Below are 60948 nucleotides of genomic sequence, written 5' to 3' on the forward strand. Positions count from 1 at the left end.
ATCCGTGCCCTCTATAATACCCACCACCTGGTACCCCGACCTCCCACCCCCTGCCCCTTCAAAATCCTCAGATTGTTTTTCAGAGTCCATACTCTCTCGTGGTTCACCTCCCCTTCCAATTTACCCCAACTCCCTTCTCCTCTCTACCTCCACATGTCCTCCATGCTATTTGTTATGCTCCACAAATAAGTGAAACCATATGATAATTGACTCTCTCTGCTTGACTTATTTCACTCATCATCATCTCTTCCAGTCCCGTCCATGTTGCTACAAAAGTTGGGTATTCGTCCTTTCTGATGGAGGCGTCATACTCCATAGTGTATATGGACCACATCTTCCTTATCCATTCGTCCGTTGAAGGGCATCTTGGTTCTTTCCACAGTTTGGCGACCATGACCATTGCTGCTATAAACATTGGGGTACAGATGGCCCTTCTTTTCACGACATCTGTATCTTTGGGGTAAATACCCAGGTGTGCAATTGCAGGGTCATATTTGTCTTTTTATTTTTTATTTTTTTTAAAGATTTTATTTATTTATTTGAGAGAGAGACAGTGAGAGAAAGCATGAGCGAGGAGGTCAGAGAGCGAAGCAGACTCCCCATGGAGCTGGGAGCCTGATGCGGGACTCGATCGTGGGACTCCAGGATCATGACCTGAGCCAAAGGCAGTCGTCCAACCAACTGAGCCATCCAGGCGTCCCTGTCTTTTTATTTTTAAGTTACCACAGTTATTTATATATTCTAGGTACAAGTCCCTTATCAGGTATTTGGCAAAATATTTTTCCCATTCTGTGGATTGTTATTCACTTTCTCTGTGATGTCCCTTGAAACACAAAAGGTGTTAATTTTGGTGGCATGCAGCTTATATTTTTTTTCTTTTGCTGCATCTGCTTTGGTGTCATATATAGGAAAATATTGCCTAATGCAAAGTCATGAAGACTAAGAGTTTTACAGTTTTAGCTTTTACATCTAACTCTATGATCCACTCTGAGTTAATTTTTGTATGTTCTTGTGAAGTAGGGCTTCAAAATCATTCTCTTGCATGTACAGATCAAATATCTATATAATGTATATTATATATATGTATCTATATATAGATACATATATATAATGTATCATAGTCTTGTGACTATATGTACAGTCACTATATTATACTATATGATATAATGTATCATATTCTTGTGTTGGAGGGCCAGTAAAAGGTGTATTAAATTAAGAATATGCAGTTTATGATTATGCTGGCACAAGCCACCACACAGAATCAGTAGATAGTTCTCTCAGCATCCAAGCTCCGACTTCAGGGAACTGAAAACTCCTGGGGTCATTGTTTTTTTTAATATGGAACACTTCACGAATTTGCATGTCATCCTTGCGCAGGGGCCATGCTAATCTTCTCTGTATTGTTCCAATTTTTAGTATGTGTGCTGCCGAAGCAAGCACTCCTGGGGTCATTTTGATTGAAATTTCAGTACACCCATGAAAAGAAAGTAAAGCCACAAGATTTATTACTTACAAATCTCAGACGTGGAGGGGCAATCAACTGGGGGAAGGGCAGCCTTCTGTCCTGGGTCATGACCACAGGAGAGAGAGAGCAGGGTAGCACCTATCTAAGCAACCACCTATGTGATTGGACAGAGGTCACTAACTTTTTAAGGGCTCAACTCCAAGTGGCTATTTTAGAAGGTACCCTGGGAGAAACAAAATGGGAACTTGGGGCAGGAATGCTAAGTTCAGCTCTGAATGTAAACTCCAGACTCTGAATGTGAAGAGGGTTGTCATACAATAAAATGCCCAGGCAGTGACTCAAAATAGCTGTTTTCTCATTATGCACTTCTGACCTGCCAAGAAGCAGGCAAAGCTGACTGTAGAGTCCACAGAGAGTCCTCAAAGAACATGGGTGCTGGTAGTTAGAAATCAGGTGTGTATAGAAGTTGGGAAGAGTGAGAGCTTTCAAGAAGGGGACCAATAACCTTGGCTAGCCCACTCAGCTTGATTATGCCATTTCCCAGTTTTAGACCTTTTCTGAAGCTCCATCTGAAACCCCTTCCCCATCGCAGCTCACAAATTCTCCTGACAAGTAAACAACTCCCAGAATCTATTTCCTTTAGGAGGTTTTCTTAAATCTGTCAAATAATACCTTCACCCAGGCTATCCTAGGTTTGTTGATGCAAAACTTACCAACACTTACGCCTTCTACATAATGATGAAGCTGCTTTAGGATCTTGGGTGGACACCGACTCCCACAGAGGGAAATGCACAGCACAATAAGGGAGCCGAAGATCCAAGATAATTGTCTATTAAAAGATCTCCCCCCCACAACCACCCCTACTCCCACTGCAAGGTTTATACACATCCTCTCAGCTCCCAACATCTCCCTCCAGGCCTGCTTCTTCTCCACTCTTTTAACAAGCAGGTAGTCTAGCTGATACCCCTTGGTTTCTCTGTTGTTATTATCTGATGGCAGCAATTTCCTTAGAAATGTGGACCTTCTGAGACTCATGGGTGGCTCAGTTGGTTGAGCATCTAACTTTTGGCTTTGACTCAGGTCATGGTGTCAGAGTCATGAGACCAAGCGTAGGTGCCAGCTTCCACACTCAGCAGACAGTCTGCTTAGGATTCTCTCTCCCTTTGCCCCTCCCCCAACTCATGCTCGCTCTCTCTCTCTCTCTCTCTCTCTCTCTCTCAAATAAATAAATAAATAAACAAATAAATATTTTTAAAAAAAGAAATGTGGACCTTCTGATAAGAGCAAGTAGCTGATAACAGTTTACTGTTTTATTAATTAACTTACGGGGTAAGGCTTCAAGGTGTTTGCACTCTGAAAATATTAACTTAGTGTAAACTTCTCCAAAGGGGGAATTGATTCTTGAGCATCCCCAGGACTTGGTGCAATTGAGAGACAGTCAGGAGACAGCTCTGAACAGGAGGACTGTGAAACCTAGAGAGACCATCAATTTCAGTCCTTCCCTGGCCTTTAACTAAATCTCCCCTGTCCACTAATGTGTTATCAATCCAAGAGAATTAGGCAGGGAGAGTGGTCATTATAATACAAAGTGTGGACAAAGTAAAGAAAGCACTGATGGTAGAGGAAGGAATTGCACGAAGATCCCACATGTTAGATTTAAATAGTGAGGCAGTTTCTATAACCATGTAAAGTAGTTGGACTGGAATTTCAGGATCACGTGGTTGGGAGATAAGAGGTTTAGAAACTCCCCTCTTCCCCACCTGGAGGATTCTGGAGACTTGGCAGGACCTTATTTGGACATCAGCCCTCAGGTATCCCCAGTCTTAAAGACTTAAGAACACTTACTTGCCCTTTCTGTTTAGTGTAGTAAAATCCCACTGCTCTGAGATTTTTATTGTCACCAAGCTTCTGACCCAGGCTTTCAAGCAATAACCTCAGGGCCATCCTAATTCTTCTGCTTAGGTGTTTGACCAAGGTTCTGCTACAGCACTACACTAGCTCAACAACTTTGCAAATATTTATTAAGCACCTCCCACATGACAGGCACTGTTCTAGATACTTTCCTATCTTTGCAAGCATTTAAAAAATGTTCTACATGCAGGAAAGTACATAAAATCTATGTGCTCATTTTTTTAAAAGATTTTATTTATTTATTTGACAGACAGACATCATAAGTAGGCAGAGAGGCAGGCAGAGAGAGAGGGGGAAGCAGGTTCCCTGCTGAGTAGAGAGCCCAATACGGGGCTCAATCCCAGGTCCCTGAGATCACCACCTGAGCGGAAGGCAGAGGCTTAACCCTCTGAGCCACTGGTGCCCCTATGTGCTCATTTTTGAAAGTTTGTTTGTTATTCATTCTCTGCACCCAACGTGGGGTTCAAACTCATGACCCCAAGATCTAGAGTCCTGTGCTCTTCAGACTGAGCCAGGCAGGTGCTCCATCTACGAGTGTATTTCAAAGAATAGTTAAAAGGTACCCCTGTAACCACTACCCAGGGCCAGAAATGTTGTGCTCCAGAGCACCACTTCACACCTTCTTCCTCTCTTCTAGGGCTATAAGCACTATTCTGATATTCTGTATATGTAGGATGAAATTATCATACATATGAAATTTTTATATATTTATATATTATTTATATATATGAAATTTATATATACTCATAAACTTATAAATATAAATATATAATCTATGTAAATGGATTTCTAAACAATATGCTGTGATTCTGCGGGATTTTGAGCCTTATGGAAATGGAATTGGACTGTATGTCTTGTTTCTTCTGAGCTACAGTGTTTGCAAGTTTTTTATTGTTCTACAGTATTCCATTGTTTGCATTACCATTAATATTTATATGCATTTGACTGCTGATGACCATTGATTTCAGTTTTTGGCTATTAGGAACAATGCTTCTGGGATCACTCTGTAGTCATATACAAGTATGTGAGCTTCTAGTGAACTTTCTTTTGTTCTACCCTGTGAGAATCACTGCTGTTCAGCACTACCTGGACTCTCCTTAATAATGCAGTTGGACTCTGACTCTGCAAGGGGCAACCGTGAGGAAGAGGAGGCGCACGACGCGCCCAAGGTCGCTCAGCAGCCAGTGGCAGAATTCAGACCATCATCAGGGACTTCAGATGTCGTCCGCTTCCGTGTCCCCCCACACTGAGGGGATCTGCCAGAGATGGGACCAGCTAAGATGAGAGGCACCACCTCCCAGTGTAAAATGTAAAGGCGCACGGAGATACTTGGTAATCAAGATTGACACTTGACTTTGTTTTTAGATCGGCCAACTGCAGCCTGGGCAGCCTGTGCAGCCAACTGTTCTTATAAATAAGATTTGTTTGTTTGTTTTTGAGATATTGCATTCAAATGTTGTTTATCTTGATTACAAAATTCTTGGGCGCCCCCTTAAATTCCGTGCCAGAAGCCAGCGCCTCACTTGACTCCCCCTAATCTCAGCCCTGCGACCCAGGCGGGGTCCTCTGGCCTCCAATGCTTTCCAGCCCGGTCGGCGCCACCGCTTTCTGTCCCTAGGAGGCGCGGTCGCCCTGTCTCCAGCACATCGTTCCCTCTCCATTCCCGGGCGCGGCGCGGGTCGGGGCGAGCGCGCGAGGGGCGCGCCCGGGTGCGGGGCCGGCGCGTGCGCGCGACTCGCAGCCTCCGGCTCGGGTGCGCGGATGGTCCGCAAGCGCAGAGACCAGGCCTGGCGGGGTAAGCGGGCTTCTGAAGCCTCCGGCCTGAGAACAGTTCGCCCCAAGCCCCGTCCTCGGACGCTGCAGTTGGGGACTGGAATGGCGGTTCCTCCGGGGCTCTGTGGCGTGCCCACTGCCCAGACCGTTCCGCCCCATTCTTGGGAACGCCAGGGGACGTGCGGGGCAGGTTTTTGGGAAGTGAGAAACGAAAAGGACGGGCCAGGACGAAATGCCCCTGGCTGAGGCTGGGTAAGGACGCCCGGGACCCTCGGCATCCCGGTCTGGACAGCCGGGGGGGGGGGGGGGTGCGCGCGTGAGCGGCTTAGAGGCAGGTCAGTAATCTTCCCGTTTCCGAGGCCCCTTGCCGGCGACCACATTCTCCCGCAGGGCCAGCGGCGGAGGCGGCCGCCTGGGGAAGCCCCCGCGGCCTCTTTGCCGGAGCGCGGCGTCGGGCCTCGCGGAGCAGGGTCCCATCGCAGTGCCGCCGGACCCGGGGTCTCGGGTCCGGAGAGTGGGGATGACCAGCCCCGCTGGGCTGCACCCCCGGGCGTCCTGCAGGAGACCTGCGGGCACGGGATCTCACGAGGTAAGAGCTAGCGAACGGCAGGAGCCTGAGCCTGCTGCCTCTTACCTCGAGCAGGGGGCATCTCCCAGCACGGCCTTCCGGCCAAGCCCTTCCACAGGTTGTTCCATGGACCCCCGCGAACATGTCAGTATTATCCGGTTGGGAAGGGGCAGCACGAGCGTCTCCACTGACCTTTTCAGCTTTGCTCTCCACTCTCTTCCCGGAGTGTGCTCGTCCCGTCAGCCCGCTCATTTCCCAGCCGCTCCCGCCGCACGTGCCGCACCGCAGCTCCCCTTGGCCTTAGAATCCAGACCTCCTGCTATTCCCAAGGGCTCCACTGAATTCCACCTTTGACTGCCCCCTCACCTATGTGAAAACCTGCGCACAGGTGTAAGCACCCAGGCCCTCAGGTTCAGCTTTCTCAGAACTTTACACTCCCCACTGCGACTGAAAGTCTGCGTATCCCCGCCCTGTATACCCACACTCATTTAGCCTTTATTTTTAACTTTCTGAGGAACTTCCACATTGTTGTCCAAATTATGTGGCATGGAGTCTAGCTATTGAGGGCTCCACACACCTAAGTTTAGGACCTTGACCTTACTTAATACCCTGGACCCATGCCTGAAAAGGAAGGGCGATAGTGAAAGAAAGGTAATCGTAGAGATTTCCAGGATAAACTGAGATATCCCTTTAGTTCAGAGGCCCTCAGCTGTGGCTGTATACTATGTTATTACACCTGAGTGCAGCCTGGGCAAAAGAATTTTTAGAAACTGGTTAATTTTAATGTACAGCCAGGGTAGAGAGCCACTGCTTTAACCCTGAGGGCAGGTAGGTGGGGCCTGCCATGGCCAGAAGCACTGGGCCAAGCACCCCTAGCTGAGAGCAGTGTCAACCCTTTTATCCTAGGATGCTGCACAAATTAACATTTTCCATGTGTTCCCTGCAGAAACTGGAAGCACTGCCCTATATTAAGAAACATGCCTGGGGTCCAGAGTCTATCATGGCCCGTCTCCCTCTCTGATTTCTCCCCTTCAGATTTTCCTCTGTGCTCCTCCATGCTATTGCTTCTGTTCCATGTACGAGTGAAGCCGTATGATAACTGTCTTTCTCTGCTTGGCTTACTTCACTCAGCGTCATCTCCTCCGGTTCCATCCATGCCGCTGCAAATGGTGGGTATGCAGCCTTTCTTTCTTTCTTTCTTTCTTTCTTTCTTTTTTTTTTTTTCCAAATTAGTGTTTTTTTTTAAATTTATTTATTTTCAGCGTAACAGTATTCATTATTTTTGCACCACACCCAGTGCTCCATGCAATCCGTGCCCTCTATAATACCCACCACCTGGTACCCCGACCTCCCACCCCCTGCCCCTTCAAACCCCTCAGATTGTTTTTCAGAGTCCATAGTCTCTCATGGTTCACCTCCCCTTCCAATTTACCCCAACCCCCTTCTCTCTAACTCCCCATGTCCTCCATGCTTTTTGTTATGCTCCACAAATAAGTGAAACCATATGATAATTGACTCTCTCTGCTTGACTTATTTCACTCAGCAGAATCTCTTCCAGTCCCGTCCATGTTGCTACAGAAGTTGGGTATTCGTCCTTTCAGATGGAGGCATCATACTCCATAGTGTATATGGACCACATCTTCCTTATCCATTCATCCGTTGAAGGGCATCTTGGTTCTTTCCACAGTTTGGCGACCTTTCTAATGGCTGAGTAATATTCCATTGTATATATGGATATCTTTATCCATTCACTTTTTGAGGGGTAACTGGGTGATGGGTACTAAGGAGGGCACATGTTGTGATGAGCACTGGGTGTTATCCACAGCTAATGAATCATTGAACACCCCATCAGAAACTAACTGAACATAATATAATATGACTAACTGAACATAATATAAAAGAAGAAGAAAGATGCCTGACAGCTTTGTGTAAGGTAATTGGAAGTAAGGTAAAACAAGCCAAAAAGGCAAACTAAGAAACATTGAGTAATCTCCAGATTTGGTAAAGAAAGCCTGGGCTAGATTAGTGATAAGGAATGTAGGAAAAGGTAGTTGGGACAGTTACAGAAAGAATGACGGACTATGGTGGCTACCTAGATGGAAGTTTTTGGCAGGCCGTATAGCTCTTATAACTGTTATAAGGACTGACTGCACTAACATATCCTAGTTGACCCCCAGAAGAGAGTCACCAGAACTGCTGTAGTCTTTCTAGAACTCCAGAGACCGTGAATAAGCTGGGGTCATTGTGGCTGGCCCAATGTCAGGCTCTAACAAATTGAACTGTATCCATTCATGGTTAGAAGAGCTTCTGCTTTATGGTGGCCAGAGGCCCTTTCTGATATGGGGCAACAGCTATACTCCTCGGGATGATTCCTCATAAGAAATTCAACAGGGAAAAAACAAGCTCTGTGCATGGCAGGAAAATGCTTATAAAGCATTATTATAACAATGATATATTCCAATAATAAAGGGAATTAATAAAATAAACTCATTTAACTTAAATAGCTAGCGTTAAGGGGCACCTGGGTGGCTCAGTCAGCTAAGCCTCCAGCTCTTGATTTCATCTCAAGTCATAATCTCGGGGTCAGGGATCCAGCCCTGGGTCAGGCTCCATGCTCAGTGGGAAGTCAGCTTGAGGGTTTGGCTCCCTCCCTCTGCCCCTCCCCCCACCCTAGTGCTCTCCTTCCCTCCCCCTCAAATACATAAATCTAAAAATAAATTAATAGATAGCATTAAAATATCATTATGAAAATGTGAATGAACCAGAGAACATTCATAAAGTATAAAGAGAATTTTCTTTTGGGGAGGCAGAATTAGATTCCTCTTTTGCTTGGAGTAGCTTCCTCTTCCTCAGTAACTAAACCATGATTATAGAGTATTTAAATATGTAGACATGGGCAAAGAAACTTTCTAACATGAACATGTTTTTCTTAGAGAGGGTCAGAATTATGGAGAAAAGGGAATTTCTTTTTCAAAATTGTCCCAGTGAGAGATATTGTAGCATACAAATTAGGAGAAAACTCTCTCAAGCCAGATCATTTGGGTCCTGGTCTGCAGCTTACCAAATGGATGGCTTTTGACAAGATTAACACTTTTCAATGGCTTGGTTTCTTCATCTGTAAAATGGGTTAATCGTCCCCATGTTAGAAAGTTATTGGGAGGTTTAATCTATTGGAAACTCTTAGAACAGCCCCTACATATAATAAGTATTCCATAAGTGCTAGCTATTTATTCTTGTGTTAATCTTTGTCTTTTTATGTTATGTCAGTCACCATTAGTTTTTTTTCCCCTATGTACACCTTCTTTCTTTTCTTTTTTTTTTTAATTCTCTCTCTCTTTTTTTTTTCATCATTAGTTTTTGGTGTCGAATTCCATGATACATTATTTGCATATATCACCCAGGGCTCCATGCAATCCATGCCCTCCTTAATACCCATCACCAGGCTCACCCATTCCCCCCACTCCCCTCCCCTCTAAAACACTCAGTTTGTTTCCCAGAGTCCATAGTTGGCTCAGGGCTCATCTCCCCATCCAATTTCCCTCCTTCATTTTCCCTTCCTTCTCCTAATGTCCTCCGTGCTATTCCTTATGTTCCACAAGTCAGTGAAACCATCTGATGGTCATCTTTCTCTGTTTGACTTATTTCACTCAGCTTAATCTCCTCCACTTCCATCCATGTTGATGCAATGTTGGGTATTCATCCTTTCTGAAGGAGGCATAATATTCCATTGTATTTATGGACCACATCTTCTTTAGCCATTCCTCTGTTGAAGGGCATTTTGGCTCTTTCCACAGTTTGGGTATTGTGGACATTGCTGCTATGAACTTTGGGGTGCATATGGCCCTTTTCTTCACTACATCTCTTTCTTTGGGATAAATACCCAGTAGCGCAATTGCTGGGTCATAGGGCAGCTCTATTTTTAACTTTCTGAGGAACTTCCACATTGTTGTCCAAAGTGGCTGTACCAACTTGCATTCCCACCAACAGTGTAAGAGGATTCCTCTTTCTCCACATCCTCTCCAACACTTGTTTCTTGCCTTGTCAATTTTTGCCATTCTACCTGTGTGTAAGGTGGTATCTCCATGTGGTTTTTTTTTTTTTAATATTTTATTTATTGACAGAGAGAGAGAGAGAGATCACAAGTAGGCAGAGAGGCAAGCAGAGAGAGAGGAGGAAGCAGGCTCTCTGCTGAGAAGAGAGCCTGATGCGGGGCTTGATCCCAGGACCCTGAGATCATGACCTGAGCCGAAGGCAGAGGCTTAACCCACTGAGCCACCCAGGCGCCCCATCCATGTGGTTTTGATTGGACATACAAATGGCTACCAGACACATGAAAAAATGCTCATCATCATTAGCCGTCAGGGGAATTCAAATCAAAACCACATTGAGATACCACCTTACACCAGTTAGATTATGGACATTTTAAATTACAAATTTATGTATATCCTCTTTTAAAAAGTTTTTCCAATGGGACACCTGGGTGTCTCAGTGGGTTAAGCCTGTGCATTTGGCTCAGGTCATGATCTCAGGGTCCTGGGATTGAGCCCTGCATCGGGCTCTCTGCTCAGCAGGGAGCCTGCTTCCCCCTGTCTCTCTGCCTGCCTCTCTGCCTACTTGTGATCTCTGTCTGTGTCCCAAATAAAGAAATGAAATCTTAAAAAAAAAAACTTTTACCAATGTCAGTTATACTTCAATTTTAAAAATATGCAAAACGTTTTATTTTCCAATCTTATTTGTGACAAACCATTTAATTATCTTCTTGGCTTGTGTGACTCCCTTCTTTTAATCACTTTAACCAATAAAGTAACATCTTTCCTTCTGCTATTGAGGTTGATTCTTTCTTGATGGTCAGTGCTCAGGTATTCCAGGCTAATGTGAATGAGCTTTCCTTGGTACATTTTAATGCATGATGAAGCTGTCAATGTCCAAGACTACTAAAATGTTATAACTCCAGGTGATATTTTAAAATAAATCTTAACCATCAAGAAACACTGATTATATGATTCTGAAAGCAAAGTCTCCTTTGCAATTTTATAGCAAAACTATCCTCGGTGCTCTACTCCCCCTCTCTGGGGAGCATATCTGTGGAGGAATCTGAAACCTCCAGTTTCTTCCACAGGAACTGGGAACAAGAATGAGGACAAGCTCAATAATGGAGAACATCAAGGGATAGACCCCAAAATAGTGTCATCTACTCCTGGACTCAGAGTAAGAAACACCTTTATATGACATTGTCCAGAACCTTAAATTAGAGAAATCTCAAGACAAGCCCTTGAGGATAGGGAGTACTACTCCTGGACTGTGAGCTTGCTGGGCACAGGAAGCCCGTGCCTCACGAGAGACCCTGTGTCTGCACTGACCACAGTCACAGTCAGAGCAAGAGCTTCTGGCAGAGATACTCTCTGACCCATCATCTTTGAAGTCATGCTGGTGAAAAGTCTTACCTCCATCCTGACTACAGAAAACATTTCAGCCAAAGTTCCAACCTGATAGCATCAATGGATTCACCAGAGAAATAAGCTCTACAAGTGAAGGGCCTGTGAAAAGGGTTTTTCTCAGAATACATCCCTCATCCAGTACGGAAAGATCCACACCAATGAGAAACCCTGTCATTATCCCCAGTGTGACAAGACCTTCTGTGGGAGCTCCAACCTCATTAAGCACCAGTGAATCCACTCTGGCAAATATATATCTGTGGGGAGTATGGCAAGGGCTTTATAGTCAGCTCTGTGCTGCTGGTTCACCAAATACTGCATACTGCACTGAAGCCCTGCATCTGTCCCCAGTACATGAAGGCTCTGGGGATGCGTAGAAGCTAATATTCTACAAGAGGGTTCACACAGGTGAGCAGCTTCTGTCAGCTTTAGGTGGAAGACCTCCCTCACCTAGCACATTCATCTACAAACAGGGGGAAAGCCTTACAGGTGTGAGGAGTATGGGGAGAGCTTCAGCCTCTGCACCAAGCTCAAATGCCATGTGGCTTGTCACCAGCCCCAGGCACCACCTGAGGGCATTAGCCCTTCTAGTCCCCCTCTGCTGGAGCTGAGCAGAAGCCCCAGGTCCTTCATGTCCCTTCAACAACCTCCTTTGCTTTATCTTGCCCCTCCACCGCAGTGACTGATGTTCCCACCCCATCCAGTCTCCAGGCTCTAACCATGCCTGTCTTCTTCAGACTCCTCCCCCACACCATCTTTTACCTCCCTTATGTCTCCATTTTCTGTCTCCAGTATTTATCAACCCTCCCTCATTCCTCCTCCACTCACCCCTTCCCCAGCTCTCCCTCTGCCCCAGGGATCCCTGCAGAGTCCAGACTCCAAGTTCACCCTCCACAGATGAACCAGAAGCAGTAATGGCTGCTGAGTTTTCCTGTCCTGAGTGTGGGAAGAATTTCCCGGCCAGTGGCATGCTTCTCCATACAGGTGAGCAGCCTTATATGTGCTCTGATTTCGGGAAGTGCTTCACCCAGAGCTCCTTTCTGACCCAGCATAGAGAGCCCCATGAAGCAGAAAGGCCACACTTGAATTTAGAGTGTGGCTGTGGCTTCAGTCAGCATGTCCACTTGATCAACCACCCAAAACATGCACACAGAGGAATAGCCATTCGCAGTACGGGGTTCTTCAATGTGGGAAATCTTTCAGCCAGAGGTCTAACCTTGCCAGATGAACCCATGTGGTGTGGTCCTAGATGAGCCCTTTGATAGCCTGGCAGGCGGACCTGTAGATGGGTCATTCATTTCCTTCTCTATCCATACCCTTAGGAAAGTCTTATTCTGCTCTCTATCTTCCTCAGAAATGCTGAGTGGTTTTGCTTTGCTCAGCTCAGCCCTGCTTTGTTTTGTTTTTCCTGAATTCCTCTCCCTTCCCTCAACTTCACAGTTTACAGAAGGATTTAGATGGTAAGCAAAAGTATGTTACTGAAATATGGGTATATTCTCAGTATGGACAAGGATATTAAGTGACATCTTAATATCAGAGATTAATAAGTCATTTTTCTGTGCTTTAAAAAATCATTTAATTTTTTAAAATATTTTTAAATTTATTTTTTATTTATTTTCAGCATAACAGTATTCATTATTTTTGCACCACACCCAGTGCTCCATGCAATCTGTGCCCTCTATAATACCCACTACCTGGTACCCCGACCTCCCACCCCCCGCCCCTTCAAAACCCTCAGATTGTTTTTCAGAGTCCATAGTCTCTCGTGGTTCACCTCCCCTTCCAATTTACCCCAACTCCCTTCTCCTCTCCATCTCCCCATGTCCTCCATGCTATTTGTTATGCTCCACAGATAAGTGAAACCATAGGATAATTGACTCTCTCTGCTTGACTGATTTCACTCAGCATCATCTCTTCCAGTCCCGTCCATGTTGCTACAAAAGTTGGGTATTCATCCTTTCTGATGGAGACATAATACTCCATAGTGTATATGGACCTTATCTTCTTTATCCATTCGTCCGTTGAAGGGCATCTTGGTTCCACTCTCCCATCTTCTTCTTCCACTACTGTTTCTGTGTTTTTGTGTTTGTCCTGATAGTATATAAATCTTACACTTGGGGTTCTTTTTGACGAAGTTCTTCCTTTATTTGCATATATATTTTTTTTTTCTCTTGTCATATACTTTTATCAGTCCTTTTGTTTGTCTGTTTTTGTTTGTCTACTTCATAAATCTTACCTTGGGGCCCATTCGGGCTGAACCTTCTCTTTCATCTTCCCTTTCTTTCCTGTCTCTCACTCTCTCTCTCTCTCTCTCTTTTTTTCTTTTTCTTTTCTTTTGTTTCTCATTTGGGTGGGGAATCCTGATTGCACCTTGACTGCACCATGGTCGATACATCCAGCTACATCTGTTCAGTCATCTCTCACCAAAATGACTAGGAAGAGGAATGCCCAACAGAAGAAAAATACAGAGGATGGACCGTCTGCAACAGAGCTAATGGATATCAACATAGACAATATGTCGGAAAGAGAATTCAGGCTAACAATTATCCAGGCAAGAGCTAGGTTGGAGAAAGCCATGGGTGACCAAACGGAATTGATTAAGGCCGAGCTGAAAGCGACCAGAGATGATGTTCACAATGTTAGGGTGGAGCTAAAAGCTACCAGGGTTGAGGTTCACAATGCTCTCAATAAGTTCCAATCTAATCTAAACTCTCTCAAAGCTAGGGTAACTGAGACAGAAGATAGAATTAGTGATCTGGAGGACAAACAGATAGAGAGAAAGGATCAGGAGGATGCCTGGCACAAACAGCTTAGAAACCATGAAAACAGAATCAGGGAAACAAATGATGCCATGAAACGTCCCAACGTCAGAATTGTTGGAGTCCCTGAAGGGGAGGAGAAAGAAAGAAGTCTAGAAGATAAAGTGGAACAAGTTCTTCATGAAAATTTTCCCAATCTCGTGAATGGAACCAGCGTTCATGTACTAGAGGTCATATGATCTCCACCCAAGATTACAGATTTCCAAAAAAACATCAAGGCACCTGATAGTCAAATTGAGGAATCATAATTGTAGGTAAAATCTCTTGAAAGCCGCTAGGACAAAGAGCCTCCTTACTTACAGAGGAAATCCCATCAGAATAACGTCAGAGCTGTCCACAGAGACCTGGCAAGCTAAAAAATCATTTTATTTGTTGGTTTTCCCAACAGTGTGCTATTAAAAGTGGGGGAAAAAAGTTGAGCTACACTGTGAAAATTCAGACTGCATAGATGTCCTTAATAGCATCAGTCATCCAGTTTCTAAGCCCTAATCTTGATTCCTCTTTCTCTTGTAACTTAAGTCCCACCAGGCACCACATCCTATTTGTTCTGCTTCAGAAAGTCTTCTCACCTTTGTCCCTTCTCTCAGTGGCCAGTGCTAATGCCTTAAGTGCAAACTCTTGTCATCATTTCCCTGGATTATATGAAAGACTCCTAGCTAACCTCCCCTGCTTCCAGTCTCTGTATTCTGGTTCATCATCCATATAATCCACCAGTTAGAGTCCTCACTTTAACCCCAGACTCCAATACTAAATCTGATGTCATTTCCCTGCTTAAAAGAATTTGTGCCTGCCACCCCATCCCCCAACGTGGCCTATAAAATAGAGTTCAAATGCTTCAGCATACCTTAAATGGCTTCTCACTTGGCTTTGTCCTACCTCCACAGCTTTAGTGGCCATGGCATTCACGCCTCTTGCACTTGTTTTATTTCCAACTACCCAGGATGCCCTTTCCCCTTTTCTGTGACCTAAACGTGTCCTACTTATCATATGAGTCCCAACTCCACTGAAAGCTTTCCCAAACTCTCTTATCATACTTGGTATGATAACTTATACTGCAGCATGATGAACCATCATGACTGTCTGGTCACATCGCTGCCTCCTCTAGTAGACTGAGCTCCATGAGAGCCAAGACTCAGGCACAGTGCTTGACTCATGGTAGATACTCAATAAATATTAAATAATATAATAATATAATATTAAATAAGGAACCACTTCCAGTTGCTCAAGTTTTTTTTTTTTTAAGATTTTATTTATTTACTTATTTGTCAGAAGAGAGAGAGAGAGAGAGAGATAGCAAACACAAGCAGGCAGAGTGGCAGACAGAGGCAGAGAGAGAAGCAGGCTCCCCACCGAGCAAGGAGCCCGATGCAGGACTCGATCCCAGGATCTTGGGATCATGCATGACCTGAGCCAAAGGCAGTGGCTTAACTGGCTGAGCCACCCAGGCGTCCCAAGTTGCTCAAGTCTTTTATCCTAAAACTTGGGTTTCTTTTACTCTTCTTGTCCTCTCAAGCAACAAAATGGATATATTTGGAAATTTAACCAAAATGATCACATCCTATTTATGTCTTCCTAGTCCATGTGCCTGCCATTCAGTCATTCCATGGTTATTTTTGTAGTGATACCAGAGAAAAACAACTGAGAACAACACTGTTTACTTGGGTCCAGTGCATTTCATCCACATATTTGTAATAATGAGATTACTAAAAATTTACAGGATGATCTCATCAAAATTTTAGCAGCATCAGTGATAGTGCCAAAAGGCCTTCAAGTTATTTTCAATAATCAGCATTTTTGATGGCAAAATACTTGAGATTAATAAGTCACTATTATAGGATCTCGTTACCAGCTGGCCTAGTGAATACAGCATATAGGATATGAGATGAAGATCTCATGGGAACAACTCCATACACTTGGCCTGTGGCATAACTTCAGCCTGGGCTCAAGTTATACAATTAATGAGACCAACTGAGCACAAGAATGCCTGCCTCAGCTAAAAACCCCAGTGTTCCCAAGATTAGATACCTACTTCAGAAAAATCAGGTCACAGTTACAGATTTACTTTTATGTATGATGTTACATTATTATGAAATGCAAGAAGAAAATAAAAGTATAGGCTCAACCATTAAACTTTTAGCAAGTTGGACTACATCTTTAAGCATACTTTGTTCAATTAATTCCATCTTAAGTAACTCTGGACTCACTTCAAGTGCCCATTAAGTTTCATCTACAAAATAAGGCAAAAAGTTTCAATAAAACAGACCATAGTACAGAAATTACAAATTCACTGGTAAACATTTAGCAATAGGATGTGGTTTCACAGAAATGTTCAGCAATTAATGAAGACTTGAAACCCCATTTTTTGGTCATTTTATGTAACTGAAATGTCTAAGGGTACAGACATTTCTCAGGTTCTGGTACATCATGATCCAGGGGTTGAGATATTACCAAGAAGGCTTGATCTATCCCTGTCTTTCAGGTCTGCTCTGAAATATGGCTTCAGTATTGGCTTCAATATAAGGTTCCAGCCTGAAGCTCTAGCAACTCCAGGTCCAGTTGAAGTACTACTACATTTCAGTATCCAAGAAATAAGTCCCCAAATTGGGACTCATGGACATGTAGCCCTACCAAACCCAGTACTGTGGTTAGGAGGACAGAATGTTCTGATTTGTCTAAGCCTGGGTCATGTTGCCCCTCCTGAAGCTGGAGGATGGAGTCAATACCACTGGAACTAAGAACTGAAAATGAGAAGTCGGTAGTGATTTTGCAAAGAAAACCCAGGTTGGGGGCACCTGGGTGGCTCAGTGGGTTAAAGCCTCTGCCTTCGGCTCAGGTCATGATCTCAGGGTCCTGGGATCGAGCCCCGCATCGGGCTCTCTGCTCAGCGGGGAGCCTGCTTACCCCCTCTCTCTGCCTGCCTCTCTGCCTACTTGTGATCTCTCTCTGTCAAATAGATAAATAAAATCTTTTAAAAAGAAAGAAAGAAAGAAAGCCCAGGTTTTTATTACCAGAAGAAGGCATATGTTGGGCAGACACAGAACAGTAGATGGCCATTATAACAAGGTTCACCTGCTCCAAGGGCAAAGGGAGCCAATAACCCCCTTTTTAGACCCTTTCATCCTGTTGTCATTAGCCCACTAGAGAGTTCCACCCTGGTTCTGTCTTATTTCTAAATCCCTTCACAGTTCATCTTTACTAACTCATATCCTGTATCCTCACTTTCTGGGACAATTCTAATTTCAGATATCCTGTCTTAAGCCTCCCCATAAACAAAATTTATATTTAGTAGATTAGACGTTGGACTGATCTTTGCTTTGGACAATATGGTCATGGTATGTAGAATCCCAGGAAAGACATACAAAAGAAAATGACCGGGAATTGTTGCTTCACACCGTCAGATAGCTGAGGCATGTCTGAAAAGGGGCTGGCATGCTGCCCACTGGGGTTTACTTAACAACCGGTAAGTTTGTTCTCCCCCTGCCTAAAACAAAGGAAAACCTAAACCTCTAGAAACTAGAAGCTTTGGAAGCAGCCCAATTACTTGATAGTATGCGAGACACCTTAAGAAATAATGGTGACTGCAAAGACCAAAGGAGCTGCTCTGCACCACCTCTACACAGATCAGCTAGGAAAGTGCATACTACCTAAATGTAAGGCTGAGTACTGGGCAGGTGTCCACATGGAGGCAACAGTAGCAGAGGATGGCACCATCTCTGGGCCTTCACCAAGTACCAGCAAGAAAAATTCTTCACGGAAACTTCCAAGTTAAGACAAAGGGATGGGAGTGCCCAGGCAATCATTTGGCTATGACCAGCAAAACTCAGCGGAGAGAGGAGAGCCTAGAATGTTTTCAGGTAAAAACACTTTGGGTCATTTGCTTTCTCCAAAAGCCATTATCATAAGCTGAGGGGACTGTATGTTAAGGGAGATGCCAAGTAACTTGTACTGGAATAAGGTCCATCTTGTCAGCAGCAAGTCGAAATTCCAATTGGGAAGTAGCTATCCATTATAGCTCAGTAAGGGTTCTGGAATAAGTTAGAAGCACTATGAACATTTGACCGTTCAACAAGGTTACTTAAAAAAAAAAAAAAAAAAAAGCCTCAGATGGGGCACCTGGCTGGCTCAGTGGGTTAAAGCCTCTGCCTTCTGTTCAGGTCATGATCTCAGGGTCCTGGGATCGAGCCCCGCATGGAGCTCTCTGCTCAGCAGGGAGCCTGCTTCCTCCTCTCTCTGCCTGCCTCTCTGCCTACTTGTGATCTCTGTCAAATACATAAATAAAATCTTAGAAAAAAAAAAAAAGACTCAGGAAAAAAAAAAAACCTCAGAAAGTTAAGTAGAAGTTAGTGTTCGGTTTCAAACCTACAGAATGAATAGCTACAGACCCCCTTTCTAAAAATGTATGTTTCTCATTTTTCTTTTATATATTCAGATTAAATATAAAAATTTATTTTTATTTTATATATTAAATTAATATTATGTACATCAGTTCTGATCAAAGCTAGAGGCATCCTGTTGGATTATAGTCCTGCAAAAGCATTTATATAGGGATAAATAATGTAACATATTTGAAGCATTCAATAAAAACATATTTTTAGAACAACAACTTCATGCCAGTTTCTGTGCTAGTACAGAGGACAGAACAGTGAACCAGGCAGAAATTAGCCCTGCACTATCATGTAGCTTTCTAGTGACCTACTTTGATACAGAGCTTATACAGGTCTCAGTAAGCTTTCTTCTTTTTCCTGCAAGTAATCAGATTTTTCCGATTGAAATAATATACTTAACAGTAGACACATGTCAAGCTTGAGACTACCCAGTATCTTTGGAATATTCTTTTTATATTTGGGGATTTTGTCCAAGATAGAATTCCTGCCTCCTTAAAGTAGGACTCAATTTCCCAGGCTTTCTTGAATCTAAAGAGTAGGCAAAGACCTAGCTATTGTAAACTGGGGAGCACATGATTCTCTGATTCAGAAGACATCAATTCAAAGATGCAAGCTTCATGAAGAATCCACTTTCCAGAAGATGTTAGGGTAGAAGGATCCAGCTTTCCAGAGCACCATGGTGAAGTTTTTGGCATCCGGAGTCCAACAGTACAAATTGTGGTGGTGTCTCATAGCAGCTGGCCCACAGAATTGTTTGTTTCTGGCTGCACAGATTACTGGCCTCTCTGGCCATACCAGAGACACTGTGAGCTACCTAAGATTTTCAATTGCTTATCTTTTTAAAACCAATTAGACTAAGTTCTGTTCTTTGCAAAGAACTGTGACTAATACATATACTGAACTACTGTTTTATGCCAGAACCTAAGGTGCATATTCCTGTTACTTTACTTAAATTTCATAAGCTGCATTTAAGGTATAAATTATTATACATTGTACAGATGAAAAAACTGAGATTCAAAAGCCACTTAATTCATTTTACGCATAGTCACTAAAGACCAACTGTGCGTCAGCCACTGGGAATAGAGTATTAGAGGAAATAGCTCCCTGCAACTATAAAAAGAATGGCATATTGGTTTTTTTAAGCATCTCTTACCAAATAAGAGGGACCAGATATCAGCTGTCTAGAGAGAAGGACCTCATGCCTAGTAAGGCCTCACTTTAAATATAGAAAACCCCTAAAAATAGCCACCCATGTTAGAGACTCAACAGGTGATTGGCCCCCAAAGAGGGAGGAGAATCTAGGCCTCCCTGAAGGAGGGCAAAAGGACAGTGCAGTTTCCAGCTTCTCTCATGACCACAATGGCTCTGCCTCTGAGGTCCTTGAGTCGGGGCTTTGCAAGTGCAGCAAAGGGGGACCACGGAGGGGCAGGAGGTGAGTTTGGCTGAGACCTGATCCTGTGGCTTGCCTACCTGTACCCCTCTCCCACCTCTGGCCTTCCAGGGCCCAATGACACCTCCACAGACGAACGCTCCCGCTCTGACCTTCAGAGGCCCTGGCCTCCCACTTCTCTCTCATCTCGGCTTCCCCTCTCCTTCTGTAGCCAACACCTGGCGTTTCCTGACCTTTGTTCTGGCACTGCCGAGCGTGGCCCTCTGCACCCTCAACTCCTGGCTCCACGCATGCCACCAGGAACGCCCTAAGTTCATCCCCTATCGCCACCTCCGTATCCGAACCAAGGTATGCTGGTCTGAGGCCTCTGCCCCAGGGTGGGAGCGAGGGTCAGGTGGGCAAAGGGTGCTGGGGTGGGTGTGAGGGACAGACGCAGAACCCCTCAGCCTGGACCGCACTGACAGTCCGCTCTCCCTCTCTTCACAGCCCTACTCCTGGGGAGACGGCAACCACACTCTTTTCCACAATCCCCACGTCAACCCTCTGCCCACTGGCTATGAACAGCCCTGAGACCCTGGGAGATGCCACCAGGTGCAATAAAGGTGGAAGCTATGTGTCCGCAGCCTCCTTGGGACGGGGAGGGGGGGTGTGCGTCAGAATAGCTCCCCTGGGTGCAGATGTACAGTGTAGTCTGTGCTCTCCTTGTTCTTCCCAAGGCCATGATTTGGGAGGTGCTGGAGGGATGTCCTCGGTGACTAGGTGGGAGACCCCCCTCCAATGCTTTTCACTCACCTATTAATAACTAGGGCTCTGGGCTGTGAAGGTCTTTCACATAACACTGAATCGTCACAGTATCTCTGGGAGCAAGATGTAATTTTGATTCCCCTTCTCTAGAGGAGGAACTGAGATTCTTTTTTTTTTTTTTTAAAGATTTTATTTATTTATTTGACAGAGAGAGATCACAAGCAGGCAGAGAGGCAGGCAGAGAGAGATGAAGGGAAGCAGGCCCCCTGCTGAGCAGAGAGCCCCATGCGGGACTTGATCCCAGGACCCCGGGATCATGACCTGAGCAGAAGGCAGTGGCTTAACCCACTGAGCCACCCAGGCGCCCCAGGAACTGAGATTCTTAGAGATTAAAATTACTTAAATGAGGCCCCCGCTCAGAGGCCCTCTGGGAACTCCGGGCTGCAGATCAGTTTTTGCCTGACACACACTGACAGTATCTGTGAATTATGGCTTTCTGGAGACAACCCTGATTCCAAACAGAGGATCTACAGCCCTATGCATGAGGCATCATGACCTAATTTTGGATTTGGAATATTTCAGCCATTCTCTATGACCACTCATAATGTGTCTTCTGATTGGTCTGGGACATCAGACGTTCCTTTTTGGAAGTCTTTGGGGACCTCCTTCAAGGGGGGTAATGGTTCAAACAAGTTCAGGACATTTCACCCCACTCCTAGGACAGTCTGCTCATTTGCCATTACCAAGGATCCTGAAGCCTGTGTTGAACCCCATGAGCAAAACACACATAGAGTTCTTCCTTTGGTTTCTCCCCTGATACTACTCATAGCACCACTTAAAAAAAATTATCTCCGGCCTCAGTCACCTAAAAAAGTGAGAGAATGTTTTCTAGGCCCACAAAGATGTTACCCCAATTCTTCCTAGAACAGGACTCAGGTCCCTGAATTAGAGCTCTTTCATATAAGAAGAATGTGTTATAAACATCCTTATTTAATGAGGCAATTCCTTTTTTTTATTATATTAGTCACCATGGGTACATCATTAATTTTCGATGTAGTATTCCATGATTCACTGTTTGCATACAACACGCAGTGCTCCATGGGATAGGGACAATTCTTTATATGTGTGAAAATTCATGTTGTCTTCATGTTTGGTTCTGGAAAAAGTGGGTTATTACTGAAGACCTGACAAATATGTGAACATTCATGTTGTCTTCATGCTTGGTTCTGGAAAAAGTGGGTTATTACTGAAGACCTGACAAATATGTGAACATTCATGTTGTCTTCATGTTTGGTTCTGGAAAAAGTGGGTTATTACTGAAGACCTGACAAATATGTGAACATTCATGTTGTCTTCATGTTTGGTTCTGGAAAAAGTGGGTTATTACTGAAGACCTGACAAATATGTGAACATTCATGTTGTCTTCATGCTTGGTTCTGGAAAAAGTGGGTTATTACTGAAGACCTGACAAATATGTGAACATTCATGTTGTCTTCATGTTTGGTTCTGGAAAAAGTGGGTTATTACTGAAGACCTGACAAATATGTGAACATTCATGTTGTCTTCATGTTTGGTTCTGGAAAAAGTGGGTTATTACTGAAGACCTGACAAATATGTGAAAATATAAAAACCTTTCAATGCCTTGAAAAGTTTGCTTAGCACCCAATAATTTGCTCAGACCAGCCCAGAACTATACAGAAATTTTTCCCATGGAAGCAGATTTGTAGGCAAAGGCAAAACCAGTCCTTGGGGGTAGAGACAAACAGAAAAGTGAATTATTAGGACAAAGGCAAATTTGCAGCCTCACAGCTGGCATCCCCCCCACTGAATGTGGCAGTGTCTTCAGGTTTGTTATCCGTCATTTCTTTGTACTGACGTTTGACGAAGCCAAGCTGTGAAAGGAAGTAAATCAGAAGAGCTGGGTAAGAGGGCAGGGAGGAAAGCTGGGAGTAGGAAGAAGCTGAGAAAAAAGACAAGAAGGGAAATAAGCTGACTCGTATTTGTGTGCCAAAACACTCATGTGAATAACAGCTATCATGTATTATCTACTGTGTGCAAGCACAGCAGTTATGCATAAAAGTTATAGTAGAAAAGCATAAATTCATAGGAAGGCCTACACACATACCCCGGCTTCACTTCTGTCTCAAACTACACTGTAATATAGGCATGACTATCATTTCAAAAATGAGGAAACAAGCTCAGAGAAATTGGACAACTTGCCTCACATTAAAAAGTGAGTAGGGCACGGATTGCATGGAGCACTGGGTCTGGTGCAAAATTTTTGGGACTTCATCAAAATCAAAAGCTTCTGCACAGCCAAGGAAATAGTCAAAAACAACAACAACAACAGCAACAACAACAACAACAAAGAGGCAACCCACGGAATGGGAGAAGATATTTGCAAATGACAGTACAGACAAAAGGTTGATATCTAGGATCTATAATGAACCCCTCAAACTCAACACACACAAAACAGACAATCATATCAAAAAATGGGCAGAAGGGGCACCTGCGTGGCTCAGTGGGTTAAGCCTTTGCCTTCAGCTCAGTCATGATTCCAGGGTTCTGGGATCGAGCCCCACATCGGGCTCTCTGCGTGACAGGGAGCCTGCTTCCCCCTCTTCCTCTGCCTGCCTCTCTGCCCACTTGTGATCTCTCTCTCTCTCTCTCTCTCTCTCTGTCACATTAAAAAAAAAGTTTAAAAAAAATGGGCAGAAGATATGAACAGACTCTTCTCCAAAGATGACATACAAATGGCTATCAGACACATGAAAAAATGTTCATCATCACTAGCCCTCAGGGAGATTCAAATTAAAAGCACATTGAGATATCACCTTACACCAGTTAGAATGGCCAAAATTAACAAAACAGGAAACATCATGTGTTGGAGGGGATGTGGAGAAAGGGGAACCCTCTTACACTGTTGGTGGGAATGCAAGTTGGTGCAGCCTCTTTGGAGAACAGTGTGGAGATTCCTCAAGAAATTAAAACTAGAGCTTCTCTATGACCCTGCAATTGCACTCCTGGGTATTTACCCCAAAGATACAGATGTCATGAAAAGAAGGGCCATCTGTACCCCAATGTTTATAGCAGCAATGGCCACGGTAGCCAAACTGTGGAAAGAACCAAAATGCCCTTCAACGGATGAATGGATAAGGAAGATGTGGTCCATATACACTATGGAGTATTATGCCTCCATCAGAAAGGACGAATACCCAACTTTTGTAGCAACATGGACAGGACTGGAAGAGATTATGCTGAGTGAAATAAGTCAAGCAGAGAGAGTCAAATTATCATACGGTTTCACTTATTTATGGAGCATAACAAATAGCATGGAGGACAAGGGGAGATGGAGAGGAGAAGGGAGTTGAGGGAAATTGGAAGGGGAGGTGAACCATGAGAGACTATGAACTCTGAGAAACAGTCTGAGGGGTTTGAAGTGTCGGGGGGGCGGGTGGGAGGTTGGGGGAACCAGGTGGTGGGTATTATAGAGGGCACGGATTGCACGGAGCACAGGGTGTGGTACAAAAACAATGAATACTGTTACGCTGAAAATAAAATTTTAAAAAATTGCATTGAAAAAAAAAACCCTGAATACTGTTATGCTGAAAATAAATAAAAAGAATTTAAATGGGAGGTCGGGGAACCAGGTGGTGGGTATTATAGAGGGCACGGATTGCATGGAGCACTGGGTGTGGTGCAAAAATAATGAATACTGTTACGCTGAAAATTAAAAATAAATTTTAAAAAAATTAAAAAAAATAAAGGCAACCCCCCCACAAAATATAAATATTTAATATCACTAGTTCTTATTTAAAAATAAACTTAAAAGGTATTTTAAAAAGTAAGTAGGATAGAGCCAAAACGTACACACAGACCCACCTGATTCCATTGTCAGAGCTCTTCCCACTTTACTATCCTGTCTCTGGGGGGCTGTCTCTAGCCTGTCTCTGGAGGGTTAGATGCTGGTGGTATTGAGAGTGAGATGAAAACAGTCACCTTGTGCAGGATGGCTGTGATGGGAGCCAAGGGCAGAAGTCCTCCAACAGAGCTTCCCACAATGAGAGGAATAGGATCATAGACCTCATACGCTTCAAGCACCATAGAAGTCTGATTTGTGAATGAGACAGTATCAAACTCTTTGCTGTCTCAGACACTTTAAGGTTCCTCAACTTTTAAGTATCTTCGAAACACTCATGAGCCACAGTAGCCACCAGCCCCAGGGACCACTGACTGAAGCCTGCACTGGACCCACTCATGTCCAGGCAGATACCAGCTCTGGAAGGGCACCAGCTGTGGCCATTCTGGGACCATTGGCTTAGGTCCACCTCTGCAGCCACCAGGTCCCAAAAATTGTCCCTTAATTCCCTTTGTTCTGTTTGAGTGCTGTTATACGTCCTTTCCTGACTCGCAGCCACCAATCTCCAAGTTATTACTGGTCCCCAAGTGCAGGGCACTTTTGCATTGGGCATTACTTTCCAATGGCTCAGTGCTGGTGGCTGCCTCCCCCTCCTGTTTATCCTCCAATATCTGCACGTACACTTCCAACTCCTCTGCACTTCTCCACTGATGATCCTGTGCCCTCTTAGAGATCCAGAAGTGTGTAATCTTAGATCTCGGGCTGATTTCATGGGTGCTTAGAGTGCTCTGGTAGATATCTATCTAGCTCAATTCAGGGGACCAGTTGAAATAGGGTCCCCTACTCCTCCACCATCTTGCACCTCCCCCTGTTACAATCATTCTAAGAAATCGTTGTTGCCTTATCTGAAAGCTCATTATGCCATGTTTCAAAATGACACAAAATCTTTGATAGCTTCATGCCATTATTGAACAAAGTTTCAAAATGGACAACAGCCTAGGAAAAAATAGATACCTGACCCAATAAAATCCAGTTTCAATGGTACAATATTTTCTGGATATATTTTAATTTTTGGATCAGGATCACTCATCCCAGCATTCACACTTCCCTATACTAAATGTGGACCGGAGTCTCATTCAATATTGACTTTGATGAAATTATTCTAAGTTGCAACATTTTACTTCTTCATCTTAATTTTTATGCTTCGACCAAAATTTTTGAGTCATTATCCCATTTTTGTGATTCAGGGATATAGCACAACACAATAGCAACTCTGAAAATATGCAAAGGGAAAGTGTGAAAAGAACACCTGTTACTTTCCTTTTACACAAGAGCCCACTGCAGCCCTTGGAGTCCATGGACAACCGTTAGGAAGATAATAGGAAGGATATAGCAAGATTTCTATGAAAGTCACCATTTCAGATATGTGAGTTGTATGGGTTAAAAATTCTTTCTTGCTGTCTTTTTTTTCCTCTAAAACTCAGCACTTAGGAGACAACATGGAACACATTTGGTAAAACAACAGTCCAAAGCTGGACTCTCTTAAAGTGTAATCTGGAGCCCTACTTAAATCTATTGCATAATATTTCATCCTTCTGGAGACTCCAAAGGGATTGGGGACCCTATGATGATGAAAGAAGGAGACATTTTTCTGTGGCAGTAAAGAGTCGTTTTTTGCTTCCCCTATAATCTCATGATCAGCTGCCTCCCCTTTCTGTCTGTGTTTCTTTTTTTTTTTTTTTAAGATTTTATTTATTTATTCGACAGACAGAGAGAGATCACAAGTAGGCAGAGACAGTCAGAGAGAGAGAGACAGACAGACAGAGGGAAGCAGGCTCCCCGCTGAGCAGAGAGCCCAATGTGGGACTCAATCCCAGGACCCTGAGATCATGACCTGAGCCGAAGGCAGCAGCTTAACCCACTGAGCCACCCAGGTGCCCCCCTTTCTGTGTTTCTAATTAGGACATCCACATGGACCAAACACCTGGGAAGTGGCAGCAACAATGGATCACTCCAGGGCAGGGAATGACCTGAGATGTGTTGACACCTAGCTCACTAACAGACACCACTTTGAACTTTATGCTAAGATGGGTGGCGTAAAAGTAACAATGACCATACTGGGGGCAGCAGGTCTCTGATCTAGGAGTTCAAAGTGCCTGCCAATCACTAACCATACGCAAACAATATCCCCTTCCCTATCTCCTAGGATTTGTAAGAAGCACCAGTGTATTGGTTCACTCAAATGACCTTTCCACCAGCGGCTCTTTTCTTGCCTCACTCCAACCTGCCACAGCTCCACGAGCTCCTCATCAGTGACAGCTTGGAGAACTGAGTGAGTAGAATAAGAAGTGAGATTATGCCAATATAGGAACATAATAACCTCCCTTCTATTTAACTTTCTTGTCCAGGCCCCAGGATTCAGAGCTGGCCACCATCCAATATTGGTTAAGGGACACCATGGGCATCCCTGTACAGGACCCATATGCCTAAAAGGCCTTAATTTTAATTTTAATTTAATTATTAATTAAATTTAAATTAATCAATTAATTAATTTAAATTTAATTAAAAAATAAAATCTTTGACTTTTTTTCCCAAAAAACGTACATACATTGGTTTCGTGTGATGTGTTAATTTGTTAAGGCCAACATTTAAATACACACTTTTTATAATTAAGTCTCAGAATTTTTTCATTCACTATATCTGAAATCTCAAAAAATTGAAGTGTCCTGGGTTTCTTGATCTCTGAGAGATACCAGAGCTAGGTGAGCCAAAGTGGCCCTGGGGCAATACTCCTGCTAGCTTTCGATTCCTCCCTCCCATTTAGCAATGCTGACAAAGCCTGAAAGCCACATTTACAAATTCCAATGTGTAGACATTTTATTCCCAGTTCAGTTTGGGAAATCTGGACTGAGATTCTGGAGACAAAGCTGATACTGACATTATTTTACTAGGAATAAGGATGAAAGGAAAGCACAGAGCAAATCATGGTTTCTGCATCAAAGACTGCCCTCTAGAAATGGAATGCAATCCTAACATCATCAACTTGGATAGCTCAGATGTCAACCTGAAAATTATAGGGAGTCACTAAAGATAGAAGAGGATTGTGGCTTGTTCAGTACTGCATTTTGGAAAGACCATTGGTAGCAAGTGAAGCAAGAGAGACTAGAGCTTGAATCTATTGTTCATGTATTTCTAAGTAGAAATCCAAACCCACTCCACCCAGGGGCATGTTTAAGATCCTGTTCTGAGGTTTCCAGTTACAGCTTTGACAAGACAAATGACCCCTCCCAGACAAGGCACTTTGTGTGGACACATTGCATCCTCCCAAGGAGAGAAAGCAGCCTGACCCTAGCCTCACTCATGTTGAACAGTTCTCCCCTGTAGGCCTAACTTAGATGGGAATAAGAGAGCCAGGAAACTTCTCAGAGGATATCAGGTCCAAGGGACAATAGTAGGTAGTTTCTTATTGGGCAGCTTGAGGATCTGAAGTCCCATTTTCTGGGACAGTCTGTCCATTTGCTTCCACCATCATTTCCTTATACTGACGCTTGAAGAAGCCAACCTGTTGGGGAGGAAGGAAAAGAAAATTAGGAAACCCAGTGGAAGAGAGGAAAAGAGATGGCTTGGGGAGAGCGATCACTATTTCTACAACTCCTACTATTGTTCAAGCACTGCACGAGAACATTTAGACATACTGAGTCATTTAGACTTTATTTAATTTTTTTTAGGGTGTGTACATTTTGCTTTATGTAAAGTATTTCAACATGAAAAAAAAGAAACCATAAGTAAATGTTGAACTCTCGTTAATCATTTGGTTGATGAATTATCTAGGGTTGGAGGGTACCATTGCTCACAGCTTACTTTAATAGACATCCAAAAAAATAACAAGAATAACAAGAACTGCTAGATAGTTAACGGGTGATGCAGAGACACATATGCACTTAAGGAAGGTTGGAAACGATTTATACTGTAGTTTCTAGGTTACATGGGTTGTCAATGTACAGCTTAGTTGGCTTTTCTGGATGTATGATGGGCTTTAAAACAAAATATTAGGAAGAACTGAATCATACTGAACATTTGTACCCTACTTTAATCCTCTTCAGTAGAACTTGAACATACCTCTATATCATTTATATATGCATATCATTTTATAGATCTTTTCAATGGAGCCAAATACTTGCATTTTATAGGTGTTCTAATATTTCTGCCTTGTGCATAAATATACAAAACTAAAATTGCTTTTAGATTTTTAAAAAAGATTTTATTTATTTATTTGACAGAGAGAGATCACAAGCAGGCAGAGAGGCAGGCAGAGAGAGAGGAGGAAGCAGGCTCCCTGCAGAGCAGAGAGGATGCGGGGCTCGATCCCAGAACCCTGAGATCATGACCTGAGCCAAAGGCAGTGGCTTAACTCACAGAGCCACCCAGGCACCCCTGCTTTTAGATTTTACCAAGATTTGTATACTGGGTGGAATCAGCTTCAGAATGAGAAATCAAGGCCCAGCATGGACAAGACACTGCCTATAGTCAGACGGAATCGGTGGTTGTGTCAACACCTAATTCAGGCCACTGCTTTTATGTTGTAATTTGCTGTGAAGGGAAACATGTAGTGAGGAAGAAAAGAGTGGAAAAGACCCAGAGAGCAACTAAAGGAGACCTGAAAATCAGATAGAGAAGCACAGATATGGGAGACAGTTGGGAACCAGTGATGTCATAGATGAACGGGGATGTCTCACATGCAATGACTTGCCAAGACTGTGCGCCTATACCCAAGCAGAGCTCTTTCTTACATTATGGAAATAATGGGATCAAATTGCTGGTGGCGTCAAGAGCAGGATGGAAAGACTCACCTTGTACAGGACGGCTGTGATGAGAGCCAACAGCAGCAGTCCTCCCACAGAGCTGCCCACAATGATGGGGATAGGATTGTAGACCTCATACTTCTCCAGCACCGTCTCCATCTGGAGTGGAGATGACCTTATCAGAAAGTATCAGAACTCTTCCTCTCCCAGACTCTTTCTAGGTTCACCAAACTTTAACTCCCTCCGCTCCTTCCTTTTCTCCAAAAGGTGGGACATAGAAGCACTCATGGGCTTAGGGACAGATTTCCTGCTGATGGACCTTCATCCTTCCTCCCTCCAGGCTTCTGAGCCTCCCACACAGCACCATGGATTTAGCATTAGTAGCCCTCCTACTTACGGCCTGGCCACTCCTACCACACAGTCACTACCTGAGTTCTCAAGAATGCCTCTTGTCCTGGAAGCTGGGAATACACGGATCTGTTGAGCGTGATTTCAGCCACAGTCATTACCAATACCTTCTTCTGCAATGTCTGCAATACACAGGGACCGAGCTGGGGAAATAGCCTGAGGAAAGGCCTCAGAGTTCGAGAACTCTCCTGACTTGAGGATCGTGCAGACATATCTAGTACCACCCAAATCCAGGGGAGGGACTCTGTTGTTGGATCCACGCACCTGGCTGACCCAGCCAAAGTTGAGTTTTCCCTTCAGGATGAAGTCAAGTTCCTCCTGAATGCCAAAAGTGGGGAGGTCACAGTGGAACTTCAGGCAGTCAGCAATGGAGCAGTTCTAGGGACAGGAGAAGAATGAAGCTGAGGAGGCAAGAGCCACCAGAAAAAAGGAAGTCTGTCAGGTCTGGGTTGGAGAATAGATGAACAAATATAGAACATATATAAAGATCTCCAACCTAGCAATTGCGTTTCCCTAAATCCCCCATTGGGCAGCTGGTCCTGCAGTGGGAATCCAGGGTCTTTCTCACCAGTACAAGACTCCCTGGAATCTGGGTCACAAAGTCAGGATGCTGGGGAGGTACCCTCTCCGACACACAGGAGAGATTCTGGTGTGAGAGAGAAGCAGCCACAGAATGATCAACATTTCACTGGTAAGAGGATGTGAGGCACTATAGGATCAGACTCTGGAGAATTAGGAAAGGCAAGGAGATACCTGAGAAGGGGCCACCACAGCCTCATCCCACACAGCCATTCCATTCAGCAGGACAGGAACCCAGAAATTAACGCTGATGGTCACATCTCGCTGACTCAGGTTATTCACCTGCAGAAAATTGAGACAACGTTATTGTGCTCCCAGAAGAATCCAAAATACCACTTCATTCCTGGATATAGCCCTCAGCTCCTTATTCTCTCTCCCACCAGCTCCCAACATTAGCAGCACCATGGGAGGGAAGATATGGACACTCCCTGCCTTCTCACACGATAACGATGCTCAGCTTCTTTCTTGTTCTTCTCATCAGAAGTTGAAAAGTTGAAGTACTTTGTAGACTCTTCCTGCCTGGAGAGAGAGGGCTTGTTGGTGAGAAACACTCCCAGAGCCATCCTCAGTTGTGCCCCTCTCTGAGGCCAAGGGCTCTGCTGGGCCCCCAGCAGACAATCCCATGAAAGAATTATGATCCCCACATGCTTCTGCAGCCTCAGCTTCAACTCTTCTCCTATGGCATTTGCTCCAGTCACCCAGAACTGCTAGCTCATCCTTTGATACCCTGGATCTTTCACATCCCCATAGCTTTGTTCAAGTTCTTTCTTTTGCTTGGAACACCCTTACCCCTCCTCTTCTGGAAATGTTCACTTAAAGGCCCAACTTAAACATGACCTCTCATGACATTTAAACATTTTCCCATGGGAAAAAAAAAAAAGGAGTTCTCCTCTACTAGGTATATGGTTGGCATCTGGCAATGCTTGCAGAGGCTGATGCCAGAACAAATAAGCCTAAGGGGACTCAAGGGAATCATGGTTGGATTACTTGGGGGAAAAAATGCAGTACAAGCCCCTCCACGATGGAATGAAGAAAAAAGATGTGGCCATCCTGGGGCAGTCAAGTAAGCGTGAGAAAGGATGGTGCATAAACACAAGCCCCTGGAGTGGTCACAAATGTTCCAGCCTCAGGTGGCTTTCCGTGCATCCATCCATCCATCCGTCACCTCCTTCAGTAAACATTTACCCTATACCTGGCTGTGTACTTGGCTCTGGAGAGTCAACAGTTAACAAGCCATAATCCTTTCCTTCCCAGAGTTAACATCTAAGGTCTCAGTGGAATCAAGCAAACAAGCAGGGGTGCTGCACATTTCACCCGCATGTAGTGTACAGAAGCCTGGCCAGCCATACAGAAATTCCATGGGCTCCCCACAGTTTCCCACAAATGTAACTGTCAGTGTGATGATTAAATACACAGGCTTGGAACCAGACCATCTGACATTTCTGTCTACCACTTCCTACCCAAGTAACCTAAGGTAAGTTAATTAACCTCTGTGGTTTCTTCCTGTATAACCTGAGATTGCTAATAATAGCGCCTGTGATAGAATTGTCACAGCAATGGTATAAATGTTAGAATTCATAGTTTCCCTTACGGTGCTAACCTTTCTGTTTTTCACTCCTACCCTTTCCCTCTCTGCTTCAGTTTTCTCACTTTAAAATCTTCCAGTTCTAACACTCTTTTCAAATTTGAGTAAATCACTCATCTTCCCCAACCCTTGCAATGGCATAGTAGCATATGGACATGAGCACAAGCTCCAGAGCCAGACCATTTGACTGATTCCTGGTTCTGTCACTTACCAGCTGACTGAGAAGAGTAAGTTACTTAACCTCTTGATTTCTTTGTTGGTAATAAAGGGGGGTTAACAATAATCATATTGGGTGCCTGGGTGGCTCCGTGGGTTAAGCCGCTGCCTTCGGCTCAGGTCGTGATCTCAGGGTCCTGGGATTGAGTCCCGCATCGTGCTCTCTGCTCAGCGGGGAGCCTTCTTCCCACCCCCCTTCTCTCTGCCTACTTGTGATCTCTCTCTGTCAAATAAATAAGTAAAATCTTTAAAAACGAAACAATAAGCATATCCCATAGTTATCAGAAGGATTAAATGAATGTAAATACTTGTAAAGTACTTTTTAAATGCTTGGCATATCGTATGTATATATAACTGTAAGCTCTTAATGTAAGTTTCACTATTTTCCTGTGGACAGTAGGGGAAATTCATACATGGTTTTGGAAGGGCAATGACACGGTTTGATTGTCTCTCCCCAGTTGCGCTAGAAATTCATGTGTCATCAGCAGCAGCAACAGTGGCAAACTCTGTCCCATGGCAATACTATAAGCTTCTGACCACCTTCCAAACTTCTGGAGTTTAGCCGGATTATCTGGGCGTCCTTACCCTTCCTCCAGCCTGGCCTGACCCTGCTCCACCACCCACCTTCAGAACTGACAGCAACAGCCCTGCACATGACTTTCCTGTGACCTGCCACAGCCTTGGACTCTGGTGACTTTCTCAGCAGTTTGTCACATCTCTGGTCTCCTGTTTGCTGTGTGAAACCCTGACCTTTTCTTTCCTCTGTGTGGTGACAAACCACATCTCCCACTTCAGAGTGTTCATAGAAGCCTCAGTCTTAATCTAGTTACTTTCACTTCAGCACACTCAAATTTAGCATGAAGAATAGAATTGGCTTCATGTTAACGGAAGCCTGCGCCTTGGAGATAGAGGGTGGTGTGCAAGAGTGGTGGCAAACTCAATAGGTAAACCCATCAGAGAAAAAGCAAGAAGCATATAGTGTATGTTACTATAGCATAAATAGATGACTGGTCACAAGTATTCCCATGTGAGGAACTAGAGGGCTAGTTACATACCTATCCTTTAAAGATCAGTCTGGGCTGCAAGGGGAGATTTGGGCTTACAAGAGAGTCAAAATTTCACACCTGCTGATCACCACGTAGACAGCATATTTCACTGGGAGCTCCAGATGAACGTCGCTTTTGCTGGTCATGGGTTTATTATTCTCACTGGAGAGAGAGTGGGGGGAACCTCATTGAACAAAAACCCAGGGGAGAACTCTCTGTAGGGGAATGAGGCGAAAGCGGGAGGGATACAGCTGGCCTCACCTGCTCGCACTGGCCTTCAGAAGCATCATGTTGCCCAGGGTGGCCTTGTAGGAGACATCAAATGTGACTACGAAGGTGCCCTGGGAGAAGACAGAAGGAATGAGGACAAGGAAGGTCATGGGAGAATACGAGACAGGAGCAGGTCAGGACAGAGGAGAGAGTGATGAGCATCTGTGGGGAGGCGCTCACCTTGGTGCCCTCTTGGAAGATGGGGTGGTTGATGCTACAGCTGCTGCTTCTCCGGCCCTCATCCCCAGCGGGCCCTCCCTCACACGCCAGGCGCAGTGGGCGCTGATGGGGTTGCTTCCAGGGAAGGAAATAAAATTCAAAAAATGTTATCCATGTACATTTTGGGGATTGATATATAACAGTGGCGGCACTGTGGAGCAGTAGGAGAAAGGACAGAATTTTCAACAAAAAATACTAGGAAAATTAGCCCATACAAAAAAAAAAAATCAAGCAATCTGAAAAACAAAAAAAACAACCCAATGAATTCCTACCTCACTCCATACACTACAATAAATCCCAACTAGATTAAATATTTCACGTGAAAAAGCAAAATTATGAAGCTCCTAAAATGTAATAAAGGGGAATATCTTGGTAACATTGGAGTAGGGAATTATTTCTTAAACAAGATCAGCTGGGAGCCAACCGAGGGCGTTCCTGTCTGGCCTGCAGCCACAGGAGGGAGCCCCGTGGAAGCGCCCTCCCGAGGCCCCACTGTCCACGCTGACCACCCAGCCTTCCCGCTGCGGATGTCATGAGTAACACCACAGTGCCCAATGCCCCCCAGGCCAACAGGGACTCCATGGTAATGTATGTGCAGAAGAAAAAGCGAGTGGACCAGCTTAGCCATCCCCAAGATCAGCACATAAAAACACTAAACCTAAAGGAAGTTTTGGTAAAAATCAACCACAATCAAATTAACACATTTGATTTATTAAAAGTCCCTCTAAAAGAAACTGAAAAGACGCTTGTCTTCAGGGCTGGAAAATATATCTAAACCCATATAAATGGAAAAGTACTGGTAACCAGAATATTAAAGAATGCTTACAATTAAGAAAAGTATGTGAAAGTGCGTGGGTGGGTAATGGGATAATGGGGTGACCGGCCTTAAGGAAGTCAGTTTACGTAATGTAGGTATTAAATGCAATTGATGGGTCTCTGAATTCTGCCCCTGAAACTAATAATACGATATATGTTAACTAAATTGAATTTACATAAAAAAATAAATGAAAATGAAAGTATGGACAATTCAGTAGAAAAATAAAAAAAAAATTTGCACAGGCACTTCCTAAAAGAAGAAATCAAAATCACCAGGAAATAGACGAAAGGTTCCTCAACTTTATTAAAGAAATGCAAATTAAAACTGTAAGGAAATATCACCAGATGGACAAAAATTTAAAACTCTGACAATGCCAAGTGTTACAGTGGATAGAAACTCACAGAAACTCTAATAATCTGCTGATGGAAGTGCAAATAGGTGAAAATAGTTGGTCTCTACTTATTATAATTGAAGATACAGGAATCCAAGATCCAGCAAGTCCATATGTAGCAAATACCTTCCAAATGTTATGCATACGTGCACCAATATACATGCTCAAGAATAGTCATGGCCAAAATCAGGGAACAACTCAAATGACCACAAATTGTAATATGAGTACAGATGTCCACTCACACCATTGTTGTTTAAGGTATTACTGGAGTCCTGGCCTCAATAATCCAACAATAAAAAGAAATAAAAGGCATCCAAATTGCAAGAAAGAAGTCAAGCTATTCGCTATTCACAGAGGACAAAATTCGCTATTTAAAAACCTAGAAGACTCTGCAAAAAGTTCCTGGAACTGATACACAAATTCAGCAAACTCAAACAATATAAAATCAAGGTACATAAATCTATTGCATTTCTTTTTTATTGTTGTTTTTTTTTTTGTTTTTACTTATTAAAATTCAGTTAGCCAAGGTATAGTACATCATTAGTTTTTGATATAATGTTCCATGATTTATTAGTTGAGAATATCACCCAGTGCTCATCATATTAGTTGAGAATATCGCCCAGGGCTCATCATATTAGTTGAGAATATCACCCAGGGCTCATCATATTAGTTGAGAATATCACCCAGGGCTCATCATATTAGTTAAGAATATCACCCAGGGCTCATCATATTAGTTGAGAATATCACCCAGGGCTCATCATATCACATGCCCTCTTTAATGCCCATCACCCATTTACCCCATCCCCCACCCACCTCTGTTACATTTCTATACACCAGTAATGAAGCAGCAGAGTGAGAAATCAAGAAATTGATCCCATTTACAATTGCACCAAAAACCAAACGATACCTACAAATAAATCTAACCAGAGGTAAGGGATCCATACTCTTCAAAAATTGAACACTAAGGAAAAAAGTTGAAGAGGACACAAAGAAATGAAAAAATATTTCATACTTAGAGATTGGAATTAAAACATTATTAAAATGTCATACTACCCAAGGCAACCTACACATTTAAAGCAATCCCTAACAAAATATCACCAGCATTCTTCACAGAGCTAGAACAAACAAACAAAATTTTTATAGAACCAAAAGACCACAAATAGCCAAAGCAATCTCGAAAAAGAAGAGCAAAGCTGGGGGCATCACAATCTAGACTTCAAGTTGTGTTACAAAGCTGTAGTCATCAAGATAGTATGATACAGATACAAAAATAGACACACAGATAAATGAAACAGAAAAGAAAGCCCAGAAATGGGCCTACAACTATATGGTCAACTAATCTTTGATAAAACAAGAAAGAATGTCCAATGGAAAAAAGTCTCTTCAACAAATGGTGATGGGAGAATTGGACAGTCACATGTAGAAGAATGAAACTGGACCACTTTCATACAACATACAAAACAATAAATTCAAAGTGGAATAAAGACCTAAATGTGAGACAGGAAACCATCCTAGGGAAGAACAGAGGCAGCAACCTATAGGACCTCAGTCTAAGCAACTTCTTACCAGGCACATCTCTGGGGGCAAGGAAACAAAACCAAAGTGAACTTTTGGGACTTCATCAAGATGAAAAGTTTCTGCACAATGAAGGAAACAATTAACAAGATAAAAAGGTAACCAATGGAATGGGAGAGGATATTTGCAAATGACATATCTGATAAAGGGTTAGTAATCAAAATCTATAAAGAATTTATCAAACTCAACAACCAAAAAAATGGATAATCCTGTTAAGAAATGGGCATAGTGATTCACAGACCTGTACCCCTGGGGATAAAAATATATGTTTATAAAAAATAAAAAATTAATTAAAAAAAAAAGAAATGGGCATAAAAAAATTTTTAAAAACTACATTGAGATATCACCTCCACCTATCAGAATGGCTAACATGGGGAGTTAGAGAGGAGAAGGGAGTTGGGGGAAATTGGAAGGGGAGGTGAACCACGAGAGACTATGGACTCTGTAAAACAATCTGAGGGTTTTGAAGGGGCGGGGGGTGGGATGTCAGGGAACCAGGTGGTGGGTATTATAGAGGGCACGGATTGCATGGAGCACTGGGTGTGGTGCAAAAATAATGAATACTGTTATGCTGAAAATAAATAAAAAATAAATTAAAAAAAAAGAATGGCTAACATAAACAACATAAGAAACAATAGGTGTTGGCAGTGATGCAGAAAAAGGGAAACACTCTTACACTGTGAGTGAGAATGGAAACTGGTGCAGCCACTCTGAAGAACAGTATGGAGCTTCCTTGAGAATTAAGAAATAGAACTATCCTACAACTCAGCAACTGCACTATTAGCTATCTACCCAAAGGATATAAAAATAGTGATTCAGTGGGGCACATGGAACCTAATGTTTACAGCAACATTAAATATGAAAGACTAACTATTGAAAGAGCCCCAATATCCATCAAGTAATGAATGGATAAGGAAGATGTGGTATACTAGTACAATGGAATATTATTCTGCCATCTAAAAGAATAAATGAAATCTTGCTGTTTGCAAGATAGAACTAGAAAGTATTATGCTAACTGAAATAAGTCAGTCAATGAAAGATACCATATGATTTCACTCATATGTGAACACTAACAAACAAAACATTTTTGAACAAACAAAACAGATGAACTAGGGGAAGGGAAAAAAAGAGGGAGGCAAACCATGAGGGACTCAACTGTAGAGAACACAGTGAAGATTTCTGGAGAGGAGGTGGGCCGAGGATGGGCTAAATGGGTGATGGATATTAAGGAGGGACTTGTTGTGATGAGCACTGAGTGTTCTATGTAAGGTATTACACTATATGTCAACTACCTAGAAATTAAATAAAAACTTTCATTAAAAATTTTAAGATGGGTAAATAAATTGTGATATGGTCATTCAAGGGATTCTATATACAATAAAAATGTTCTATAGGCAATGTTCATAAAGCAATGTTTACAATAGCTAAACTGTGGAAAGAGCCAAGATGCCCTTCAACAGACAAATGAATAAATATGTGGTCCATATATACATTGGAATATTACTCAGCCATCAGAAAGGATGAATACTCAACTTTTGAATCAGCATGGATGGAAGTGGAGGAGATTATGCTGAGTGAAATAAGTCAAGCAGAAAAAGTCAATTACCATATGGCTTCACTTATATGTGGAACACAAGAAATAGCATGATGGACATTAGGAGAAGGAAAGGAAAATGAAGGGGGAGAAACCTGAGGGGGAGATGAACCATGAGAGACTGTGGACTCTAGGAAACAAACTAAGGGCTTTAGAGGGAAGAGGGGGTAGGAAAACGGGGTAACATGGTGATGGGTATCAAGGAGGGCACATATCGCATGGAGCACTGGGTGATATACAAAAACAATTGACCATGGAACACTACTTCAAAAGCTAATGAAGTACAGTACATAACTAACATAACATAATTTTAAAAATGTTCTACAGCCATAGGCAACAACGTGGGATGAATTTCACAAACATACATTGAAGAAATGAAAAAACACACAAAAGAACATATAACATGTTTCCAAAATTTCAAATATTGGCAAAAAAACAACAGTTTTTTCATAGATGAACTCATGGGTGGTAAAACCATAAAATACACACAAGGAATTGATTATCACAAAGTCAGAATAGAGGTTACTTTGGGGAGAGACTGAGGTTTTCATGAGGAAAAGAACATAGAGAGAGTACTTCTGGAGGTACTACCAGTGTATTATTTCTTGAGCTGGATGCTATTTGCTTAATATTATTTATTTAAATATACATCTGTTTTATGCACCACTCTCTCTCTGTCTCTCTCTCTTCTTCAGAATTGTCTGTATCTATGTTTAGATTTCATCATAGAAGAATTGAAAAGAACCCACTGTAACCCAGGGCAGGGAAGAGACATAAGAGAACAGGGGAGCTATTTACCTGTGTTTCTAACACTCGTCGATAGGACAGCCCTGCTGGGTAGTAGAAGTGGACCACAGTTCCATAGGAATCCTCACCCTCATTCCACAGAGTCACTGTCACATTAAGCTCCAGGGAGCTCCCTACCACAAGGGTCTGCAGGCTGAAAGAGGAAGGACAAAAGTGAAAAAGAGACTCCACTGGAAATCAGTTGGAATTGGATCAAGGGTAAGGCCAGGACTGCAGGAACTCATGAACTGATAACATTCCAATAAAAATTTAATTTCTTTGTTAGAAGGAAGCCAAAGGGAAACAAGCATTTCTCATCTCATGGGGATAGGAGACCCATATGCTTAAGTGTCTAGAAATGAAAAGAGATAGACATCTCTCAGCTCACCCTGAGAAGCTGAGATTGATGCTCAGGTCCCCTTCACAGAGGTGATCTTGTCCACAGTTCTTCTCAAAGGGGAGCTGCAGAAAAACAGGAGATTCTCTTTCTCTCCATGTCTTAATTGTTCTGCATTTCCCTCATGAGGACCACTCATCCTGAGTGTTTGTTATTGAGTGTTACTGAGCACCCATCCCACACCTAGCACTATGCTAGACACTGCCAAGCAGTGGGGCAGTAAGAAAGGGGCAGAATGATAAGATCCTTGGTTTCAAGGAACATGAAGTTGAGGAGTTAATTCCATCTCACATTGGAACAATTATTCAACAAACCAAATTAAGTGTCAGTAGGGGACAGGTTCTGAGTTGGGAGAGGCATTAGGAAGCATGGAAGCACAGGTGAATTAGGCATGAATCTTGTACTCACAGAAATCACAATTTCCAGAGATCAACCAAAGTGGATGCCAAATGCCATGATTCCAGTCATGTAATATTTGGTATCACCATGATGTAATAGGAAGCCAGTGAAGGAGTGACAGATGCTGACTGTGATTTCCAGAAAGGGGGAAGATAAGACCAGGGCTTAGAGAATTAGAAAGGATCTTTGAGGTGGAGAGAAAGAAATGTTTTCCAAGTAGGAACTACGACATGCACAAAGAAACAGAGGAAGGAATGAGAAAAATTGGGAAGGATTTGGAAAATAAGAATCAGAATTTATGTTGAGGTAAAGTGGTGACTAGCTGGGATGTGTGTAAGGGTCCAAGCTAGGCAGGGCCTTGGTAACTGGGTGGAGGCATTATGGACTTGATGTGGTTGATGAAAAGTTGAAAACCACAGAGTGAAAGTCAGTACATCCCTGGGACTTCATTGGAAGACTCACAGAAGCAGTGAAGAGGTCCTGTGAGTCCATAGCCAGCACAGGGCGAAGGTTCTGAGATGAGGGGATGGGCTCCCCAACCAAGGAGAAGTTGAGGCGTAGGATGATGGGATTGACCACGTCCTCCACACAGTCCTGAGGGAGAATGGGCTTTCAAGAAACCACTATCCTTCTCGTTATTTTCCACCACTGACCCTTCTCCTCAACTGCATCCATTTCCTACTGTCAGGACAGCATCCTGTCCTAGCTGTGGAGTCAGGTTCTCTGGCTTCAATTTCCTCTCTCTGACCCCAATATCCCCACCCTTTACACGCCACTCAACAGGGAGCAGAGGTACCAGAGGTTCTCCTTGGGCTCCTTCTCCCCATCCCCTTCCCAGAACCAAAGTCCTTACCGGTAAAAGCAGCTTAATGGTTTCACAGTAAACTCCCATTCCCAGGGTTTTTCTTCGAGTCAAAGTCCAGTTCTTGGTTTCGTCAAAAATGGCACGAGAAACCAGACGGCCTGGGTCTAATACCAGATCATACTTGACAGAGCTTTGGACATCACCTGAAGCAGAAGGGAGGAATGGAAGATGGAGAGTCCAAAAGAACCTCGAATGTTCAGGTTTTGTTTATTCATGCAAAAAAAAAATATTGCTGAGAACTTCCTATGAGCTGTATCAGGTGCTAGAATACATGTGGAGAAGAAGATAAAGAAATATCATTCCTGCCTTCATGAAGCTCTCAGTCTAGGAAAGGAGACAGGCATGCAGGGCATAATCTCCCAGCATGATAAACCCAATGATGGGATCCTCCGTAGTACCAAGGAGGGCTTGCCTGGGATCAGAAATGCCTTCCTGGGTGGGCCTTGTCTGAGCCCCAACCTGGAAGATGACCACGGGTTGGTGAAGAATGGGAGGAGAAGGTCCCAGACCATGAGAACAATGGCTCGGACCAGAAAAGAGAGGGAGGATGGGAGAGTGGGATGAGGTGAGGTCGGAAGGGCCGGCAGGAGCGAAACCAACAAGGACATCGTAGAGAAGGATTTGGGCTTCATGAATGGAGGGAAGGATGTTGAGTAGGCAAGTGAGGAGAACAGATTTGTGTTTTAGGACCAATACTTCTAGTTTCTCATGAAGAAAGGTGGGGAGGCTGCAAGAACAGACGTGGAGACAGCTCAAAGAATAGGTAGGAAAGACAAGTGGTGGCTTCAAGGTAGGCAGTGGCTGGAGCAGGTAGAGAGAAGTGGGCAGACTCCAGGTCATCTCCTGGACTTAGAGCCCACTGGCCTGGTGTGGGGAGAGGGGGAGAGAAGGGACCCAAGGTTTCCTACTCTGGCAGGCAGGTGGATGTGGAGGTGGTACCTGGATTCCTTAGCCCATTTTCTCCTGAGGTAGGCTGGGGGTCTCAAGGGGATAAGGGACTGGGTCCACTGGGAAGAAACTCACCTAGCTGGTCCAGTGAGCTTTTGTGGATAGTGAGACAGACTGTGGCATTCCCAGCTTCCAGGGTGGATGGCATGTCTCCCCAGCACTGGTACACAACCTTTGGCACCTCCGTTGGCATGAATCTCATGGCCACTCCCACATTCAGCACTGGCCGACTCCTGAGGGTGCATGCAGGGGCTGAGGACCTGGATCTGGCCTCGGGCAGGAGGACAAGGGAGGGGGCAGCTTGTTGAATGGACACGCAGTGGGCAAGGGTGGGATGTGGAGAGTTCTCACCTGAGCAGCAGCACCTGTCCCCAGGCCCCGACAGCCAGGTCCACCAGTCCATCCTGGGTGAGGTCCTGACCCCCACTCAGAGACTGCCCAAAATACTGGAGTGAGGGAGAGAGCTGGGAGCCCGCGATCCGCTGGCCAGAGGGGAAAAGGAAAAGTGGAAGTCAAGGGGAAGGCATCTGAAAGATTTGAGAAGAAAGATTTGGAAAAAAAACTGCAGTGAAAGCAGAACTGAATGGAAAAATTCAGAGAGATAAGAGGGTAGGAATGGAAAGCAAGAGTACTGAGACCCCAGGGACCCCAGACATAGAGCTCCTTCATTTAATGTCTCACAGGAGGAAACTAAGGCTCCTAGAGGCTAAATCAGTCGCTCGCCTAAGGCCACACAGCTGACATGGCCAGCCAGGCACTTGACCCACGCCCTGCAATCTCTTAACCACTAAGCTGCCCACAGGAGAAAGGAGAGATACTCTGTGCTTAGCTTGGCTTGGTGATATTCAGGGCACTAGACCCCTAAAAGGAGCATGGCTACTGTTCAGGTCAGTGACATGACAGGGCATCAGGCAAATCTGAGACCTAGAAAAGCACGTGGAACTGGGAAAGGCTTCAGACAGGGGCCTCACCTGACTGTGGGAGGGGCTGATGCCCAGCCCTGAGGTTCCATGAAAGACGTAGACAGCACCCCGGCTCTCCTGCTCTCCTGGGGCCCCGACGGCCACGTCCGTCAGCTTGTCCCCATTCACATCCCCCAGCACCGTCAGCGCTGCCCCAAAGCGGCCCCAGGGGTGGCCTTGCTCCCCGAAGAGAATGGCCTCACACTGCCACTTAGCCCTCTGCAGAACAAAACCAGTGTCAGGTCCCAACACAGGCAATCCCTCCACCCCTCACCCAGGCCCCACCCAGCCCTGGGCTCATCAGACACTCACCCCCTGGGGCAAGGGGCACACAGACACCTGCCCCCCTCGGGTTGGCTTGTAGTAATGAGGGGCCCCGATGAGGACCAGGTCCGAGCTGCCGTCTCTACCCACATCCACAGCGCAGAGGGAGGCCCCAAAGTAAGAGCCGATCTGCAGGGCACAGCCAAAAGTCATCCCGCCTGCCCCTGCCAGAGGCAGCCCCTTCTGGGACAGGTCCCACTTCTCCCCAGCCACCGGGACCTCCCCCTACAGGCTCCCAGACCCCTTCATCTCCTCTCTCTCTGCCCCTGCAGACCCTGCCTCCCTCACGTTCCACTCTGGCTTCCTCAACATCCAACCTGAGTCCCTGCGACTTCAGCCTTCGGCCTCCATTTCCCAGACGTCTTGGTGAAGATGACAGCCTTCCCAGTATGCTGATGGCGGGGGGCCCCCAGGATCAGGCTCTGGACCCCCTTCCAAAAGGCCAGCTCAGTGGAGTAACCTGAGGAGGGCCCAGCTCAGCACAAAGGCTTCCTCCCCACCCCCGAGCTCCTGCCCACCTGTGCCCCCAACCACAGCCTTTTCTCACCCAGGTAAGAGTCCCTCATGTCCATATTCTCTTGAGACATGTTGATGAAAGTGGGGCTTTGGTTTTGGGGGTACAGGAAGGCACCTCCAGACCAGCTGAAGCTCCCCACTGCCCCCAGAACTGGTCCATCCTGGGAGGAAAGGGTTCCAGGGCTGAGCCAGACCAAGCCTAAAGAAGATGGCCTGTTCCACAGCAAGGCCTGCCACCGACTCTGCTCACTGTCTGGAATTCTCTTCTCCTCCCCAGTCTTCTTCAACAACTTCAGTGTCGCTCACTCCTAACGTCTCTCAGCTGTGCCCAGTGCCACTGTTCCAGTAAGTACCAACTCTTCTCACCCATGACCCTTTCTGCTCCATCCTCTAGTACACCAGAGTTAAGTTCCCCAGGACCAAGAAACGTAGAGCCACCCCCCAGCTGGCAATCCAAGATGGCTCCCTGTCGCCAAGCCCCTGAGGATTGCATCTAGTGTCCTCCCAGTCAAATCTGTGGAGATACCTTGTGTTTAAACACATGAAGCATTTGAGCTGGACACCTCTCTCTTCTGTCTTTCTAGGACTCCACTCCTTTCTCAGGAAGACTCAACCTCAAACTCACCTCCTCTGTGAGGTCTTCTTTGGCTCCCTCAGGGAGTGATAGGCCTTTCCTACTCTGCATACTTTGTTTTTTGCCTTTTTAAACTTTTGACTATGGATAATTTAGAACATATACAAAAGTAGAAAGAAATGCTTAATGAACTCCTAAGTACCCATGACCCACCTTCAGTGACCAATTCATGACCAACCTTGTTTCATTTCTATGTCCCCCCAATTCACCCCCAAAATCACTTTGAAGCAAACCCCTCTGGATGCTTGGAGCACACATCTACTTGCACACAAGCCATGCTATATTGTCGATTCTTTCATCTGCATGATCTGGCCGCCCCCATCTGTCCCCCACCCCCCTCACTCTGCTCCAGCTACGCCGGCCCTTCTATCTCTCTGGTCCAGTAACCGTGTTCAGGCCTCAAGACTTTTGCACTTGTTTTTTCCTCTTCCTGGAGCAATCTCTCTCAGATTTTTCCAGGGCTGGCCCTTTCTCATCATTTGGCCTCAGTTGTCACTCCTCGGGCCTCCTCTGATCACCTCTCTTGCTCTATCCTAATGCCTAACACAATCTGAAGTTATTTTTGGTTGTTTGTTGTCTCCCCCAACTGGATATGTGCCCTATGAGAGCAGGAACCGTGGCCACCCTGTTCTCTGCTGTGCTCCTGGCACCTACATACACTACCCATATGTCTGTCTCTGAACAGACAATGAACTTGAAGATAGAATCTGCTTTCTTATTTACTCCTGGGTCCCAACCCCCAGCACAGGGCTGGCCCAGGATTGGTGCCTGACACCTGTTTATCAAGTATGTGTTCCACTCACCATTGCGAGCACTGAACTGAAGCCTTCTTGTGACATCTCATGTTGGAAAGAGCTACTTGCCTTCGACTGGGTTCCTGTGGGGAAACAGGCCACTTGGGCTCTGGGGACCATGAGACCACAAGGACTCAGAGCACAAGGAGAAGAATGAATCTGAAGCTCGGGTTCTGGGGCACAATTCTGGGTGAGCCGTGAATAGGGATAGCCCCTCCGTACTTCAGGGGACAGCTGGGTCCAGAACCTTCAATCCCAAGACCCAGGCTCGCCCTGCATTTACCCTCGACTGCAAAGATCTTCTCCTGAAGCTGCTCCTGGATGCTGCCGAGTGCCGCAAAGTTGTCCACCCTGAACACGTGGTCCTGAGAGGGCAGTGAGCCGATGGTGTTCAGCTCCTGCCTGGCAGTGGGTTTCTGGAAAGCATTCCCCACCTGTGACAGACAGACAGGTGAGGAGGAGACCACCAGCCTTTCTGCCAGAGTGAGATACAGCCTGAGTCTGAGGGAGACATGAGGAAGTGGACATACCCCAATGGCATAGCGAATGATGCCAGCTCTCTGTGCCTGAGGGATGACCTTGCTGTAGTCCAGGGGGTCTTTGTATTTCTGCCCATCTGTGATGACAATGAGGATCTTCTTGGCACTTTTCCGGGCCCCATTCTTACTATGAAATAGTTCTTCCCTGTCAAGGAAGAAAGGGAGATGACTCTGTAGATGATATTGATTCTGGAATGAAATGATCTGTAGGGTGTCTTGGTGGCTCAGTTGGTTAAGCAACTGCTTTCAGCTCAGGTAGATCCTGGAGTCCCGGGATCGAGTCCCACATCGGACTCCCCAGTCGACGGAGAGTCTGCTTCTCCCTCTGACCTCTCCCCTCTCATAGTCTCTCTCTCTCTCTGTCTGTCTGTCTGGCTCTCTCTCAAATAAATAAATAAAATCTTTAAAAAAGAAATAACCTGTAGCACTAGAAGTTCATCTGGAGAGACTGGGGAGTCCTGGTACCGTCAGATTATCTCAGGCATGTTAAAAAACCACCTCACCCTTTTTTGAAAGTAATGCATTGATTAGTAAGACTAATAATAAAGGTACTCAGGGCACCTGGGTGGCTCAGTGGGTTAAGCCGCTGCCTTCGGCTCAGGTCATGATCTCAGGGTCCTGGGATTGAGTCCTGCATCCGGATCTCTGCTCGTCAGGGAGCCTGCTTCCCTCTCTTTCTCTCTGCCTGCCTCTCTGTCTACATGTGATCTCTGTCTGTCAAATAAACAAATAAAATCTTTTAAAAAATAATAAAGGTACTCATATTCCTTTTTCTATAACTCCATCTACCATGAGGCAGTATGGTTCAGAATAGGAACCTTAGAGTCTAACAGACTTGGACAGTTGTTTTACCTCTTTGAGTCTCTGCTTCTCTCTGTGAAGGTGAAAATAATAATTGTACCATAGCTATTCCTCAAAGATGATCCCCAGTGTGCAGCACCTGGTTCCATTCCCATATTGAATCTGACCTGTGACCAGTTTCAGCAATAGCATGAAATAGAAATGACACCATGCCAGTTATAGGCCTAAGAAGCCTTGATAGCTCTTGCACTTTGGGAAGCTATGAGCCACCATGAAGGAAGTCTATAGCTATGGAGAGAAAGACTCTACCACCCCAGCTGAGCCCAGCCTTCCAGCCAGTCCTGCCCACGCAGGACTATGTGAATGAATCTCTCATGTTCCAACTTCTGAAAGCAGATGAGCCCCAAATCATGAAAACTATTAATAAAAGAGTTGTTGCTTAAGCCACTAAATTTGGGAGTGGTTTGTTAAGGAACAATAGATAAATGAGACAAAACATATGAGGTTATTCTGAGGATCAAATTCACCCCTAGAGAATGGCCTATAGGTAAGCATTAATTCTATAGTAGCTATTACAAATGATTAAAAATGTAACTATATGATCTTGTAGTTCTATAGATGCAGAATAAACACACACACACACACACACACACACACACACACACACACACTCCACATATAATACTGGAAACAACCTAAATGTCCAAGATCAGGGAAGGGATTTAGCAAAGCATGATCCACCTTCTCGGTGAGAAAGTATCCATTTCAAAGGAAAACAGTAAAAGCTGTAGAAAACATGGCACAAGCTCATGTAACAGATGAAAAAAAATAAGAAGGCAGGATGAAATTAGTTTCTGCCCACACTGTGACTATATAAAATATGTCTGAATAAAGACAAGGATGGACATGGCCCTGTGCTTTGTGGGTGGGATTTGTTTATTCATTTCTCATCCTTTCTTTTTGCTAAGATACTGTGAGGTGGTGGTAGAGGGACTATAACACTTTTCCCCAAAATTTCCTTAATGTTATTGCAATTGTACCTTTTTTGTAATGAAGCTTCTAAAAAAAAGAAAAAGAAAAGAAAAAACCAGTGGGTGGCAGAGAGGCCCTGAGATGGCTTTGGCTCTGGTGAGTGGGGAAGGTGCTGTTCTGGGTGAGGGGAGCAGAATGGGTCTTGAGGACAACTGCACCATCACCCACCACTGCAAGGAGCTCCAACAGTTGGGAAGAGGTATCACTCCTTTGTAACTTTCATTTTATTATTATTATTTTTTATTATGTTGTGCTAGTCACCATACAGCACTTCATTAGCATTTGATGCAGTGTTCCAAGATTCATCGTTTACATACAGCACCGAGCGCTCCACGCAATACGTGCCCTCCTTAACCCCATCACCAAGCCAACCCATCCCCCCACTCTGTCTGTTCCTCAGAGTTCAGTCCCCCGTGGTACGTCTCCCACTCTGACTCCCCCACCTTCACTTCCCCTTCCTTCTCCTCGTGTCCTCTATGCTCTTCCTTATGTTCCACACGTAAGTGAAACCAGGTGATAACTGGGTTTCTCTGCTTGATCTACTTCACTCAGCATAATCTCCTCCACTGCCATCCATGTTGATGCAAGATTTGGGTATTCATCCTTTCTGATGGCTGAGTAATAGTCCAGTATATATATGGACCACATCTTTTTCCATTCGTCTCTTGAAGGGCATCTTGGCTCTTTCCAGAGTTTGGCTATTGTGGACATGGCTGCTTTGAACATTGGGATGCATATGGCCCTTCTTTTAAAGGACAGAGGCATTCGTCTTGGTTGTCCAGTCCCATGGGGCAAGTGTTCAAGGCAGAAAAGCCACCCAGCAGTAAAGAGGATACATTTGGTGGAAGCATTTCTTGTTCAGCATTTCTCCTGCACCACCTCCAGAGCGGGACCCAGGGGTCCTCAGGAAGTCGAAAATCCCATATATTCAGCCCATTTCTTTCCCATAAGAATCACATCTGAAGGTTTTAGCGGGGAGGGGGTGTGGGGAACTGATTATCCCAGGGTTGGGTATGAAGGAGGTCACATATGGCATGGAGCACTGGGTGTTATACCCAAACAATGAATCATGGAACACTACATCAAAAACTAATGATGTGCTGTATGCTGACTAATATAACATTAAAAAAAAAAAAAAAAAAGAACCGCATCATCTATTCTTGCCCCACCGCCTAAGTCATTCTTTATGGTTGGCCTAGCTGGACCAATCAAGGTTCACATGGATGAGGAATGTGGGAAGAAAGGAAATGAGTGAAGAGAGAGGCGCAGAAACAGTTGGCCACAATTCCAAGCATCTACCAGGGAGGTAAAACAGGGGTGCACCATTCTCTGGATAAAACACTTACCTAGCACTCCTGGTGCAAAAGAATTGCATGCATGTTATCTCCTTTAATCCTTACAACCAAGTTGTAAGTTTATCCTCATTTGACAGTTTCCTGAGACTTAGAAAGACTCAGTAACTCCCAGGGGGGCCCAGGTCACCAACAGGGAGCAAGAATGAGAACGTGAGCAGACCTGAACCAAAGTCCATGTCTCTGGCTGCCCCATTTGGAATTAGGGTCCAGCCAAGCCAAGGGCAGGCAAAGAGGAAACACTGAAGAGAAGTGCTGTACTATATCAGGGGAATAATCCAAGGATATCTCCACCTACTTCCCCCTCACTTCCCTTTGGAGCCCCTTTCCCCAGAGTTCCCACAGCTGTGCAGAAGGGCTGTGCAGACCAGCATAGGAAATGGTGTGGTGGCTTATCCACATGAGGCAGAAGGGGGGACTTACACCACGGTCCGGATCCCCGTGGCTGTAAATGTGAGGCCATCCAGCTGGACAATGGGATCCACCAGGCTCTGAGGGTTCGAGATCCTCTGGAATTGGCTGAAGGTAAAGTGGATCTTCATGACGTTGGAGTACTGTATCAGGGAAAACTGCAAAGGAGAAGAGGAATGCCCTGGGGCTCAGGAATTATTCTTTAATAAACTTTTTACTTGGCATACCTTTGGATTTACAAACAACTTTTCATGTGTCTTTGAGGCTAAAACCCAGGGGAAATATGGCCCAAAAAGACACTAGAAAATTGAAACCAAATGATGCTTCTTTCAGAGTTTGCAAGGAATAACCTTTCCTCCCTCAACATTTCTTAACTTGGACTTAAAAATTTTTTTCATAACATGTGAAATCAACTTATAGACTACATTTTCTCCCTTCTCAAGAATTTCTGCATACATATGCACGAATTACTGGGAAATAAAATATGCACGAATTACTGGGAAATAAAATATGCACGAATTACTGGGAAATAAAATAAGATAAATCATGAATTACATGGAAACATAATAAAGAAATCATTAATTATTTGGCTAAGTTACCTTCAGTCTAATTTCACAGTAAAACTTTTTTTGCAATCCTTTCAATGCTTTTAAATAGGGAAGAAAAAAAAAACGTATTACCTAGGCCATGTGGGGACATATCAAATGCCATGGGGGAATTCCCTCAGGTCAGGACTCAAATCAGCTCTGTATTAGGACACTAGTCTCATCATGGCATAAGTCCCCTAAGCTAACCGCTAGCAATACCAGGCTTCCTACTAGGTTGGTCTTCCCACGGCAGCTGCCACCCCCTCCTCCCTTCCCAGATCTCGGGGACCCAGTCTCACCAGGGTGTTGGTGCCTTCAAACTGTCCCATTACAGCTCTGACAAAGTCCTTCATCTGCTTAAAGTCACTTTGGACAATGCTGCCAGAACCATCAATCAGGAAGACAATGTCCATCTCTTGACTTGGACACTCTATAGAGAAGAAGGAAGGAATCAGAGATGCCCGTGTGGGTCCCAGCCATCTCCCAGGGTCCAGAAACCCTTCCTGCACCACAGAGTTAAGGGGCCATTCTTGGCCTAGGAATCAATTCCCAGCCAGTTTCCACACTTTCCATGGAGGAGGCCCAAATCCATTGCCCAAAACTTAAGAAACAAAACAAATGACTGAAGAAAAAGAGAAAGAGAGAGAGAGAGAGAAAGAAAAAGAAGGAAACAGACTCTTAACTGCAGAGAACAAACTGATGGTTACCAGAGGAGAGGTCGTTGGAGGACGGGTAAACCAGTGAGAGGGCTTGCGGAGTGTACGTGTTGTGATGAGTACCAGGTGATGTATGGAACTGTTGGATCACTATATGGTACACCCACTAGCATAACACAGTACGGTAACTATACTGGCATCAAAATTAAAACTTAATTTTTAAAAAAGACTTCTAAACTAAAAAAAAAGAACTCCGTTGCCCCAGCACCCCTGCCCCCACCTGCGGAACCCCCGCTTCGCTCCTTCCACAAGGTCTAGAAAGGGGAGAAAGAAGGAAGGGCCAGAGGCAAGACGGGCTCCTCACTCAACTCCTCAACAAATAGTTATTGACTACGCACTAGGAATGCCATAGAGCATGAGGGAAAGGCAATTTAGCAAAGTGATTCAAGTGTGCATTCTGAGCATGCTGGGCTCAAACCCCAGCTCTGCCACCTACTAGTGGTGAATTCCGGCAACTTATTTAACTGCACTGGGCTTCAGTTTTCCCATCTGTAAAACGGGACAGTAAAATAGCAGTGCCTAACAAATGGGGTAGGCTAAAAAGTGCTGCTGTGTACCTAAAATACTTAAGACAGGGCCTGGCCCCCCATAGCTCTTATGGAGATTAGCTGTTATGACCATCATCACTGTGTGCCAGGCATTGTTCTAGGCACAAGAACACAACCACAGCAGATGCTAAGGTTTGCCCCCAAGAAGACACACGCCTTTTCAGGACAGAGGTCCTTATTATCAGCTACACGGAGTAGTTGTGGATGCCTCCCAGATGATAACTCAGAAGAGGCCTTGCCCAAGATTACAACTCCTGCTCCTGGGGGCGCCCTGCATCCAGCCATGTTCCAAGCTCCTCTGGATTGGCTGAGGAGCCCGTCTTCTTTCACTGCCCAGTCCCGCTTCCTTCACACTCTAAGAACTGTTGTTCCCAAGAGTATTCCCAAATGAACCTCAGGGTCTATTTCTCAGGAAACTTGGTCTAAGACCATAGCTTGAAAAAGGATATCACCCCCGCCCTCATGGAGTCCACCATAATGGAAAATCACAGCTTACACCCATAAACAAATAAGACACTTCACATTGACCCCAAACTCACATAAGTGTTTGTGGCCTGTGTGAAGGACACAGTTGGTAGCTCCACCAGTGCCCCACATCCTGTGTTGCTCCCCAGGGGGCAGGAGATCAGCCACCACAGACAGTCATGAAGCTTGATGCTGAACTGTGGAAGCTGGCCTCCTGGCACTGAAATAAAAAATCAAAATTACTGGGATGCCTGGGTGGCTCAGTGGGTTAAGCAGCTGCCTTCGGCTCAGGTCATGATTCCAGCGTCCTGGGATCGAGTCCCACATCCAGCTCCTTGCTCAGCGGGGAGCCTGCTTCTCCCTCTGCCGCTCTGTCTGCCTGTGCGTGTGCGCTCGCTCTCTCTCTCTCTGACAAATAAATAAATAAAATCTCTTAAAAAAGTCAAAAATGCACAAGTTCGCTCACTTCGTCAGTAGTTAATGGAACCAGAAAGAAGGTCTTCTGACTCACAGAGTGAGCGAATTGGGCATAAAAAGTGCCCTGGCCTGCCTGAGACTCTCTACCCCAGGGGAGCAGGGTAAAACCATCTGCCCTTTAGGCCCCACAAGGGCATGGTGAAGCAGGGAACAATACACAAAATACTTATTAATGAGTCACCTCAACTGGGGAATAAAAGCAGTCAATAAATATTTTCATAATTTTTTATAAGCGAAAAAAAAAAGTCAAAAATGCTTTCTCCTTGCTCCCCACACCTCCCCATCCCATCTATGCAACCAGCTGGTGCTTCACCCCTGCTGAGAAGAAATGGAAGACCACTTCCCCCTGCTTTCTTTTTTTTTTTAATTTATTTAGTCAACATACAGGACATCATGAGTTTCAGATATAGGGTTCAGTAATTTCTCAGTTGTGTATCGCACCCAGTGCTCATCACATCATGTGCCCTACTTAATGCCCAGCACTCAATGACCCCTCCCTCCCCCACCTCCCTTCCAGCAACCCTCAGCTTATTTCCTATAGTTAAGTCTCTCATGGTTTTTCTCCCTCTCTGACGACTTCCCATTCTGGTGTCCCTCCCTTACCATTTGAAGCTCTGTGCTAAGTATACTCTTACATTCTGCCACCCACCTCTCCCCTGTTAACCACCAGTTTGTTCTCTACAGTTAAAAGTCTGGTTGTTGTTTTTTTTTCTGAATTATTGACCAGGAAATTCAGCCCCACACATGGCAGGCCAAGAAGCCCTCACTGCACCCCTCCTCACCCAATGACCCCACAGCTGAGTAGCTGAAGTCCCCATCCCCACATCTTACACCTGTGCTCATTTTGTTAGCTGCACCACAAAACCACCCCTCATATCCTCTCTCAGGCCACGACGGTGGCAAGTTCTCTCAAAATATCACTTCTGGGGTGCCTGGGTGGCTCAGTGGGTTAAAGCCTCTGCCTTCGGCCCAGGTCATGATCCCAGGGTCCTGGGATTGAGCCCCTCATTGGGCTCTCTGCTCGGCAGGGAGCCTGCTTCCTCCTCCCTCTCTGCCTGCCTCTCTGCCTATTTGTGATCTCTGTCTGTCAAATAAATAAATAAAGTCTTTTAAAAATATCACTTCTGTTTCTTGTTCCTTTTACTATCTCCGCTGGGCTTCCAAAAGCAAGCACCAGGCTATAGCTGAGCATCTTCTGAAAAACAGACCAAATCAGTCAGGTGAGGTTGGCTCCAGGTCTCAGCTCTGTCATTTCCTAACAGCAGGAACTCAGCTCTCTGAGCTTCAGTTTTCTTGCTTGCTAGACAGGACCATCCTACCTACTAGCCCGGATCTTGTGGGGTGCAATAAAAATGCACACCAGTCATCAGGCATTGTCTGGCTACAACTGAGGTAGTTCTACCTCTACTCAAACTTGATTTGCCTACACCAGGCTCACATGCCTGTGTTCCATTTTCATCAGGCACCCCACTGCGTGAGTCATGGAGACATCCAGGAGAAGAGACTCACCTCCTAGTGCTTAAATACCACATCGCCTCCACTGGCTGCACAGACATCCCAGGCAAGTCATGGTATCCCTGACTCCTGGAATCCCGCTCATTACTCTCTGTCCCCTTTGTAGACTCTGCTCTCAGAGTCTGGGTGCGAGGCCTTGCTGTTGCAGCTCTAACCTTTGCCTAAAAGCCCACCATGGCTGGCATCATTGCTTCTCTAGTCTGAAACATTGCTCTCAGTCAGTACCTTGAGTGGCCCCTGTCTCTGACTTGGAGCCCATCTCCTCCTCCTAGTGTAAACACATGGTCCTAGCTAGAAGGTCAGTCATGACAGTATTCACATATTATGTGTTGGGCAGAGGTCGAAACACTTTATATATATTAAATCTTTTGATTGTAACAACCACCTTAATTATTCAGACCCAGTTTACCAATGAGGAAATTAGAGCCCAGGAAAGAAGTCCGAAGTATACAGAAGACCAACTCATTCAGGCTGACTCCCAGAGTTGCTGCTCAGTGTCTCTGACACCATTCTTTGCAGAAAACATCATTGCTGGCAAAACTGTGCATCACAGTGTCCATGGCTCTAGCATTTGCTCCCCTTAGAAGCTCAGCAGTCAATGATCCAGAACAACCTCCTTCTTGGACCCTATCCAAGGATCTGTCATCCTCACCACATTTTCAAAATCCAGGGTCTTTCTTCTGAAAGCCCAGAAAGCATCCCTCCACTTGTTGGCAACTGTGAGGCCCTCATGCCTCCTGCAGCCAGCACTCTGAGACTCCCTTCTGCCTCACCAGAACTTTCTCCCCTTGACTAGCTTAGAGTTCCTTCTGTGATCTGCCCTCCCTACCAGGCCAGACCATGTTCCCAGACCTTCTTGGGCTTGCTGAGGCCTCTGAGAAGGGGCCATGGGCACAGGAAGCCAAGACCACAATCACATGCTCTGCCCACTCTTCAGGGCCAGCATGTACTCACATAGCATCACTGTCTCTGTAGGACCTACCTGGCAGGGAAGCAGGCATGGTCCAAATGGTCTGCAGGTGGGAACCCAACAGGAAGCAGAAGCCTTCTGCATACATATTCTCCCCACAGGCCCTGTGCATGGTGGGGCCACAGGCCTAAGGGCAGAGGCTGTGTGAACAAGGGGTCCCCAGGACTCTCCATACTCTTTTCCAGTCCCAGCTCCTCCCCTCATCACCTCCTATGACCCAGGGAAACTTACCAGTATCCAGGAACGATTGGTGCAGGCTGCCAGGGCCAGGCCCAGGGACATGTTCATGACCTCTGGGGGTGCTGAGAGGGCAGAGACACATGGTCATTCACGGGCACATCCCCGTTTGAGGGGAGAGTCAGGGCTAGAGGCCAGGGAGGGAGCGCTGAGTAGAGGACTAAGGGCCACAATTCCTGGGTGGTCACTCACTGTGCAGTGGTATGGGTTGACATAGGCCAGTGGCAGCCACACAGTCGTACAACCGTCCTGTTTGGTTGACCGCCACCACCTCCAGGGGGGCTCCCACCACGAGTCTGTAGGCACAAACATGACATATAGTTACAGGAAGGGTAAGGGCACAGGGCACTTCAAGTGAGGAAGTATCACTGTGTAACAGGGAAGTGAGACTTTGAGAGGGAAGCTCTTGGCATTTGCCACTCATGAAGCTTTAAATAATGGGGCCTGAGTTCAACCCACATGTGCCAAAGGACCATGCTGGGCTTTTTCTTTGTTTGTGTGGGTGTATACATAAATAAATGTGTATTTATATACAAAAATGGTTTTAGTGTTATTGTTTTTTCAGAATTCACCAAAAATAAAACTATCCAATGCAAAGCAGCATTTCCCAGCCATGGGCAAGAGCATTTGGTTTTTGAGGTGCCATCGTGCCGAGCCACCCAAGAATAGATCACCTCAGTTGAAACGGAAACCTGCTAAAGCCATAAGTTGTCAAAACAAATAGATGATTCTGTAATTAATTAGACAGTTTTAATATCAATAATTTAAGTTGGACAATTTAAAACCACAGTATCTGGGGAGGATATGTGCTATGGTGAGTGCTGTGATGTGTGTAAGATTAACGACTCACAGACCTGTACCCCTGGGGCTAATAACACATGATATGTTAATAAAAAATAAAAAGAAACAAAAAAAATAAAACCACAGTATCCAAATTCATATCAAAATCTATCATATAAGTGCAACAATTTTTGCAAAACTGTTTGAAAGGAGAGAATTAATTTTGAATTAAAAAGTTATATTTACCAACAATCTCTCCTCTCAAATGAAATAACTAAATAAATGTTTGTGTCTTTCAATTAATTGCCAAGCAAAGGAACCCAGGGTACGGGAGCTGAAGATGTTCTACACCTTGATCTAGGCAGCAGATACCTGGCTATATACATATGAAAAATTCATTGAGTTGGACCTTTCGAGTTTGTGCACTTCAGATTATGAGCTCTGGATTTCAAGACAAACAAAGGAAAAGACAAAACTCTGGCACCTGGCACTTGCTTCCATGTCCCAGCTGGATGAGGAGGAGGGATGGATGTGCATGTAGAACTCAGTGACCTCAAAATGCTACTTCTTGCCCAGCTGAATTCCTGTATTCTCAGGCCCATTGCCAATGTCACCTCCTCTGTGAAGCCTTCCTGGAATTCCCTCTTGGGTTTGATCTCTCCCTTGCGGTGCCTCCCAGACTTTGGTTATGCTTGGATCACATGGTAACTTCAACATCTTGGGGCCCGGTCACTGGGAGCTGAGACTGCGCTTCTGGAGGCAGGGTGAGGCACATAACGTGCCTGTCCCAGAGTGACATAAAGATGCAGGGCCTCTTGTACATGGGGAAAAAAGGGTTTTTTTTTTCCTTTTTCCCTTTTTTTGGGTTTTCTGTTCTTCTCCTCCTCCTCTTCCTCCTCCTTCTTCTCCTTCCTCCTCCTCCTCCTCCTCTTCCTCCTCCTTCTTCTTATTCTTCTTTGCAATCTGCCTCTCTACCTGTCCTGGTATCTCCTTTTTTCTCTTTAATGCTGCATTCCCTCAGGCACAGGGATACTCATGGGACAAGTGAAAACCCTCGTAAGACTGGGTGAACTGTGCACCCGAGCCAACCCTGACCTTGTTCAGCTCGTGCCAGGGACTGAAGGTGGCAGCTAGAAACATTCCCCAGAACGCCGGGCTGCATGTGAGCCAAGGCTTTAAGCCACAGCACAGCTCCACTGTCCCATGAATTTAATTTACAGTATACAAATGCTAAGATTAAATTATTAACATTTTCAAAAGGAAGACTGCAAAACATTACTTCAAGCACAAGGGTGACTGTACTGGTCACATGTACTGATCACAGAAGAACAGATTCAGGACCTCCCTCCTGAAGGATTATCTTGTCCAGAGTCTATGGTCCTTCTTGGGATTGTGAATAGTTAGTAGTAGGGGTGTCATGGGCCTTGGAGGAGCAGTGGACAGGCTTCTTGCCCATGCTGCCCTTCCTCTAGGACACCCTCCTAATCATGCCATGTTCAACCATTTGCCTGCAGGTGGAAGGAGTAGAGGTAAGGGAGTGGGCAGGGCCTACCTAGATCTGTCAAACTGGACCACGCTCTGTCCAAAGCTAGCTCCATCCTCTCGAAATATCACGGGCTCCTCCACATCCAAGTTGAATCCATGATAAGAAGCCAGGACTGAGGAATATGGAAAGAGAGGCAGGGGTAGGGGGAACCGTCAGAAAAGCCTCATCTGCTCTGGACCCCTGACTTCTTGGGATCTTGATGCCCACCCCACTTCAGCTCATGTGCCCAGGAGAAGGGTGTTCTCTTTTTCTTTGTTTCCTGATTTGCCATCTATATGGCTCCTGTCTCTCTCCCTCAGAAATAATTAAGCCACAATACAAAAAATGACAATCCAGAAAAATGCCCACTCCAGGACATTTCATAGGACATCCACAATCTGAAATTAGGCCTGTCATCTCCTGGTCTGTTAGATCAGGCATGTCCCCTAAAGAGAAAGTGACCATGTAATTTATTTTCTAAACTGAGACCTTCTGTGAGTGAAAGGGGCACCGTTAATAATTACACCAGGATCATTGGGACCGGACCAGGCAGATCAGGGCTTATGGTTACCCTCCTTAAATACTGTCCTGCTCCATCTTCTCATTATACAGAGACCCTAAGGTCCAGACTAGGGAACAGACTGAGAATTTTATTTGTAAATTTGATAATTTGTAATTTTATATTTTCCATGTTCCCCTCTCTTGGTGTTAGGCTCTAAGAGGGCAAGGATTGCAACAGTTTTGTGTGGTGCCTGGTCCAGTGCCTGGCCCTTAGCAAATGACTAATTACTATTTGTTGGCTGGCCTAGAACTGCATAACAAGTCACTGATACAACCAGGATTCCAACCCACTCCTTTGACCCTTGACATTCTCCTCTCTGGTGACTAAGCTCAAAACCTCAGCAGAAGACCCTCTACATTTCAAGGGCTTTTCCTAACACCCTTACTCCCAAGCAACATTGCTACTAACCATTTCTACTAGAATTCCCAGTCTCCGATTGAGGCATCAACTCCAACCCACAAAGTAAGGAAATTCTAAGGAGTTAAAGCATCAGGCCAGGAAGTGACAGGCAACGTCCAGACAGTTGAACCCTAGGGTTCTAAGGAAAAGGCCAGATGTTGATGGTGCTGTAACCCTACTATAGCCATATGCAAGGGAGCTTCACATCCTATATCTTCCTTTCAAAGAATGATTCTGTTTCTGAGTCTGAAAACAGGCTCTATGACCTGACAAGTAAGAGGGTGCCAAGGGTCTCAGACTCAAATACCTCAGAGGCCAGGCAGGTGATATCAGTAACTGAAGTGGGTAAGTGTGAGGACCAGGAATTACTGGTCCTTACAGTCTGTGGCCCCTTTAAAGGAAGAAGCCACTACCAAGCTCTAGTGTTCAGAGCTCTAGACCTTACAATCTCTCAAGAGATGCTGACAGTCTAGACTTTTGTGTGGAATCTGATTTTTAATAGACACACAAGTGATTTCAAATGACACATCGATGTGGTCCTGATACAGTTTTTAATTTCTGGACTATTCTTTTGGCAACAGCGGGACAACATACCTGAAATCAAGACTTGAAGGACATGAGGGGCCAAGGAGGTGATATCCACCATTTCCTCTTCCTAGTGACTCCTATGGCCTTCACCCTGAGGCCCTGGGGCAGAGTCCTATCCCCCATACCACACACCAGAATCCTCACAGGAGGAATTGTGGAGAGGGAGCTCATCCTCCACCCCAGCATAGCCTGTAAGTCCAACTTCTCTCTCTTTGCTCAGGTTATGACCCTCCCCTGATTCCAGGCCATTCCTCCTTCCACACAAGACTGGACACTATAGTGGGTCCTCCCCTGTTCTCGGCCCCTCCAGAGAGATATATGAGCTAACCACCAGCCCCAGCCTGTCCTACCAGATGGGAAACTACCACCCCCCGGCTTCTCTCAGCCCTGAAAGCCCCCACTCACCACACAGGAGGAGTACAATTCCAAAAGCCATCACAGAGCATGCATGGAAGGAGAAGTGAAGAGCTGAGCAGTAGAGCAGCGAAGGACACTCAGTGCCCTGGGGGAGAGTTAAAACACTGACTCAGAGCCTTGAGGTGACAGAAGGAAGAGCGCAGTCAGGAAGTTCTCAGTTAATCACAGAACAGAGGCAGGGGCAGGAGGCCAAAGACGCCCTTGGGGAAAATCTCCCATACTTTCCCACCACCATCACCTCTGCAAATCTGGCTTCCTTTTCCAGGGCCTGCTTTTCCCATAAGACCACCTTTCCCCAGCCCTTGAGACCCAGTTAGTATCAAGGGAATCTAGGCTCCCTCTGGGGCCTCAGAAACCAGACTGCATATAAGTGGAAGGGATGAAATAGATGGTTACAGAGGCCCCCCTGGAAGAATACGAGCCTGGAGAGAGGCAGACCTCCACCTCAGATAGCGGCGCTGGATGGGGGACAGCATAAGTGAGGGTGTTGCTTAAGTTTAAAAAAAGCAGTGTGGACTCTTAATCTCACAAAACAAACTGAGGGCTGCTGGGGGGAGGGGGTTTGGGAGAAGGGGGTGGGGTTATGGACATTGGGGAGGGTATGTGCTTTGGTGAGTGTTGTGAAGTGTGTAAACCTGGTGATTCACAGACCTGTACCCCTGGGGATAAAAATATATGTTTATAAAAAATAAAAAATTAAAAAAAAAAAAGCAGTGTGGTGTGGTGCCACACCCCAATGTGGTGCCATAAACAATGTGGTGCCATAAACAAAGAATCTTGGAACACAGAAAAAAATAAAATAAAATTTATATAAATAAATAAACAGACTCCATCAAGAGATCAATGAAAAATCAAGTGGGTAAATAGACTGAGTAGTCTTAAAGTGACTGACTGACTAGTCAGCAATAAAAGAGATAAGTCAAGCAGAGAGAGTCAGTTATCATATGGTTTCACTTATTTGTGGAGCATAACAAATAGCATGGAGGACAAGGGGTGTTAGATAGGAGAAAGGAGTTGGGGGAAATTGGAAGCGGAGGTGAATCCTGAGAGACTATGGACTCTGAAAAACAATCTGAGGAGTTTGAAGTGGCGGGGGGTGGGAGGTTGGGGTACCAGGTGGTGGGTATTAGAGAGGGCACGGATTGCATGGAGCCCTGGGTGTGGTGAAAAAATAATGAATACTGTTATGCTGAAAATAAATAAATTAATAAAAAATTAAAAGAAAAAAAAAGAGAACAGACTACAGATACATATAACAACATGGATGAATCTCAACTTTGTCATAAGTAAAAGCAAGTCAGACACCAAGCTGCGTAATGTTTGACTACTTTCAAACAAATAGGAAAAACTGATTCACGAGGATAGAAATAGAACAGTGATTGCCACCAGTGGAGGTGGGGAAGAAACTTCTAGCACTTGTTAAATTTAACATTCAGCCCTTGCTATTTTCATATTTAATAACAATACTTTAAAGTTAGTTAAATGGTAGAAGGGTAGATAGTGGGTAGTTGTTATTTATTCTCTGTAATTTTCTGTGTGCTTTGAATATTCTACAATTAAGCATATATGAGTGTTTCTCAAAAGCTTGAAAAAAGGTACATAGTATAAAAGCCGAGGAATAGACTTAGAAGGGTAGAATACATGACGAAATCCCTAACTATGGCATATTATTTTACGTATACTTGTGACAGTTATTTAAACACCTAAAATGCAGGTTACATGTCAAGTATAGACAATACAAAATAGTCTTCTAGACAAAAGTTTTAGTTCAGTTTTCTTGAGCTGATATTTAAGGAAGAGAAAAAATTACTAGATACTGGGAAGGGCATTGATGCTGGGAATAGGGCCAAAGTTTATGGTTGCTGGTTTTAAGGCTGACTTCCCTACTCCCTGCTGAGAATGTCAAGGTCAAGTTAAGCTTGGGCTAAGGAGACCTAGCAAACAGCACCCATGCTTCTGTTCCATGGATCTTCTCTGTGTTTAGAACCACAAAGTAAAACCATATGATAATTTACTTTCTCTGTTTGACTTATTTCACTTAGTATAATCTCCTCCAGTCCCATCCATGTTGATGTAAAATTTGGGTATCCATTCTTTCTGAGGGCTGAGTAATATCTCAGTGCATATGGAGCACTGGCTGTTATACACAATGAATCATGTAACACTGTATCAAAATTGTGTAATGGTATACTGTATGTGACTAACACAAATCAATCAATCAATTAATCAATTAATTTTAATTTCTGTTTTCTTTTTTTTATAAATTAATTTATTTATTTTCAGAAAAACAGTATTCATTATTTTTGTACCACACCCAGTGCTCCATGCAATCCGTGCCATCTATAATACCCACCACCTGGTACCCCAACCTCCCACCCCACCGCCACTTCAAACCCTCAGATTGTTTTTCAGAGTCCATAGTCTCTCATGATTCTTATACTCATTTTAATAAGAAAAGGATGCTGAATCTTGTCGAATGCTTTTCTTTCTTTCTTTTTAGCCCAAGCTGGGAATTACAAAACTTGAAAGAAGTTTTCTATCTTGTACATAG

At 44.7% G+C, this 60948-nt stretch overlaps 2 protein-coding genes across 4 annotated transcripts; one reads left to right on the plus strand and one right to left on the minus strand.

Moving 5' to 3' along the window:
* The first annotated feature begins 19703 nt into the window (after window positions 1–19703).
* On the plus strand, window positions 19704–20360 carry COX6A2 (cytochrome c oxidase subunit 6A2). The gene is made up of 3 exons (XM_082714474.1): window positions 19704–19788; window positions 19958–20094; window positions 20233–20360. The coding sequence occupies exons 1-3, from the start codon at window positions 19707–19709 to the stop codon at window positions 20314–20316; spliced, it is 303 nt and encodes a 100-aa protein (XP_082570600.1). The 5' UTR covers window positions 19704–19706; the 3' UTR covers window positions 20317–20360.
* A 6917-nt stretch (window positions 20361–27277) lies between these two features.
* Window positions 27278–58892, minus strand: ITGAD (integrin subunit alpha D). 3 transcript variants are annotated; one of them, XM_082714280.1, is made up of 30 exons: window positions 58386–58892; window positions 56459–56564; window positions 54319–54422; window positions 54121–54191; window positions 53902–54016; window positions 49498–49628; window positions 48624–48769; window positions 45007–45160; window positions 44760–44910; window positions 44486–44559; window positions 43080–43209; window positions 42850–42992; window positions 42521–42661; window positions 42218–42427; window positions 41598–41728; window positions 41322–41479; window positions 40287–40441; window positions 39896–40027; window positions 39026–39099; window positions 38650–38791; window positions 33436–33549; window positions 33247–33326; window positions 33064–33147; window positions 30579–30657; window positions 30313–30420; window positions 30128–30205; window positions 29824–29937; window positions 29580–29681; window positions 29200–29310; window positions 27278–27911 (listed from the first exon to the last, which is right to left on the minus strand). In XM_082714280.1, exons 1-30 carry the CDS (start codon window positions 58414–58416, stop codon window positions 27813–27815), a joined length of 3468 nt encoding a protein of 1155 aa, XP_082570406.1. In that variant the 5' UTR covers window positions 58417–58892; the 3' UTR covers window positions 27278–27812. The 3 variants fall into 3 exon arrangements, with proteins under 3 accessions (XP_082570406.1, XP_082570407.1, XP_082570405.1); XM_082714281.1 differs by lacking the exon at window positions 30128–30205 and having other exon boundaries at window positions 58386–58568; XM_082714279.1 differs by having other exon boundaries at window positions 44760–45160; window positions 58386–58563.
* Window positions 58893–60948: the final 2056 nt, after the last annotated feature.

The sequence above is a fragment of the Mustela nivalis genome (assembly GCF_964662115.1).
Source record: "Mustela nivalis genome assembly, chromosome: 19".
NCBI classification, from domain to species: Eukaryota; Metazoa; Chordata; class Mammalia; order Carnivora; family Mustelidae; genus Mustela; species Mustela nivalis.

Excerpts from the sequence above, each read along its gene's own strand:
- COX6A2 (XM_082714474.1), top strand. The coding sequence starts at position 19,707 with ATGACCACAATGGCTCTGCCTCTGAGGTCCTTGAGTCGGGGCTTTGCA. Across the intron at positions 19,789-19,957 it reads GGACCACGGAGGGGCAGGAG|CCAACACCTGGCGTTTCCTG; the intron begins GTGAGTTTGGCT and ends CTCCTTCTGTAG. Across the intron at positions 20,095-20,232 it reads ACCTCCGTATCCGAACCAAG|CCCTACTCCTGGGGAGACGG; the intron begins GTATGCTGGTCT and ends CTCTCTTCACAG.
- ITGAD (XM_082714279.1), bottom strand. The coding sequence starts at position 58,416 with ATGGCTTTTGGAATTGTACTCCTCCTGTGTG. Across the intron at positions 33,148-33,246 it reads CTGAAGGCCAGTGCGAGCAG|TGAGAATAATAAACCCATGA; the intron begins GTGAGGCCAGCT and ends CTCTCTCTCCAG. Across the intron at positions 27,912-29,199 it reads TCACAGCCGTCCTGTACAAG|GTTGGCTTCTTCAAGCGTCA; the intron begins GTGAGTCTTTCC and ends CCTCCCCAACAG.